The following is a 58897-nucleotide window of genomic DNA, read 5'->3' on the forward strand; positions in this document are numbered from 1 at the left end:
CATGAATACCGGCAGATGGTCACAAGGTGGTGTCATCAAGAAAACACTACCACATCGGTCGTACCTGGTCCAGACAGAGACTGGTGAGATTCGTCGCAGAAATAGGCATCATCTTCGACCTGATCCTAGACGAGGCCAAGACGAGCGACAACCAGCGCAGAGGTACGATGACGACGACGACAACGTCAACGCCCCGATGGTAGACGAGACTACACGAAACGCGACGTCTGTGAAATCTACCCGAAGTGGACGCATCGTGAAGCCTCCCATCCGCTTAGATTTGTAAATAGTGAAACTAGCGATGAAGAACTTTTCGCGAATTATTAAGACCGCTCGAGAAGAACTTTTCGCGAATTTGTTAGAGTTAATAGTTGAAACATGATGGACTCTAATGATAATGTAAAGACAGGATTTAGTTAAAATACGCGAATGATTAAATACGCGCACTAAGAAGCAGTGAAACCCGGATGTCGCATATGAACTCTAATCATTGAACTCAAAGAACTCAGTTTTGAAACTACAGCAAAGATATTTGGATGTTTGAAACGCACATGCATGAAAGTCAAAAGAGTTAAAGTAAACTCTGAGAAGTTGTCATGAATGTGTACGTAAATAGTCGATAACAATGTTATCTCCTTTTAAAGAAAGGGAGATGTGTTGATATACATGTATTATGTTTGTAAAGTCTTTGCAATGATGAGTCTGAGCAAAGACTAACCTGCCAGCTGTAGCTGGATGTAACATGATATGCCCCATGTGCAAAGGGCACACTGGAAGAACCAGTTGAATAAAGGCACTCACACAGTTTACATCATCTCAACAATGTCTCCTCATTACTAAGAATCCTCCTTTCCAACTAAGGCATATAAATGCCAAGACATCCTCATCCTTCCCATCTTCCTCCTCCTCATCATCATCACCATCATCTCTACCATCATTCCTGTCATCTTTGCAAGCATCTAAACATTACTACCATCCCCTTCATCAACAATCTATTACTTTACAAAAGGAATTGGGATGTACTGCATACGCCAATATTTTCGCGTACAGATATTTTCGCCAATCACGGTATCAGTGGCATTTTCGCGTGTTGTTAAATTCGCCATTTTGTCATCAATTTGTCATAAGGTATGACGGGGTAATATTTTCGCGTGTCTTTAATTTTGCAATCAGCCCAAAGCTTGCGAAATTCACGAAAATAAAACCCTCGCGAAAATAACAGCTTATACAGTAATTTAAGTGTCATTAATTCTATCACATGTGATAAAATGTACATTTACTGATATTCAGCCACTGATTCATGTAAAAGTATGAATTCCTTGGGAACATTACCTATCAAAAGTCAAGGGTCTTACATATGAAAATTAATGAGCATACAGTTTATATAAATAAATAGCTAGACATAGGGCCTGTGGGATCACAACAAAGCATTTCATATGTTCCACAAGTATTTATCAACCTAAATGGTTTACTATCTATATTTCTACAATAATTTTGCTTTTTATGTAATCATAAACATAACACACACACACACACACACCAATACCAACAGAAACACACACATATAAATAAATATAAACAACAAACATCAAAACATACAAGTGAAGTAGAGGTTGATATGAATAAACATAAACATGACTTTATTATTCAGCACTGCTTTGTTCCCTTCTGGGGAAAAGATGACTTTGCATTACTTTGGAAGTCAATCACACCTTGCAACAATTGTTCTGTCATGAACATATTGGAATAATCATATTACATAGATATCTATGCAAGAAACAAATGTGAAGCTTTTAAAAACAAAAAATATATATGATCTTTTTCAACACCAGGTGGCAAAAATAAGCTGTTGCAAAATCATGCTCAAAATAATACGTTAAAACACAGGAGAGGATTCTTTATTGGCACTTTATTCTGCATAAATAAATATCATGTTAACTGAAAGGCTTGGTGCTGGGAGCTGTGGCCATGTAATTATGCTTCTCTTATGTAAGAATCCTATGAGATGCAATCACAGGACAAACCAACACCACCATAGAAAGAAACATTCATAATATACCAACTGCAACAGATGATTAGCTCATGGGATATCTACTTGATTCCACAGTACAAATGCAATTGCGATAATATCACATTAATTATACAACAGGTTCTTGAAACTAATCATCTCTGGTCTAGTTGTAGTGCAATGAGGGAAAAAAAAAACAATGTAAAATAAATCCTCATTTTTATTCTCCCTTTGGGGTTATCAGAAAACAGAACATTTTCCTTTTCAAAGATTTTCTGTGCTGCTATCTTGCAGCGCTCACTGAAACCTAGTACAGGTGCATTATTAGTGTGTTCCTTGAATTGATAATTTCATTATAAAGAACAATCATCACTCAATCCAGCCAGACATTAATGTTATTAATGATTTAGTACACTCCTTCAAATATTTATCAAAAGATACACTTATTCTTTGCACATGTATTCTCATGATGTAGTGCTCTTATTACGGTACACATGCAAAAGAAGAATTCAGTTGTAGCTATAATATTTCATCAAAATAAATCCATTTTTTTTTTCATGAGAAGTGCAAAATCAAATATTTGAAGTTACAAAAGCAAAGCATGAGCAATTATCAAAAGAGCATAGTCTTGGACTGACATACACTATGGATAGAAGCCAGAAAACTTCAGTTGAGCTACACTTTGCTCTACGTACTAACATTAAAGAACATTAATACCCGTTTTCTGTAATGCCACTGCAAAGTTACCAGAAAAAAGAAGACATGGACCAACCCTAGATTAATGGGCTGTCTCCCTTCATAAGGGAGTAGCTACGATGAGGAGATTTACACCAAGACATTATTCTGAGAGATACATACATTTTTCTAGTGTGTATCATAACAGCTTGTATATGCATAACTGATGAACTTTTTCAAACTTTGTAACATTTTCCACTGACCAGGTGCAGAAAGAGGTGTGAAATCACATAAGTTCAAGGAAACTCACTGTATTACCCGTGTAGAACACAACAAATTCTCTGCTCACTGTGAAAAGGTTTTTATATGGTGTCTCAAAATGGTTGACAAAAGTGGATTTAAGACTTGATTGGAAGATTAATTTTGGGCGATTGAATACTGCCTTTCGTGAAAATTGCCCAAAATATGAAAAGTTGAATATAAGATAGTAGTGAATAGTGTGTGTAACCTTTGCAATAATTCACTGGAACATCCAGATTACAAAAGCCTGAATTTCACTGAATACCAAGACTTTCTACCATCATTTCATGAGAACAAAGGTCACTTTGGATGATTCCAAGGCCATCCAGAGCTGCCTCTCCACTCTTCACATGAGAGGCTGAATGAGGTCAAAGCAGCCTGTCCCACCGTTGACCACTCTGCCCACCACAAGACGAGCGGACGGTGATTGCAGGTTGTCCTTGGCACCTGTTTGAAAAAGAAAGTAAAGAGATGCTCTCTTAAAAACTGATTGGCAAGGCAGACACACATTTCCAACTGACTGAGCTACCTCATCATCCTCACACATGTAACTGGTAACTGAGCAACAAATCAAGGCTACTTAATGGACATAGAGTACCCCTTCCCTCAAAGGGTTTGAAGATTTATCTATTCACTCAAACTCAGTTGAAACAATGCTCTACTTGAGTTGGTGACAAAAGAAAAGGTGAAATTTCTTTATATATGCCCCAAAATTTTTTAAAAACATATATATCATATCATCTCAGCACATATCAATGGAAACAAGGGACTCAATCATAACATTACTACCAGATTTATCACAACTTAGCATCTTCATAAACTTCTCAAATATATTGCGATGGTTATCCACAGCAAGAAGCTTTGGTAAGATCTGTGGATTTCACTGACCTTGAATAGTGGCTTCACGCAGGAACTTCATACAGCTCTCAAAGGTCATCTTCTGAAGCGGTGAGGCGTTGGACTCCAGACCGATGCGGTTGAAAGGTCGGTAGACACCCTCAAAGGTCATGTAGTCTGCAATGAGGGACAAGTGACGGGGGTCCACCGTGATCCCGTACACTGAGAAGACGTCTCGAACTTCCTGTTCACAAAGACAAGGTTTTTAGCATTGTTGAATAACACAGAAGTTTTACATTCAGGAAGCACAACAAGAATTTTGTGTTGGCCTGTGGCATCCATGCATTCGATCTAGCACAATTTATTGTATATTTGTGATAGCTATCTCTATTGTTCATATCATCTTTGCAGGACATAAAATTACTCCACAAACTTTCCACTGCACGTATTGGTGGGTGATTCTATTGGATTCATGAGAGCACTGCTGCCTAATACACAAAAAGAGCAAAATTGTAATTTCTATTACAATTTCTTTGTAGCAAAAAAAAAAAGCTGCTGAAAACTGCTTATCCAATAGTGGCGAGCCAATGGAGTAAAAAGGGGCCTGAATCCTAGCAGAATCTTTGTCAGAGGCAAAATGACAAACAGTCAGGGAAAGTTATCACATATAAGGACTACACACAAGCACAGTCAGGGGAAGTTTAGGGCTACAGAATAAAGAAAACAAAACAAAAGGGAAGGGTTGGAAGTCGTGGGCAAGGAGCCCAACAAGTATTGGGAGGGGATTAAAGCAGGAAGGTGGACAGAGGCAGAGGTAGGCGAGTGATGATCCCAAGGATCATAGGGGGCAACCTGTGAAGGATAAGGATGAATAGGGAGGGAACGTCAAATAAGATGAGGAACAACAGAGGGATAAAGAATAGAGAAAGAGTGAAACAGCAACAGCACGAGTGAAGGGGTGGGGGGCTGAATAAGCAGTGTGCCCTGACCTGTCTGTCCACCCTCCTTCTTTAATCGGCTCCCTTACTTGTTGGGCTCCTTGCCCTTAACTTCCAACCCACCCATTTTGTTTTCTTTGTTCTGTGCCCCTAGCCCTCCCATGACTGTGCTTGTTGTGTGTAGTCCTTATAATAATGTAATTGCTTTCCCTGCCTGGTGGGACCAAAAGCTCAGGCCATTACAATTTCTTTGTGGCAATCATCACCTCAGAGAAAATGGCTTCTATTTCGACAATCTTTTGATGTACACTCGAATTTAAAAAGATGGCAACAGAGCACAGACAATTTTTTTCTGCTTCTTCAAACAGCATCTTGGCAAAATGGCTGATGATGCTATTATCTAAATATCACCAGATATTTTCTTGTGGGAAACAGTGTATAATATTTTACCTATTGTACACCTTATCCTTCATTTCAAGTAAATGCATCATTTTAGACAGACTGAGCACACTCCATGCTGCTCAGTGAAAACTTTCCCAAAGTGTGTCCAGAAGTGATTAAGAGAAACTTAAGTTTAGTGGCTTTCTTGTTGCAAACTTGCCTTGATGATGGCTCTACATGCTGCCTCTATTCCATACGTGTTGGCCATGGCGTGGATGTCGTTGGTGTAGGCTCTGTTTAGATTCAGCAGCTTGTCATACTTGTATAATTCCTGGAAGAAAAAAAAAAAAGAGAAGAAATCAGGAAGTGACTGCTACACAACAAAAATCAGAGCACCATTAGACCTTTGTAAAAAAAAAAGAAAAAAAAAATGAGACATAGAGAATATATCAAAGCAATAACACACCATTACATGTATTTCCTCAAAATGCCGAAGGCTGTAAATTATAGCCTAGGTTAAGGAAGGACTATTATATCAGCACATGATTTGTTGGTACTTGAATGGCTTGCATTTCAGAAACTTGCCACTAGATGGATGCTCAACAACCCATATGAAAAATGACTGACTACTCTCAGAAAATACTGAACTATCATCAGGAACCAGCTGCAACAGAGCCTGTGACATTAAACACACCTAAAACGAGTGCTCACATACTTGGGTTGCTTTGGATTGGCAGTGATATTTCATTTCTGTGTCTGGATGATCTTCCCCTGGCAAGACTATTTTGAGACATTGATCTCCAGATGGTGATAATTTGCATCGGTGCAACACGCACTAATTATGAGCATGCTCTGGTCGAAGGTTGTTTTCTCTACTATAATTGCTAACCATAATCACCAATTCCTGGGAAAATCAATTTGCTCAATGAGAACATCCCTGGTGATGCAAGAATGCCCTCAATTCAGATCTTATATGTTTTTTTTTTCCCCAATGTCACATTCCCTTCACTAGCTTATGCTGCCTTCTGGAGAAAAAAAAATCTGTGATAACTGGAGGAGAGGAGGAGGGGGAGGGGACCTAGATGGGGAGAGGAGGAACACAAATCTCAGTCCATTACAGGAAAGAGTTCTCCTTAGCAAGCTGGTAGAATACAAATTGAATATTACCTGGGGACAGTATTTGTTCTCAACCCTACCTCTCTACCTGTACGCTGATATGGACTCCTGTTTAATTCTTGTGTTTGATTGTCTGTCATTTTCTTTCAAAGGAATGCAGCAAAGTGATGAGAACACTTGATGTTCTTGACAGGTTGACTGTCCACTGCTAGAAGTTTTAAATGACAGTGGCAATTCTGCATCTTCAAATATGATACTGTTACAATGAACACTGTGATGTATGTACTCACATTGGTGACACAACATTTGCTCCTGTGAAAATTGCTCCAGTCTTATTTTCTCCAAGGACTTGGGGTTTGGGTTATAGTTGTGCAGGGTTTTAGGTTTACATGTAGTTTTGAGGTGAGGATTAGGATTAGGGTTACGTTTGTGGGTAGAATTTATGTTTATGTAGTGTGTGGATATTTAATTGGAGCAGTTGTCACAGGAGCAAATGCCATGGAACCATTTACATCACCTACTTTGAAATGTTACAAATCAGCCACTTTATCTGCAAGACTTCCTGATAGGTGTGATGACCACAATAAAAACAGTATAGACTGAGATTCCACTCTGTAGTGTATCCTCCTACATTTACTGTTAAATGAACTGATCTTTAACCCTACAGGTACCTACAGGTATCTTCAAATGTCAACCTGTATTCATTAAAGAAGCAAAACATTTCACATTATCTAGCACGCATTAACAGAAACTGTACTGATTGTATACTATTTTGTTTGTTTTTGTTTTTTTACTCCATTTAGAAAACACGGTGGTACAGGGATGCCGTGGACCTTTAAATGAAGCGCACACACACACACAGCTGTGCTATGGGACAGCTGCAGATTGTTATGTAATTTTTAAGAGGGGCAGCCCAGGGTCACAGTTCAGGAGCAATATGGTCCAATGCTGTAAAAGTGGAAATTTTTGCAGTGCTGAAATTTTCACACATTTTGTGCAACTAGAAACTTGCGCACAAATAAAAGTAGGCAAATATTTTTGCTTGTAATATGTTCCACCGGTTGGTGTCTTGATTCTGCGGAATTAAAAACAGGCGAAACTCTTCTTGCCCGACCTATCGCGAAAAATTAGTTGTGCGAAAATATCCACTTTTACAGTAGCAGCAAGCTAGACTTACCTGGAGGTTAACTCCCTCTGTGAGCAGCCTGGGCTCCAGCCCCCCATGTCCAGACACCAGACATCGAGTGATGCCGGGGACATGGTGGACGGTGGCATCTTCAGCCAGGGACTCCAGTAGTGAAGACATGTCCAGTTTGGCATCTGTCAGGTCAAGCTGTAACGATTACAATAATGCATTTGTCAGTTAATACACCATGAAAGGCTATTGATGATTCTAATTCACAATACTGTAAGGTGACTGGGAGCTTTGGTGATGTTTTATCTTATTCTTGTGAATATGATAATGAAGATGTACAGTGAAAAATACAATGTACATTCTTAATACTTGATTTACATTGAAAAATGATGATGCTTGAGCCAAAGACACAAAAGTGAAAGATCTGTAACAAACTTTGGATTTCAAAACGGAAATATGAAGATGGAAAACCATGGTGAAAACATTCTTTGATATTGACTTTGAGTTGTTGTTTAAAAGAGTGAGCTTTAAATGATATATAACTTCTTAGAATTAGACCATCTTAACCCACTTAAAAGTGATTGAAATAAGAGAGAAATAGGAGATTCAGTTTTACAGAAAAGAAAAAAAAAAGAGGATTTAAAGATTAATGTCACTCAGGTGTGCTGTGCAGAAGGATCAATGAAAAGGTGTTTTATTTCCCAGTGAGAGCAACACCTGCCCGAAAAAGTATGGTCTAGAAAAACTGCTAATATCTCCATTTTGGTTTTGTTTTAAGCCGCCAAATTTTGACAGTGGGTAGAGAAGAGATTACTCTCCCAGGTAAGACAAACTTTAAAGATTTGAGTCAGTCAACCCAAATGACATATTTGGTCCATTATCGAGAATCATAATCTTCATCTTTTTTATCCTTCACAGGTTGCCCCCATGATTCTTCAGATCATCACTGGCCCACCTCTGCCTTTTGTCTGTTCACCCCCTAATCCCCCTTCCTCACCTGTGTGGCTTCCAGCCCACCCCTTGTTTTCATTGTTCTGTGTCCCTAGCCCTTCTCAGACTGTGCTCGTTGTGTGTAATCCATGATTGCTTTCCCTAGTTTGTCATTCTGTCTCTGATGAAGATTATACTAGGATCAAAAGTTCAAGCTCCACTTGACTCCCATTTTACTCCATTGGCTCGCCACTATTGGATATTAACCTGTTGAGGAGGGACTGATTTTGTTACAACACGCATTTCCCATAGACACCTGCCCGAGTATACTCGGGACTCGCCCTCAACATGTTAAAAGCAGTTTTCATCAATAACTTTTTGCTACATTGTCTGCCTTTGACAGCTGACTCACCTTGAATGTGAACTCACACCACAGTTGATTGACAGCATCAAAGTCATAGAGTGCAATCATGGGACTGATCATCAGCACAGCCTGGCAGTAAGGAGACACAAACAAAATCCTAAGTATGAATAAACATTTCTGTTACCATGACAACTGGGTACTCATTTCAAAGGGTTGATAAACTTCTCCAGTATCGCTGCCACATATTGTTATGCAATTCAGAAAAATATCTCAGAAAAATATACGGAGGTTTGCAAATTTAGGAGGAATTTCAATATAAATTCTGCCTATCCCTTTTATGAGTTTCAGATGACATTGAAAGCCGTTACCTAGTTTCATCACTAGAACATCATCACTAGAAAAGAAACTCTACTCACAACCATAAGATTTCTAATGACAAAGACACGTATTTGTATGTTTACGTTCTGTATGTTGTAAATCAAACTCTACATTCCACAAATCCTTTATTCGAGACCACACATGATATATCCAGTCTTAGATTCTCTCTTTGTAAATAAACATACAACAGGTACCTCTATGACATTAGAAGGGGTGAGAGGATAGCACTTAAGTGGTCTCCCAATCCAGGGTCCAATTTCAGATTTGATAAACATGTGAGATCACAAATGAAGGCAGCCATTTATACTGGAATTCCTTTCTGCCTACTGAAATGAGACTTCTTGCTCTAGGCATAGCAATGAGGTGAAGAAATATTTACACCACCAAAATTTCATTGTTCTTGTCACCATATTAAATCTCTCCATAATTTTTATAGTGTGCCATAAACCAAGTGATGAAAATCACTTTTAACCCAAGAATTCTTGATTTCCTCGATCATACATAGATATAATTACTGAACCTTCACAGTACTGTAAAATTGGAAATTGTCACGGTGTTGAAATTTCTGACACCTTTCTGAAATTTTTGTGCATTTTGCACAGTAAGAAACCAGTGCGAAAATGAAAGCAAGCAAATAGTTTTGCTTGCAATATGTTCCAGTAGCTAATGTCTTGATTCCATGGAATTAAAAACTTGTGAAACTTATCCAACCTGCCTGAGCAGGAAAAATTACTTGCACAACAACAACAAAAAAAAAAGTTTATTTTTGTTATGCCTGTTCAGTTGAAACTTTAAATATATAATTTTTGCATATTTCTGCAATAGACAAGATTCTGTGACGTCAAATGACGCTTTGGCTGAGGGGCAAAAGTAAATTTCATGCGTATTACGCGCATGGCTCAAGCGCGGTGTACGCTTAGTGTATACCCGCCTGCCTATCATGAGACGTGGTTATGTAACTCTTACGCCCTTGCCCACTCGTATGGGGGTCTCCTTACGCAATTTTTGCCCCTCAGCATGACTTGGTGACGTCATTGGAACCTCGTCTATTGTGCCTCATAAGTGCCTTCTTTGGCATATGCGTTTGCCCCCCAAATGTGTGCTATTATCATAATTTACCATTCTCAAAGCAAAGAAATGTATTACACCTTTACAGGGTCATTATACTGTCATCATGCACTGGTACCAACATATTCAAATGAAAACTTTCATCGAGGGCTCAAGCATTAAAGCAGTTGTAATTCCTGCTGTCGATGGAGTGTAGAAAGACAAACATACCATATACTCCATATACTCCATTCCTAATGGAGTATACATGGATAGACAAACATACCATATACCCCATTTCTAACGGAGTATACATGGATAGACAAACATACCATATACCCCATTTCTAACGGAGTACACATGGATAGACAAACATACCATATACTCCATTCCTAACGGAGTATACATGGATAGACAAACATACCATATACTCCATTCCTAACGGAGTATACATGGATAGACAAACATACCATATACCCCATTTCTAATGGAGTATACATGGATAGACAAACATATCATAAACACCATTCCTAATGGAGTATAATATAAACAGGCAATCATACCATAATCCTCTGCTCCTTGTCCTTCTCACTGACTCCCATCTTCTTCTTCCTCCTGGGAGCAGCACTACTCTCCTCCACACTGGGAGGCAGCAAATCTTCTTCCATCATCTCCTCTTCCTCCTCTTCCTCCTCCATCTTTACCTCCTCTCCATTGTGGTTTCCATGGATACTCTCTCCCTCTTCATCACCTTCAATGAATCACAGAGATAGAATACCTCACAATGATACTAAATTGCAGATGCCTAATTTTTTCTATTCAGAGGAGAACACACCCACGGGATATACCTGGCATTCATATCATGTATTGCATGGAAACGAATGCGGCATGTCAGTGGCAGTTTGATAATCATCATAAAAGATTTACACGATTGACATCTATCATGGCATGCAAAAGTCTTTACCATATTGTCATTTTGGCCTTGTAACAATTTGACTGACACTTCCCACAGTGCCCGAAATGTCACTCATTTCATATCTTTCCCAGTATATATTTTCTTAATGATTCTTCGCAAGATATATCATGGACATCATGTCATTGCACTTCCTATAGAAGGCTGTTCCCTTTCCCAAACAACATTGTGGTCATTTTAACCCATTCCATACTGAATTCTGAAATCCCCAGACTTAATACACAGACCACCAGGTTTCTGTATGGAACAGGTTAATAGCAAATAGAGATAACTATAATGAGACTTTCAAAGGATGCAGTGTTTGATGACAAAGTGGCTATCACAGTGTCATTCTAGTACTTTTCAAATGCCTGTCTGATCTTGCTCCAGCTTCCTGAGCTGCTGTCTTTATTTACTTTTTATCAGTCAGATTGACCAAGTCTCTTAGGTGATTTTCCCTTCATTTCAAAGCTTCAGAATTTGCAAGAATTCATTCTCAGAAAACTCAAGCAATGCTTAGAAATGCATTGGTATAGACTGTTAAAAATAGTACTTATAATTGTGCATCTCTCAGACTGATTCTGTATAATTTCTCTGTTCAACACAAGCACATTATTTCCAAGTGAAAATGGGTGACAGGGCACAAGTTGTAAAGATCAATTCAATCACTAAGAGACAAAGTGCTTTCACTGCAAAAACAAAACGACATAGACATATTTTCTGATACCTTCATAGCGTCAGAGAGATCAAAGATTTCTCACCAGAGTCAAGAATCTCCTCCCAATCTCCATCTTCCTCCAGATTCTCCTGCTGTGCCTTCTTCTTCCTCTCCTCCTCCTCCTCCCCCTCCTCCTCTCCATCCTCATACTCCTGCTCCTCCTGGTGTCTCTGCTTGTACTTGGAGGTGGCTGCATCCTGGTCGTCCCCACTCCCCTCATCGGACGACACCGACTCTCTTTTCATGGTCACTGGGGACGTATCATCTGCTGCATCACCACTGGAGGCATCCTTGTTGCCATGGGATCCAGAGTCACCCTCTCCTCCAACAGTCCTCCTTGATTTCTTGGCTGATGCAAATCTGAGGATGTGTGTATAATGGAGGCAAACTATTTGGATGGGTCACACTTTAACAAAAATGTAAAAATGCATGCAGATATTTCAAAGTGTGTGTGTTATTGATCTCAATCTGTACAGTTTACTATTGTCGCCCTGTGTCTCACAAATAACAGGTTTGATGAGAATTTTTCACAGATCATGTGTAAGGGACGTCTTGGAACAAACTTTGTGAACCCACAACTGAAAAGGCAAGTGGTCTCATTCAGGCAAATTAAATTAGCGTGCAATTCCAGTCCAAGGTTATGTTGAAATTTGAAGCATGAAGAGTGACAGTATGGAATTGGACATTGACTTCTGACCCTGGATATCCTTCAAAATCACAGACAATCTACCAGGTTAATAACTCTGTCATATCCATTTACCAAACTGATACGATTACTATAATGATTTTCCAACTACTTGCATCAGTTTGATAAGGATTGTTAGAAATATAACTGTATTTCGATGGCAAAAGGACTTCAAACACATAGGCACATTCAAGCAATCTCGTGAAGGAAGTCAGTGCTTACTTTGTCTTCTTGATGTCCTTCATTTTTCTCCTCACAACATCCAGAAATTTCTTGAGGAAAACTTGCTCGATGTACTCAAGAATGCTGGCTGGTGTGGCATTCAGTTCATCCTAGAAGTCAAATGTGATAAAGAAGATAAAATGTTCAGAAGTAATCTGTCACATAAAGGAAGTGTACTGACAAAGTGATAATAACTGAGTATCTAAATGCACTTAATGTAAAAAACCACATAATGACTTCTCTTGGGACACCTCACTTTTATAGAAGTATTTTCAATAGATTTCTACTGCAATACCTCAGTGATGCCTGAAGGTGTATTCCACTTTAGAATCACACAAAAACTATGTTCAACATTTTCCTGCATCTTTCCACATCTACCGTTATTTGTAATGGATAATGCATCCATCTTGTTTTGACAAGGTCTCTGAACATTCATTAATGAGGAAACTGACCGGCAATAGGAACAAAACAAGTTTGAACAGAGGATGAAATTTGTATGTGGTGCATCATCATGTTACCCGTATAGAGTCAGAGATCATAAGAGGAAGAAAAATACGTATAAAGCTGACATCTCAGCCATTTTAAAACTGATTTTCATCAAATAAATATTGAATCCCTGTGGGAATTACATCCTCTTTCATATTTCACGAGAAGTTTCTCATTATCTCATCAAAAAATATTAGAAACCTGAAGTTAGGTCTCAACCAAAACTATACGCTTCTTTTAACATCTAATGAACTCCGGTTTGCAGAATACCAAATATTATTTTCCTGACATTATAACCCTTCTGCTAAATCAAAATGCTCTCTGCTCCTTTATCTTATTTCATATTCAACAACTATAATACACAATTAACGGTTGGCATTCTTCTCTCTCTCTCTCTCTTTTTTTTTTTTTTTTTTTTTTGGGGGGGGGGGGGGGGGGACATGTTAAAGACAAGACCGTTGTGATGAAAATGTTGCACTCTTGAAAATCAGCTTGAGCAGTGCAGTCCCAGCTCTAGTAATACCACCTGGGACAAAGGCCATAAAGGCCAGCAAATATCAAACATGAATCTTACCTTGTACTCATTGTGTGGAAGAAAGCTCAACCTTATCTTGTAGACTCGGAAGTGGTCACTGGCAGAAATGTGAAATGCAAAGGAAAAGAGTCAATAACAATATCTATTTCACTGCTTTGTTTTTAGGATGTGATTGTATCTTGGATCAGCAGGAGATGAGATATATTATGAAAATCCCTGTGTTACAAATTGAAAATAAATAAAGTAACATGTATTAAGTACGTGGTAAAATCACTTTCCTCACTGGAAAAACAAAACAAAACAAAACAAAAACAGAACAAAAACATGATGTAAAAATATTTTACATTTCTAGGCTTCATAAAATGTTCTAAATCTACGAAACTGAACTTACATCACTTTTTTTCCAACTTCTACCTTTGTCATTTATGAACATGACATCGGAAGCCATTTGAATTGACAAAAATATAATCTTATCCTTTGAGGCATTTCTGCATTTTTACTAGTCATCATCCACATACATATAATGTCATCAAAGTCAAGTATCAGCTGTAACACTTACAAAGCTGTTGGAAACTGATATGACTCCCAGATGTCAATGTCTTCAATGACCTGTGAATTAAAAACAGGGCAAAATCAGATTATGCAGAATGGGTCAGTCTAGTAGATATCATAGAGTGGAAACATATTGTCTCATAGTTACAAACAATACTAACTTAGTTCCCCTAGTCTCAACGCAAATGAGTCATGATCTCTGATTTGAGATGAATGAGTATAACATCTGTTACATCATCAAAAATATCCTGAATTACATCACTGAACATCAATTTCTTGCTTTTGGTATTTTATCATTCTTGATGTGCTCTGACTGTGATGTGCAAAATTTGTCACACTTTACTCCTTAAAACAAAAATTAATTGAAGATGGCCACAAGAAAAATCTCAAGGTTTTGCAAATATCTGCTTTAAAATTGGAAATTTTCAAGGGTTTAAGTTTCTTGTCTTCTTCGATTTTAAGTTAACATTTGAAGATGAGACTGATGACTTGTAAAACTAGAAAAGCACTCTGAGAGCGCAGACCTCCGCCAAGTATGCAGCTCATTTCCACCACTGATCTTGTTCATCCATAGAGATATCAGTGATTTCCACCCATACGTACATATAGCATTGTGTGCTGCAAGTCGCCCGATTTCCCCATGTAGAAGCCTTTGTTACGTCATAAACCCTCAGCTGCACGGCGCGCCTTGCCCTAGCAGAAACGAGAGCACGCACTTTAGTGCGCGCATGCAAACCTTAAATACGCGCAGCCTGAACTCCCAAGTTCATTGACCCTACCTGCCAAAATATCAAAAATCCTTCATAAATTCCCCCAAAAATTTCGGATCACTACCAAAAGTTAATCGTTTGTTACTTGTGTCATTCTCAAACTTTCCTGCAAGTTTCATTCCAATCCGTTAAGTACTTTTTGAGTTATTTTGCACACAGACAAACTAAATAACTTACTAACGAACAAACAAACAAACCAACGGTACCAAAAACATAACCTCCTCCCTTGGCGGAGGTAACTAGTGATGATGCATGGAAATGTCAAACACTGATACATGAACTTGACTGAGAACTACACAAACTGCTATCTCAAAAATGCCTTGGGAGTGATAAAAATAATGATTGTGGTTGAATTGTCTGAAAAAGTAAAAATCAACTGCAAATCAACAATATAAAATGGCAAATCCACTTCAAACAAGAATTATGAAGAGTGAATGTGTTGTTGGATTCACATATTTGCCACCTGATTTTATTCAATCCAATTTACAATCCAATTGGGTCAGGAAGTATCAAGAGAGAAAAGCTGAAACTTTCCACTGACCTGAGAGAGATTGACCCTGGTGAGCTGTCTACGAACTTTGGCCACCCTCCTTGCTGAGATCCCACGGTCTTGGAATGGTGCCTCCATGCTTGGAGTCTTGATGTTGGCACTGGCTACCATCAGAATCTCACTGCACAGGGGAAATGGGCAAAGGTGAAAAGGGTGGAAGGGCAATAGAGTAGAGGTTTGGGGTGCTATTTGTATGAACAGAAAACTTGCCTTGGTATAAATGCAGTTATGACTAGTAAGACTGCCTGATCTGTTTCTTTTTGGAATATGTTTTAATTTTATGTGAATCCTAGGGTAATGACCACCAGTACATTACATTGCATCCAGTGTCGATTTTATTTTTCAGAAGGCAAGTTCAATCTGTTCATGTACGAAAACATTGTTGTAAAAAGGAATATACAGAATTAAGAAAATACAGAAAGAAATATACAGGATTCGAAAAGATTGATCTGAGATGAAAAGTGGATCAAAGAACAAGTTCTTTTTTCCACTTTTTAAAGTCTGTTGGGGAAAAAATCTCACCCAAATGTTTAACCCAGATTAGTACAGTATTCATCGCATAATCGGGCATCTGATAATCGGGAACCTCGCTTAAATGACATACGCTTCCCAGAAACATTTCCAATGCACGTTATTTTCACTGGATAATCGGGCGGGGACCTCTGATAAACGGGACAATTTTTCTTCAAGCGATCTTAGATTTTGTTGATATTTTACACAAAAAATCTACCAAAATACCACAACAATATTTCAAAGATTCCCTATCAGTTGTCGTTTACATCAAACTTACAAAGCAAGCTTCGGACTGGTGTGTTTTGACCTCCGTCCATCCAGTACACGTTCATTTCAGCTCGCTGCCCGCCTTCGCTTTTCTGTACATGTGTATATATGGCGAGCTAGATCGCTACAACACATGTACAGTGCAGTGATCGCGGCAAGTAAACAATCAAGCCGTGATGATTGAATGATTGAAGGACTTTTCATTGACGTTCCCACATCAGTTCTGGGTAATCATTTCCCATGGTTGTGGATATATATGTATTTATACAGAACGCCCTACGTGTCCAAGAATTCTACGAATGTTTAAGTAAGTGCTAGCTTTTAATCCACATATTTTGTATTCGAAGAGAGGTGACAGAAGAAGAACCTGGTTGCGATTACTCTACATCATTGCGAGAATGCAGGGACAGCAGCTAGAGGGTTGCGCCGAGGGGTAGCGTGGTTGTGTATTCATGTACATGTACAGTACGTCAGTATGCATGTGTGTGTGTGTGTGTGCACTACATAATGTACATGTCGTATGCTGTTAGTGCATGGTGAGTGCTCATCGCGAAATCGGGCACCCCGCTTAAAGGGGCCGTGTTTGCTACTCCCAACCTGTCCCGATTATGCGATGAATACTGTACTGGCTAAAGCTGTCAGGTGTTTAACAGAAAATATATGCTGAAATAAAATCAAAATCATGACAAGAGGGTTTTCAAAAAATCATCTTCCACTATTAAGCAGCAACAATAAACAGAACTGAAAGATTGTTTTAACAACATAAAGGAAGAAGTAATATGTGTTCTGTCCAATACTAGTAATAATTTTTTTAGAAATTAACTTTTTGGCTATTTTCAGTTAACATGACATTTTCACTTACACAACTGTAACATGTCAATAATTCACTAAGTGATATTCAACAGTATACTTCAGCTGCACTACCAGTAGTGTCTTATGTAAATGGTGAGCAGCACGACTTCATTCATTGAGCTTTTAGACATGACTACACATCCTCTATAGTCAGGGTCCTTATGTCTGAATTTTAATTTTCGTTGGATTTTTGTGGAGAGTATGAAAATTATTCATTTTTGGAAATGTTACAGTATAAGCAATCAGACAAACAGTGTTTCCATTCGCCCCGAGACATTTATGGCCGCCATCTTGGATTTTTCAAAATGGCTGCCATGAATAATGTTTTGTAAATATATCTCAACTTCTAAGTGACAGAGAGCTTTTATTTTGACAGCTAAACCACCATTTTCAAGGCCAAAGAATCGAATGCTTCTAGTCTCAAGTGTGTTGAGACATTTCATATTGATAGCAGCTCTTGCGAACATTTACTAATTTTGTAATAGATACGTGATATGAATTTACAGAGATTTTCTTCAAGACTATAAAGGTCATCATGCTTCATCCACAGGGGAAGCACTGTTTTTTGTTTGCTTGTTATTTTTCAGGTGTGCGCAGGCGTGTGCATATGGTGGGGGAGGGGGGCTGCAGGACTGGGGCTGTGGGGGAAATCAAAGTCAAGCCTCCCCCCCCCCCCCCATCCTCCTGCTTAAACAGGAAAGCTTTGGACACTTTATAGGCATTGTGATCCCCCCCCCATTTTTCCTAATTTTGTTACTTTTTTGAGGTGGGAGGGAATATGTGTTCGTGTATGTGTGTGTGTGTGTGTGTGTGTGCGTGTGTGTATGGGGGGGGGGGGGGGGAGGGGGGTTCAGACCCCTCCCCTTTCCTGAACCATATGTACATGTTCACGTACACCTGTAGTTCTCTTCTCTATGAAACAAGGAGGAGTTCACAGTTTTGAAAGTTCCTCGTCTTATCAAGTTATGTGAATACCATGAGGTGATGTAGGCAACACTGAGCTGGGTTTCTGAGAACAACCTGTGATGTAAGTGCCATGTAGCGATTTTTCTTCCATGAGTCTACAGACCCACGGAACGTGGTGTGACAAGAGTGACACTTGTTAAGCTCAATGTCGATGAATCTTCTCAGTAGGGTATACACATGCTTACTGTGTGTCTTATCGCCACACTCTGCTAATTTCTATAACCCTTTTATTCCCAGCTCAGTGTTGACCCTTTCATGTGGCAGGACAGTTTCCATAACCCTTTTATTCCCAGCTCAGTGTAGACCCTTTCATGTGGTAGGACAATTTCTATAACCCTTTTATTCTCAGCTCAGTGTAGAACCTTTCATTAGTAAGGACAATTTCTATAACCTTTTTATTCCCAGCTCAGTGTAGAACCTTTCATTAGTAAGGACAATTTCTATAACCCTTTTATTCCCAGCTCAGTGTTGACCCTTTCATTTGGCAGGACAGTTTCTATAACCCTTTTATTCTCAGCACAGTGTAGACCCTTTTATGTGGCAGGACAGTTTCTACAACCCTTTTATTCTCAGCTCAGTGTAGACCCTTTCATATGGCAGGTCAATTTCTATAACCCTTTTATTCCCAGCTCATGGTAGACCCTTTCATTTTGCAGGACAGTTTCTATAACCCTTTTATTCTCAGCTCAGTGTAGTCCCTTTCATGTGGCAGGACAATTTCTATAACCCTTTTATTCTCAGCTCAGTGTTGACCCTTTCATGTGGCAGGACATTTTCTACCACCCTTTTATTCCCAGCTCTGTATAGACTCTTTCATTTGGCAGGACAGTTTCTATAACCCTTTTATTCTCAGCTCAGTGTTGACCCTTTCATTTGCCAGGACAGTTCCTTTTATTCTCAGCTCAGGGTAAACCCTTTCATTTTGCAGGATAATTTCTATTTTGCGTTTGTACCCGCCAAGGTGTTGCCATGGTAATGGTATATTTACTTGAAAATCTTGTGGAGTGGACATCTCCCACAAGTTTGAAGCAATGGAACTCAAATTTGGTGTAATGGTGTCAAAATCAAGTTTTTAGGTTAGTTAGAAGCCGATATATTGAAGAACGCCTGTTTTATGGCAGCCATTTTGGAAAAATCCAAGATGGCGGCCATATAGGTATTGGGGCAAATGGAAACATCATTTCCTGATTTCTTATACAATAAGCATTTCCAAAAATGTATAATTTTGATACTCTCCCCAAAAATGCGGCAAAATTACAAAAGGAACCCGACTGCTATCCTCACTCCAAATTCAAACATTGACAATAAAAAGTTTATTGACTGCTTGTTCAAACACGTATTGATAGATGACTAACACAGACAGAAATTGTAAGTAAATGACCCCCATTGGACTCACCGTAATCTTGGAATACCCAGAGTAACGTTCATGTCTCCACGGCCAGCAAAGTGGAAAGTATTCAGGGTCATCTGTGTGGATGGCTCTCCAATGGACTAGAAGAGAGACAACAATTTGGCAGAAGAACATCAAACAAATTGCTGATATATGAGGAAAATAATAAATTCTGGATAACACGATTCCACGATACTTTGTGAAGAATCAGAATCCATGATGAGCAAATGAAGTTCTTTCCTTTGGAACTAGATATGCTTTTTTTTTAATTTTTTTTATTCATAATCATTTACTGTAACAAGAAACACCAGAAACTATAACTTATACTTCAGTCTATTTCTGTTTGTTCTTTGTCCTTTAAAATGATTTTGCATGTATTGTACTGACTTGACGAAGTGATGTCAGACAAAACTGTGAGAATTGTCAAGTATATCATCATATTTAAGTTTTATGGTGCACATAATGTTGCATTCACTGTTCAGAGTGCTAATGTGCCTTCTGCACTGCTTACTTGTGATAGAGCACTTGCAGTGTGCCATAGTATTTTAATCTTAATGTTTTGCTAGCATGTACCAGCAGTGTAACAAATATCACAGATAATAGGACACAAATAGCAAAGACACAGTACACAAATACCACTCACCAACTCAAAAATACAAACATATACTCCCATACACAAACTAAACTACGCAAAGCACCCACACTCACTAAACTACGCAAAGCAACCACACTCACAAAAGTGCACACGATCAAAAACACACAAAGCACAATACAGACAGCATGTGAAACACACATAAAAACAGACACACAGATACACACTCATAGATTCTCTTACCTGAGCTGCTAGTAATCCCACTGCTTCCCCTGGCTCACACAGGGCTCTCTGGTACTTGGTGTACATCAGCTTCCTGAGTCTCTGCTCCTCATCACTCTCTTCTCCCTTGCTCACCATGGAGTCATCTCTCCCTCCATCTCTCTCTGGTACCTTGGAGTCTAGGTAGTCTTGAATCAAGGCCTCCAGTCTCTCAGAGATTGCTCCAAGCTGGCGGTCAGGACGCATCTGGCAGCTGACAGGGTCTGGACAGCTCGATGTCTTCTTCTCATATCTATCAAGTATTAACATACCAATATGATTGATATTGACTGATTATAAGCTCAAAAATGAAAACAAAATATCTAAGCTTGTCAAGTCTGATAACTGATAAACCATGTTGGGAAATCACTACGTAAGGTGAGCAATACAGGGTATATACGATCCAGTCTTTGTTTGTTTAACAATCAATGTACAGTGTTTTATTCTTACAATTCAGGATTCATTCTTGACACTTAAAACGCATTACACTGATAAAATTTTTCTCTTCAGTTACATGAGATAGAGTTGTACCATTATTACCATACATAATAATCACTCAACTATCACTTCTTCAAGTCCAAATTTGGCTATCATCTGTGGAGATCTCTTGCAAAATAACAAAAATATGAATAACCTATTCATTAAAATGACTGTTTTACACTTCAATTTGTATATGATATTGCGATAAATGAAAGTGAAAAATATCAGGATGTAATTAAAAATATATATATATTTTTTCTTGAAATTCTCTCTAATAGACTGGGGTCTTTCCAGTAATTCAGCATTCAATTGGGACCTTCAAAGATAGGAAATGAGAATGACCAACCTTTGCTTGTCTGTCTCCTTCCTCCATTTCTTGATGACCTTTGACCTGGCCTTCATGTAGGCCTTCCGGATGCTAGTCTCCTCAGCTTGTACCTCATCCAGGACGGATGAATACTCTTTGAGGCAGAACTCAAGGAATGGTGACCGTCTGGTTGTCTTGTTCTGATCAGTATGTTTTCTCTGCCATCTCTTGATCTGAAAGCAATTGTATATTGACAACAAACATTCTTAAAACTTTGCTGCCATAAAGCTAGCCAAATGAACACTGAGAAAATACAACAATCTTGCATTTACTATAAGTACTTTTTTTTCCACATTAATATTTCTCAGCAAATTATACAGCAAAGCAAACAAAGACAAGATAAGGGTTCTACAGTAATCATTTCAACAATCATCATCAAGACCTATCCCTGAGAAAGGAAAAGGTTACAAAAATGATTCTGACTAAAAGTCTAATATGAACACACACAGTCCATTCTGAAGCCCAAAGCTTTCTACACTGACATATTTCTTTTGGATAGCATGTGTGACATACACAGGAAGTAGGATCCACACAGGATCTTTTAATAAGGAGGAAGAAGAGAAATATATCACATCCATCTCTCACCTTCCTAAAGAGCTTCTCAGCCCTACTAGGATCATCCTGAGGAGCACCATCTATCTTCCTTGCATTCATCCCCATCTCTTCGTTGTCGAGGAGAAATGAAAACTGCTGTTTCTGTAGGAACGGTGTCCGTGGGATGTCCAATCCATCTTCGCCATACTGGAACTGGATCACACTGCTGTCACTGTCTCTTACCTGTCAATGAAGAAGTCAGTGACACACAATCTTAAGATGGACATGGAAAGACTAGTGTTTGGTTATACATAAGAAATAGTCCCCTCTGATATTTGACTGACATCAGACTCACTATTGAGCACCTGAAGCCTGTGTTGCCTTGAATGATATCTTTACTCATTTCTGTTTTATCTCTGAAAAGAGGAATAGTTTTGATATTTGCCATACAATAAAGAGCCAAAACTCAACCAATGCCAACTGAAAGCAAAATGAGAGTGTTGACTACATGCCTTATATAGCACATGAATAATCCCCACTGCATTGGGACCACAGTATCCAGTATTGCTAATCCTTATGTGATTTTTCAGTTCATCTAAGATTAGATACATGATTCTATGAATAAATTTGACAGTTTCAAATACACTAGGCTATGGGCAGACGGTAAACATGCACATTCATGTAATGTAATTACTGCAATGCATATGACTCTTTTTCCATTGTCATGGTGAAGAAGGTTAAGAAATGATCAAAGGTCATGAGAATGGTTAAAGGTTACAAGGAATGCTCACAGTGAGGTCATAGTTGACAACCAGTCCCTCAAGATGTTTGATGATGCATCGCTGGAGATAGCCACTGCGACTGGTTTTCACGGCAGTATCCACTAGACCCTGTGTTGATACAATACAATGTAAATCATCTTACACTGTCCATTGTAGTTGCTTCTTTGAAGTTTCAATTGTATTCATTTTTTCTTTTGAATCAAATTACTTAGATTGCACTGTATTGTTTTCATAGAATTTCAAACCAAGAACCATTACTCGTAAGGTCTCACAAAACTTTTTCTAAGTACTTTGTCACCTATGTATCATCTTTAAACAATTACATTCATTTTGCTGGAAAATACTCCAATCTTGTGCAGAAAAGAACAATGAACAATGAAAGTTGAACTAAACTGCACTTCATTTATTTCTTTGAGTGGAGAGAATTAAGCCATGAAACTATAAAACATGACTATAAAACTCTCATTGGTAATGCACAGAGCAATTCCATGCCTATCTCTCATATAGCCAGTTCTAAATCTCTGCTACTTACCTGTTTTGAAAAAAAAACAACACATTATGAAGTTTGACTTTCTACTTACTTTCTTAGGTATCCTGCCATGCTTTAAATGCCCATTATCATTATAAATCATGAATGATATTGCTTAAGGGTTGAAGTAGAATATAATAAAGGAAAGAGATATGACAATGCTCACCTCTCTGCCAGCCATACAGTGGAAGAAGTACTCTTGGGGTTTGATACCAGTCAAGAAACGCCCATCAACGAAGCCTCCCGCCCTGGGGGTGGTGTCATAAGGCAGAAAGGATGGAAGGGAACGCCCACTGATCATCAGAGGGGGGCGCCTCCCTTCCAGCTCAATCTGACCCAAGAGACAAGAGATCTGAAGACAATTCACCTACAAATAAAGAGACAATACAGAACTTTTTATGATAAGTTGTGTTTCATTATAAAAAGATTTTTCTCTTAGAAGAGATGAAGAAACATAAAACCCGATGTTACATGTAACCAATAAAACAAACTGACAACAAATTGTAGCTTCATTATTGGCAATTTTCATCCGAAGAAAAAACAAATCATAGTTTACCAATGTACAACTATTTACTGTAATACCATCATCACTTTGAGAATGTGCAATCATTATAACCATAGTTATTTTCTTTGTTATTAAGTTTTATCACAGCAAACATACTGTAATATCATCACCATATTTATCATCATTATTTATTATGTGTAGCTTATCAACAACAGTGTAATATGCATGCTATTTAAAATGATGATACATTGTACATTAATAATCATCATTTGAATGTTGGCAGTTGTCATTACCATCCACACAAATTGTCACCTCTTTCTTAAGTGTGAACAGTACGAGCAATATAGTTATTTACAATATGTATTATGCCATCATCACCAATATGCTTATCATCGCATACCCAGTATCTCTGACGTGTAATATCCTCATTATAAAAGTATAATTGTTATCACCATCATCATCATCATATGAACACTAACCACTGTTGTCACTGATTCATCACTGCCAAGTTGTAATTAAAACCCATGGATTTCTCACCATTGATCCTTTGGCTCCAGACAGGACCACTAGCTGCAGGTTGTTTTCAGGGAATTGCTTTAGGAGTCCACTGCCCAGACAGGTGCTACTGACCTGGTTGCTATAGAGATCTGTCTTAGTCTTCATCTGGAGGTCAATCTCCTTCATGTCAGCACCATCTGGCTTTCTGCAGTGTTATACACAAATAGCAATAGCATTGGATTACCACTTCTGATTCATTCTAGGTGCAAGAATTCACCGTACATCCAATGTAATGTCACTGGCAATTCAGGGCTACCATACAACAGCTAGAAGCCATAACATGACCTTATCACACAATGGTAATGACAAATACTGAAAACGAGGAATGTTCGCATGCATTTTAATTTCGCAAATTTCGCAAAAGCCAAGATTTGCGAAATTAAAATGCACGCTAAAGTTCTTGTTTACACTATATGCATTGAATGCTAGAGGCAACTCGCGAAAATTTCATGCCACGTAAAAGGCCGCTAGCTCCAATACGCGAAAATTTTATGCCGCGAAAATATTGTGTTTTACAGTAAGGCAATTATAGGCTACTTCTCAAAAGTCATTAAAAAATTGAATAAATGATTACTCAATGCCTGTTTAGTCACCAGAACTACAAGTGAGAGTAAACTTCTCCGCATCTCTGAGATTGCATTCACAATCAATCAACAATGTTTATTAACTGCACCTGTTTTATGATGATGTGATGCTTTGTGATGAGATTTCAATTTCATGAGTGAAGAAGTTTGAAGAATATATTATGACAGTCCATGATTTAAGAACTTTATCTTATCATTATCCTATTAGACAGATAGACAACCCACTCTTGCAAACAATGCCACTGCCCCACATGAAGGCCACTGTGGAATATGATTAAGATAATTACTTAACTTTCTGCACTGATGGTTAGTTTTTAAGTATTGGTGTCAATCTGTGAAAATAGATAGAAAGAGTTAGAATGCATTCACACCTGTGAGCGTCTTCGTAGCTCTGTGTCAATATGACTTCCTCTTCCTTGCTATCATCACTCACTCCTAGCGCCTTAGCAACCGCCTCTGACCCACATCCTTTGGCCTCCTCAAGGATCTTGTGCCGCTTTTTGTCAGCCTTCAGAAAGAATAGAAAGTAATTATGACATCTTTCTGCAGAAATATGACAATGCTCGTACATGTATATTATTTATCATTTGTTTTTAAGACATAACATTCACAGTTACATCAATTCTCATTTACAACATTTTCCCCATTACTCTTCCTTCCAAATAGTTATGAAAAAAAAAATCACAGATTATTCTAAAATCAGAAGTTTTGAATTTGCTTGTACATTCTCTTCTTTTTTTTTCTCTGTGAAAGCTCTTCTCACACCAACTCCATCACAGACTCACAGATCTGCTGACAAGCAAACAAACACAACATATCAAACCATTTCATTTCATCTTGCTCAAGATCTTGTTGACTAATACAAGTGCTGTCATGCTGTATCTGCTCAACTGCATATAGAATGTAACACTACTCTGACAACACTTTTGTGGTCATATAGTCATACAAAACTCATTTATTTTTTTTTCAAAGTTTATATGACACATGTTCTACACCTAGTACCATTGGTACTATTTAGAGAAGTAAAATGGCATCTACAGAGAAAGCAAGGAAAAGAAATGGTGAAATATCTAAAATGACTACGTACATCATATGCAATTTCTGTATATATCAAGGTGCATCTAGATTGTGAATTTGTATTACTTATGTATATATATGGCAGAAGGGGGTTCTCTTTTGCAGCATTTTAAAATCTTTTACTACTATAAATCCTTAAAGAGAGGTCTGCGAAATGAAATGAAATCACTTTGACACAACAAAAGAGCTCAGGAGATATAAAGAAAAGGATTTCAACCCAACAGGGAGTACAAAAGTTTGTTGAACCTCAACCTGTAGAAAACTAAATTTAACCTGAAGAGTGAGGTCATAAACCTTGTTGACAAGTGACCGCAGGAAAAGTTCATGGACCTACATAACAATAGCCATGTTCACATGCTCACCCTACCACTGATGATAGTCATGTTAGGTCCTAACTACAAGTCACATTCATACATTGCTAATAGGGCTCGGAGCTAAACAACAAGCTTCACTTGACAAATCCAAAGTGTATTGTGGCGCATATTTCATGCATACTGAGCATTTGTGCACTGGTGTTTGTTCATCAGAATTTCAGCACCCACAGGGCTCAAGCCTGATGACAAACTTTTAGTTGACTGCACTCACATGGGATTGCTAAACACAATGCTTTGCTAGGTTCACATTAATCTGCCGACTTATTACAAGTTAACCTATCATTTACAGCTGAGATTTATGAAAGTGAAGCCTGTGTGAAATAGTTTTCTAACTTGAAGTCAGGGCAATGTTTCAAACCAAAAGAAATCTTGTAGTTAGCCATTGCTGATTGATAATAGGGGCACCCTTGCTACGTGTTGCAATAAGTAGGTCCATGTGAACGTATATAACCACTAGCTCATGATTAGGTTTGACCCCTGTCAGTGCTGAATTACTTCCATCATCTGTGCAATAAGTGTAACCGTGTAAACGCAGTAAAGTGTTGTTTGTAATATATGTCATCACCTCATGGTAGATTTCTAGTCATGTGGGTGTAAATAACAGGTGGCACCACACTCTGCACATCTGGCAATCTATTGTCCGCAAGTTTGATTGACAAGTCAAGTATTGATTTTTCCTGGTGTTGTTTTGTAAAGGACTCCTCTGGGCACCTTGTCAAACATGAAATTTACAATTTTCTCTATTTGTTTGGAATGTCATTGATTAGTGAGTCAGGCATAAATAAGTGTTATTCACTCACAACACCTGTGACTGACATGTTATTGTTCTCTGTATATCTAAGAAAACAAGTTCATTAAACTTTCAGTTGTGCTTTTTGTATCGTGAAGAAAATATGACTGTGACACTAACTTGTTACCTCAGCAATTTTTTCTTTTCTTTTTAATCATAGAGATAGTCATAAATACAGTGAATGGGTCAGAATATGGTTCAAAAAGACAACCCATTTTATTTATGAATGGAAGTGTGAAACATGCTTTGCTAGTGATATTGTGAGAAGAACTAACTAAAAAATGATTAAAAAAAAATCTGCAATATGTGCAAATGGCCTTAAACACAAAACTCCTCCATTTTGCAAGAAAAAAAAATGGAGGTAGGAAATTGAAGGGAAGAACAGCAAAATACCACTCTCCTCTCTCCAAACAAAAGAAAAGCATACATAAATGATATCACAATGTGGGGTACAAGCAAATCAGTTCACAAACCTTCAAGGTGACAATAATATCCTCAGGTCCCAAGGTGAAGCCAGTGTGCTGCTGTAGGAAAGTGGTGAACAGTCGTCCAAAATGACTTAGCAACTTGCCTGCAACTTGCCCACCATATAGCTGAAAACAAGAGAATAGCACATACTATACTGTTGAAATTGTCCTAAGCAAAGTCATTACAAAAGTAACCAGAATATCAACTCTAAAGATGCTCCTAGAAAGAAGTTCTGTGGTTGCATGAAGCATGACCTGCTATTACTCAGACCAAGGCAATATACATGTAAAGATGTCACCTTTGATATTGCACTTATGCTGCAATGCTATGATTTTATTTTCGAAGTTAAGCTTCATATTAGATTGGAGTAGCAAAATAACAGTAGGTGATTGAATAGACATGATCACATGATAATGGACCTTTGGTACTGTTCTCCAATAGGCAAAACAGTCTGGGATGTTATCCAACAATGAGACAATGAGTGTTAACAAATTGCACATGATACCAATAGATAGAGCAATACAATTGTATGTAATGTCAGCCATTGAAATGTCCACTCATGCATCTTCTTGGAAATTCAACTCAAGTTTTTGATCCCTAAGGAGTTTGGACACTTCAAACGCTCACCTCATAAATGCAGTGGACAAGTCCAAAGGGTGTCGGTCCATAGTTCCCTTTGTCTAGCACTCCACAGAGTAACTCGCCATCTCGGACCACTACCTCGGCCTCGGACATGCTATTCCCCTCCATAGGGCTCCCTCCACCTTTAGGGATGCGAGGCTTATGTTTACTCCATGACTAGCAAAGTGACGATGTGCAGTAGACAAAGGGTTAGGATGAAAACATCATTACTCTTCCTAATAATACCCAACAATAAATTGCTAGTCGTTTTGATTCGTTGCAAGTCAGGAATGTATTGATAATCAAGTTGGAATCATATTGGTTAGACGCTGATGACAAAGTCTGCAGTATTAACAACCTGAAATGTATGTGCACAGAGTAGCAGTTCATCTCTTCAGCACATGTTCCTACAGTATTCAATGTGCAAAAGGGTACCATGAGGCAAGAACTAATTATATCTCAATTATGACAGATACACCACGCTCAAACACACTTCACAGCTATTTTCATTTCCAAAATTCTGTTTGACTCGATTTGAGCAATATCAAGCCATGTTGATACTGTAACAGTACAAATTCATCCCTCAGCACCATCATGCAACATTGACCAAAACTGTCGTCCTGCCGAGTAAAATAAATTTTGTGTGTTTTTACTGTCACAGAACCGTGACATCATATAGTGACCACATATACAACAAGTAAAAATATTTGCTTGCTTTTATTTAACCGTATCCACCCAGGCGCATCCACCCCATGTGTATGTGTAATAACATTGGCAGTCTTTGCCTGCAAACCTTATGGAATCTTGACTTTTTACTTTGTTCATTACTGTCAGCGTTAATTGCAAAGTTATGTACTGCTAGCATTCAACACATTTCATTTGATTTGCATTTGTCCGAATTGCCACTATTGTTCGATCTTCAAGGCCTGCCAAAGTGTTTCATGTGTCTAAACTTATATGGAAAGTATTGAGGCAAGACAATGAGAATACTTTTTTTTTTTTCTCTCTCTCTCTTGAACTGTTCATCTCACCTCTGTTGTTGGTTCAAAAATGCTAGGAGATGAGAATGAGATTGTTATACAACAAACCCAGATTAACAAAACATTTCCTTAGACCAGCGGTCCACTTTAAGTAATTACACCATATTCGTAAAATCTATGTAACAAGAACTAAGCCATCAACAGTAGAATTGAAAATGTATTCATTTATATCACAAAAAATGTAAATGGTAATGGTACTGTAATGGTTTATTTAAAAATTCATTTGCAGCCATGGAGATGGCTGAATTGCAGAATTTTGTACAATATCATATTTCATTTTATAACAACATACAGTTTACATAATCATAAAATTATTCTTCTATTAAAATATAAAACTAGTCAATCATATATACATATAAAAAACACCTGATGACCAAAATATCAAAATTAATCAAATATACTGTCTTGTACATACACATTGAAAACAACTAGTCAAAAATGTAAAATCCTAACAAACAGTTGTTTTCATGCATCTCCATTGGCAGAAATACCTCTCAAATGAGGGAGACCTTCATTTTCTCTTGACTAGGATATGAACAGATGTGAGATCTTTATGAGAGCCTCCTGCAGAATGAGGGAGACTTGGAACCTCTGCGTAAGACAAATGTGTATATACCTTGTCATTGATCTTTGACTTCCCTTTAAAGTTGAGCGGCTTGCAGTCATCTGGGATGGTGTTAATGATGATGGTGGAGATGAGCTGCTTGCCAGACCACAAGAGGGCAGGCTTCCTAATGCATGGAGGTACACATCTTACAGGGCCGTCCTTGTCAGTCAGTGCACAGAATACCAGCTGCTGGTACTCATGTCTACAAAGGAACATGGTCAAAAGGAATGAATGAATAAGAATATTTAAACAACCCAAGTACTCTTAATGATGACTGTAAGATGATAAGTACAAATATTCTAATGTAAAATAATAACACAAACAATAAACACAAAGACAATTTGCAAACACAAATTCATACAAGACATGTAGGGATTAAAAAAAAAAATAATGTACTGCATAGGCTATGTCTATTTACATTCACAAAATTAAAAAACTCATCAAAAATATTATTCCCAATAACAGTAAAGAAGTGTACCTGTATATCACCTCATAGGGGGAATATTGCTGAAAATGTTGTTGTAAATTTGAATTTGTTCTCAAGAACAAAACTGCCTCACCAGTCTAAATTTGTGAAATGTTACTCTTGCAATGTAGATTATGTGTACAGTAATTCTTTGTCAGAGAAATATCTCAGCGATTATTCTATAGAGATCCACCAAGAATGTGAATGGTATTTTATAAGTACATTGTACGTAGAGGTGAGGAATAATTGTCTGAGGTTCACCTAGTAAAGAAGCGCCCTCTGATGGTCATTCTCACTCCAGACACAATGTGGTCCTGGATCAGACCTCCAAGTGGTGTGCCATCCTTTGGGACCAAGTATTGATGACTGGTACTGGCTGCAAGTTACCAGAATCACACATTTCCATGAAAATTAGCTAAGCAGTATACAGCTCAGGATATGCAAGAGTCAATTACAGCTGTAACTTATTGCTAGAACTATGCATTCACTCGAACAGTTTTCTCCTTACATATCACGGATAATCATTCTTTATAAAGACAATGGGAGAAGGGAGCTTTGAAACAGAAATAACAATATTTTATTTGCAAAGGCATGATGACCAGAATTTCATAGCTGGCCAGGTTTGAAAATTACAATCACTCCTTGTGTGGAATATGTAAAACAAACAAACAAATAAATAAATAAACAAAACAAATCCAAGAATTCCATCACGATAACATGACAAAGACATCACATAGACATTACATGTGGGAAACTTATAGACTTCACAATAATCTGAACATGAAGATATGGACATTTCTTCTTTCAATCAAATGATTTGATCATTTGTTTGTTTGTTTGTTTGTTTTTGGCATATGGAAAATTATTGTTGGGTTCAGAACACTCTAGGCCACTCAGGTACATAGAAATGTGCCCCAATTTCCTTCAATATAACTGCTTGATATCTGAACTGCAAATGGGTTAAGGTTATGAACAATCCATGAACGAGTACCAGCAATCGCAATTATGACAGCCTACTTCACACTCCTTTCAGAGAAAACAAATAACACACTATAATACATCAAACATCAATTACATAAGTAAATATAATACAAAGAGTATGCTGTAACAAACTAGATGGCATCATAATTTCACATCTTAAGTCAAAATTTATCACATATCTAAAAGTAGTCCATTTCTGCGACTACTAGATGAAAAGGATTTTTTAAAACTATAATTGTTCGTGAAATGTTTATGTGGGAATGGCATGAAAAGAGCAGGTATGGCCAGCAATGATAAAGCTAATTTTCTTTTAGACTAGATTAAAGACAGCTTCATATAAATTTTGCACAAAGTTGAAAACATTACCAATTGTAAGTGCTTCCGCTCTTCCGAGTTCATTCTGTGGGAAGTGGACATTCATCTCATCTCCATCAAAGTCTGCATTGTAAGTCTTGCAGGATGAGTAGTGAAGACGGAGTGTCTTCTCTCCTGGGAGCACTCTGACCTAAAAAAAAATACAATTTGGGTTACTGGTACTTTGAAAAAGGGTTATTGTAATACTGAGATATCTACTGAAAAATACATGAATCCCTTTAGAAAATGTCGTGCATAGTGCCTAGGATTTAATCTGCTTTGCACTGATTTGCTTACGTGACCTAAACCGAAAGTACTTAAAATGTTAATGTATGTACCATAACAAGTCTCCATAGAAAGCAAATATACAAACAAACTACTGCATACTAAAAATATCTCTGAATCTGTCAATGCAGGTTCAAGATGAATAAAGCCATAATGGCCATTCATCTGTAGCACTTAAGAGTCTTTAATCATAATAATATTTCACTAGTGGAATTCTAAGAACTAGAAAAGCACTTTGAGAGTGCAGACCTCCGCCAAGCAGTTACTTTCCACCGATGACCTTGCTCTTCCCAAAGAGATTTTTTCTCCTCTCTACCACTGGGGAAAAGCTCTTTGGGCTCTTCCATAGAGATCAGTGATTTCCACCCATAGGTCTACATGCTGAAAAATTGCCCGATTTCCCAATATAGAAGCCTTTGTTACGTCATAAACCCTCAGCTGCACGGCGCGCCTCGCCCTAGCAGAAACTAGAGCACGCACTTTAGTGCGCGCATGCAAACCTCAAATACGCACAGCCTGAACTCCCAAGTTCATTGACCCTACCTGCCAAAATATCAAAAATCCTCCATAAATTCCCCAAAAATTCTCGGATCACTACCATAAGTTAATCGTTTGTTACTTGTGTCATTCTCAACCTTTCCTGCAAGTTTAATTCCAATAAGTTAACTATTTTTTTAGTTATTTTGCACACGGACAAACTAACGAACTAACTAACAAACAAACCAAAGGTAACGAAAACATAACCTCCCTTGGCGAAGGTAATAAAGGCTCTCTTACAGTACACCAAGCCCTGTAAAAAGACATTAATAACTCATTCAGAGATGCATCATTCGTGCATTTAGGTGATTGCAGGGCTCTAAATCTTTAGCAGTACCTTGCAACCCATGCAAATCACATCTGTGTCAACAATGATATGAAACCTGGAGTATGCACTCAGAAGCACGATATACATGTAAACACAACATGGAAGACATGCTCATAAAAACTTCATAAAACAAAAGAGTCTTTGAAAGACAATGTGATGGTATGGAAGGAGCACAACTCTGTGTAAGGAAAAAGCAACAGAGCAAGTACAGTACATTGTATCCTGCTATAAATGCTTCTCTACGAAGGACATACCTTGTGTGCCATGATGCCTGGTTTGTGAAGAGTTGGCTGTCTGTTCAGCAGCACTATATCACCTGTCTGTAGATGTCTATGGACCTGCATAGACAAGGAGACAAAGATTCCACTCACTTTATTCGTGCCTACCCAGATTACAGAGTACTACTCACGACAACAACAACAAAAAAAAAAAAAAAAAAAACTTGATCTCTACAGTCTACCAGGACTGAATTTAATGGTTAAATGGAATGACACATACACTTTTACAAACCCAAACACAACATGATATTGGGATAAATCAAAACCACTGTTTAGTGATGTACTTAAAAGATATATGAACAGAAAAGCTACCATCAGAAAAATACACCAGATACAATGTGGAAATGGAATGTTATACAAATATCACAAATTTATCTCTCAAAGCTAACTTGAAATATGAAAAATTGACTGTGTACTGCAAATTAAACAAGTAACTATTAAATGTACTATACAAGTGTACTGTTATTCTCATTTGCTAACACAAAATATGTAAGAAGAAATAGACGATCCCATTTATAAGGAAAGATACCTTTTTGGATCCTGTGATGTTGTTGCCAAGGTTACTTGGTGTCAGGAGGCATTTGGCGACTGACTCTCTATGGGCTTGGTTGACGGCACTTAGTCTAGTCATTGATCCAGTCTCATTTTCAACCAGCACAGCTCTGCAGCAAGTAAATATGACAGCACAGACATTATATACCTCATAATCAAGATTCTTATCACTGACTGATCAAAAGTATATCATGTGACATGGTGCAGTTCCGGCTATCATTGCCTCACGGTTTTGACTTTCTATCACTTGACCTAAGGTCAAATGATAGAAAGGCAAAACCCTCTGATAGAAAACGTAACCCCTCCGCGACTTTTCCACACAATACTGTACACGTTATTGTCTGCAGCCCACACCTAAATTCACTTACGATTTGATTTTCCAATGACGTTACTAGGCTATTGGTTACGTTCACTACTCGCATCATAGATACGTGTAGCACAAGCGTGTTGGAATATTTCAACACGGCAAGTATGAGAATCTCCAAGATTCGAAATGTTGAATGTGGAGGATTTGGAGCAGTTTCTAAGAGGAAACAGATAGCAAAGCAAAAAGAGACCAATCAAGTGTGCAGTGTCTATCTTCATGGATAACTGTTCAGCAGGCAATGTTGGAGATGTTGAAAACATGAGCAACACAGAGTTAGATAGTCTGCTGTCAAGGTTTTATGCAGGAGCTCGGAATAAGGCTGGTGAGTTGTACTGTAAGAAAACGACTCACTGCAAGTGATTTGCTATGGTCTGCACAGGCACTTCCAAACCACTCCCAATGTTGACATTGTGAAAGTCAATGAAATTCAAGGGTTCTAACAAGATCTTCAAAGCCTTCCAGGAAAAATTGAAGAAAAGTGGAAAGGGTAATGTCAAACGACACCCATCAAAGCACCCAAGTGACATGGAACACTTTTAGCAGAGCCTGGATTTGAATACTGTGGAAGGGTTACAGCGAAGTCATAATTTATTTTGCCAATTGTGGATGAGAGAACGTATTATGAGAAATGACACCAGATTATTTTGAGCTGCACATGGAAGAAAGTGGTAGCCACTACTTTTAGAGATAAACTGACAACAATCATGATGATGAGCACTCACAAGCTGGACTAATGTTTGAGATACCAGGACACCCGAGATGCCCAGTGAGTAATTTGACGAAGTACAAGAATAAGCTGCACCCTCTTTGTCCATGGATGTGACACAGACCAAGGCCACAGGTTACTAAAGATGATCCTCAGTGGTATGTTAACATGCCAATAGGAAAGAATCAGCTGGGAGAGTTCACAAAGATCATATCCAAAAAGGATTGATGTAGAAAGTAACACAAACCACTGCCTGAGAGCTACAAGTGTGACAACCCTGGATCATGCCGGCTTCCCAACCACACAAATCATGGCAGTTTCTGGACATCAATCTGAAACTAGTGTTAAATATCACAGCTGCACCAGTGGTGCCCAAAAGGAAGATATGTCTGATGCCATTTCTTCAGTCCTCAGTGTGAGGCCAACAAATGAAGAAGATCTAGAAATTCATCCTGTAGATCCACAACCTGGACCTAGCAAAGCTGGATGACAGGTCTTTGTCCAACCCATAGCCTTCAGCACATGTAGCTGTTAGCTTGACAAACGAACCAAAGAGTGACAGTCGGGTTGAAGATCTCATCAACGATATTGTAAAATCACCAGCCATATTGCAAGACATCACTAATTCTCCCATAACGATCACCTCAACAAACACAGTCAACACAAATTTCCACTTTCATGGCTGTTTTGTGAACATTTATAATAAATAGGCTAAGTCTCTGGCCTATCTAGACTGTAAATATGTTCCTGTGTTGCAGCCAAACTGTCAATATATTACTCCGAGAAGCAAAGATTGTTCACGTTTGAGTTCTATTTTTTCATTCAGTGTTGGACACGAGATCTGATTCTATTCTGGTAAGTAGAAATTCTTTTGATCTCATTTCCTGTCAGATCTACAAACGGAGGTCAAGACCCATACGTTTTTATTGTAGGCCTATGTTGTGTGGCTACAGTATAAGGTCTTTACAAACACTGTGACTTTTGCATGAAGGATTGAAATAGTTATATTGTGAGCAGTGACATCACTTCAGGTAATATAATTCCAGAATTTGATTGGCTTCTGACAGGGATAGCAAGCACAGATGTGTACTACATATATAGACCATAATATTCCCTTGTCTATCACAGCTTCCTAAGTTGACAGTCTCTTGAGAGTTATATTTTACCTCAAAGACAATATTTTTCCTCAGTGCTGTGCATTTTAGGTAACATATATCATTTTCTTGGAATATATAACTCCCACTAGGAGTGTTTTTACAGCTTCAAAAAAAAAAAAAGACACTATCTGCAAAATAATCCCACTTGTACAGACTAGCAATATGTTAGAATAAAAATCAGTACTGTTTTCACAGCCAGTAGGTGATAGTTGCTTCATGGTGATAGTTGCTTCATTAATGAGAGGTGGCAGACATCATTGAAAGTTCCTCACCCTGGGTGAGCATCTGGTCCATTCATGACCATCCGTCTCAGCTGCTGGACATTCCAGTCAGTGACCGGCTGAGGGTAGGTCAGTCGCTTAGCAATCACCTCCGGAATGCCGATCTCATCGGTGTTGATGTACGGGTCAGGTGAGATGACCGAGCGGGCGGCATAGTTCACTCGCTTCCCCATCATGTGCTTGCGAAAGAGACCTTCTTTTCTCTCTAACAGCTGCAGGGCAGGATGAGTTGAGGAAAGCATTGGATTGTGGTCACATACTTTGAATTATGAGATAAAGATACAAATGTACTGTATTGTTATTACACCAGCTTGATGCTTTATTGAACATACAAGTACATGTAATCTCTGATGCATCCTCTCTCAATTCCCACAATTATAGATGTATAGAAGAGATTAAGAATCAGAATGAGAATATTTTGAATTTTGCCAATTATGATGTTACATTTGTCAGGGCTAGGATAGTTGATTTTACACAATACATGTACATGAGTCCTATTTCTTTCAAGCATTTACCAGACTTTGAGGGTATTGCCCCCCCCCCCCCAAAAAAAAAAAAAAAAGACAAAAAAAAGAAGAATTGCAATCAATGGCAAATTGCATATTAATCACAAGACTTCTGATTAATTTTAGGGATTTACAAATTGATTGCAACTTCTGGCAATGCTCCTTGTGGCTTTATTAACTTTCAGCCCATATCATATGGACAAGGTGACCAATATCATTAGCCTTGCAAACAGCAATAGAGCTGTTCACAGGTGAATGTTTTGTGGAAAAACAGTATTTTCATTTTCCTGCACTATACATGTGTAGTAACAAAATTTTGGGAAAAACATTATTTTCCATGAAACATGATTTGTGGCAAAAACGAGTACAAAATATTGCCCCCCAAAAGTAACAGTTAGCATCTCTGATCATGGTTTAACATTGAGTCAAGTTTATATTTGATGTAGAACACAACTAAAATGGTAGCATGGTGTAAACACATATCCTTCTTGAAGTTACAACAATACCTGTTTAATCCCAGGGAACTTCTCTGTGGAGAGTCTGTCCAGGTCACTGTCCACCACACAGTTGACGTGGGTCTGCAGGTTGGTCCAGGCATTCTGGAGCTTCTCTGGGAGAGTCTTACCAGGGATGGAGCTCAGCACACTCTGATAGCACATCATAAAGACAAACAATGGGTAGTGCACACAACACTAGATGCAGCTATTCTACAACTGACAATGACATGTGACAACTACCAAAGCAACAACCTACAAATATGTGCACAGACAGTTGTACAATGTGTGGATCACAGGCTCACTAGAGCAGAGAAAACCCAATGTTTGCCTACTGTGCAACATGCAATAAATGCAACTGCTGTAAGTGCTTCATAAAATTCTCAAAGAATATGTTTGGAAAAAAGAACAACATAATTGGTGGTAAGGAGTAATTTGTGCTCATTTGATGGCACAGATTCTGTGACGGTAATAATTCAATGTGAATGATATGAACGAAAGAGTTTGTGCTCCAGGCTTTTAGTGAGCAATGTCTCAGGCTATGACATAGAGAAAGCAACTTTGGGTATTTCACAATGAATCCAACAACATAATGCTTAGAAATCATGGGAGTAAACACATACTCGCACACTGCTGCCTTACAAGATACTTGTGTGTATACTCTATGGAGGATGACGGTGGCACACTGACACAGCACAATGCCTATTACAAGACATGCACTGAGATTGTGGAAATGCCATCACTGGATTGTGTAACAAAAGCTCCTGCAACTGGTTGTTTACATGCAAAAAAACCCAAACAAACAAAAAAAAAAAAACCACCCAAACAAACAAGCAAACAATCCATGAAATGAAAAGCTACCTGATCAATATTCTCTTTGTTCTCTGATTGCTTCTTGTTGTCTCTTGTCCTGGGAATGTCTTCCAGCTTGACAAGCTGCTCTCCAGCACTGGCCTCCCCCTGACTGGTGGCATGTCCTATCACCTTGAGGAGATGTTGGACGGTGTGGCAGTCTGACAATACTTTACTCAGATTGGCTGTCTGGGGATTCTCAAAGGTTTTATCACCCATCCTGGAAATCTGGAAGCAGTAAGTGAAACCAAATCTAATCAATTGCATTATCTTTTCAACTGCATAAACATGATTGTCAGGAAACACTTACCCAGCTGCCATAACACACATTTGCTTGTTTTGTCAATAAAGCTGCACAAGTGTAAGATTTTAGATTTCGTATTCTAAAAAGGAGTTAAAAATCATAACTATAAGCTTAAAACCCAGAAGGGCAGGAATACTTTCTTATAGCTTGCAATCTGCATTTCTGGTAACTTGAATTAATGTACATGAACTACAGATGAAAAATCAAAGACATAAAGAAAAAAAAAATGTCTACAAGCCATAGGTCTCTAGCCTCCACAAAGAGAAAATCAAACCCAACAAATATCTACAAAGAAAGTATTTCGTTTTGTTTTGTAACTCATTGTCTGTATTCTTTGTGTCTTTTGCTGCTTATTCTCACCTGAGCATTCTTTGTTATCCATTTGCATTCTGTTTTTCTTGATATCTCTCTTGCTGTTGTTACTCTGATCTATATTATTCACTATTTTTTCCTCCTGGAGCACATCTTTTTTTTTTTTCCTACAAAGATATTAATATGTAGACAATTCTACAGTGACAAGACATTTTACTAAATAATAACCCTTTAAAGGGGCAGAATAGTTTTTGGTTATGATAGAGATTATTACAGGTGCATAGTCCCGGTAGTGTAGAGGGCGCTGTCAATGATACTGCCGATTACCGTTAGCATTGATACGAAGATTACCGAAGTTGAGCTGTCATCAAGAGTAAAGTGCGTAGGTGTTGCTAAGTACCGTTGCCTTCGTTGTCTTCTCTGCGCATCGCGCAATCTGTAGTAATGCCAGGGTGCGTGCATTATTCTTGCTATTATCACAAAAGAAGTTTGCTAAAGCGGTCATCCCCCTCAGCCGAATCATGAGCCGAACTGTGATCGGACCATTGACTACAGTGAATCGGACTTCTTCGGACTCGGGGAAAAGGGCCACAGCATAAGCGCCAAAGAGGAGTCGATAGCGTAGGTCTCTATTGACCGATTCGGGTTCGTTGAGGGCAGCAGACATTTTACGGCACAGGGCGCAGCCATAGTGGGTGTATCAGCCAGACCCCCCCCTGCTCTCCCCCACCCCGGGGCAACATGTTTATCACGCACTTGTAACAAAGGTTCGCGCACTAGCAAGCATTCGCGCACTCAGTACGAGACGCCCATTGGCTAAAGCAGTTTTTCATTCTGCGCGCGTGCTAATGTAGGAAGAGGGGTGGGGGAGTGCGGAGGGGGGGTCGGCTGATACACCCACTATGGCTGCGCCCATGCCAAAAATACACATAGCGCGTCACAGAATCGGTCAATAGGAAACTTGCGCTGTGCGCCCGCGTACGCATTTGACTAAAACACCGGGACCATGCACCTTTAAACTTTTCATGAGAAAATTAGAAACCACTAATATACATATACCATTGAAATATCAAAGAGTAACCATTCTAAGAGGAATTCAATTTATTTGATGAAAATTGGTTTTGAAATGATAACCACAAAAGATAACCAAAAAAAAAAAGAGAGAAAAGAAGAAGTACTAATAAAAGTTGGAGCATATATTTTATTAGGATGATTTTGGATATTTCAGCCATTTCACAACAAACTTTCATCAAATAAACTGTTAATTCCTCTTAGAATCCCATGATCTTTAATATTTCATATAAGTTGTTTCTAATCATATTGCAGAAAGTTGAACTCTAACTTCTCATCTCAACCAGAACTATACCATCCCTTCAAAGTCGTGATTAGACAAAAGCCACAATAATCATTTGGGAACAGAATTGTTCTGATTTTCCTCCGTTTGACTTACAGGTCTGAACTTTGAGGGGATGACAGGCAGAGCTTCCAGGAAGAACTGGTCAATGGCTGAAACCGAGTTCCCATCACTGCCGGAACTTGGTACATTTAGGACTCCAAAAATGTGGCGCAAAACTCGACCTGAAATGGTGGTAAGATTTACACTAATCAAAATTTTAACAAACATATACTATATTTTGCACCAGCAAAAGCTGGAAAACACCTTATGAATACCATGTACATTCTAAATGTAGTAATGTTTTTCTGCATATCTAATGTAACAGCATGCTGTCACATACAAGTGAACCATACGGTAATTCAAGTATAAAAATTGTTGACAAATTGTAAAATCATGCTCTCTGAAGACCCCAACATCCACCACCATCACCACCAAAAAAAGAAAAGAAAAGAAAAGAAAACAAAACAAAAGCCTAAAGCTTCTAAACTTTTGTGATATTCTGCATTTCAAGGGCAGACTCAGCATTCTTAAAATTTCTCTCTCATTTGCACTTTCAGAGTCATGCATTGAAGGAAACCAAAGCCCAAATATAAATGTGGACCGAGTAAAAGCAGGAATGTCAGTAGAATATATCAGTGAAAGTTTGAGGAAAATTAGGCAATCTATCAGCATTTGACTAACCTCTTTCAGAAAGTATGGGAAATGACATTACCCACTTGCATAATGTCAGTAGCAAGTCAATGCAATGTGTACAGTTCATGAAAAATGAAATTTTATGGACTTCTCCTTACATATTCTTTCACCTGTTGTCTATAATAACCTCACAGAGCGTAGCAGTCTCCTTGAAATTCTCTAATGAACTGTTTGATTTCCTGAAACTTTCATTAATATCGCTACTTTCACTCAATTCACATTTGTATTTGGATTTTGGTTTCCTTTAACACAAAGAGTACTATCTTCCTACCAAAGGCCTGCATTTCAGAGGGGGAGGCCAAACACTCACCATCATTGGCCATCAGCTGACGTAGGTGGTTGCGAGCCTCCTGGGGTGACAGGAAGACAGTCTGTAGTCCCTGCCCTGGGCCGGCACTAGCCTTGGTTAGAATCACACTATTGTGTTGGGGGCGGATCTCACGTACCGGGGTCTGGCACAAGGCACACTTGCGCCCTCTGGAGGCCACGTAATGCCGAATGAAATCCTGGATGACGTGCCGGCGGCTGTCTTGGATGTGACGTGCTTGCTGAGCTGTCACATGTCGAGATGCTTGCTCTGATACAGAGGGCATAAAAATTCAACAGTTCTTTTCATAATTTGCGTAACTAGACTCTTTGATGTGAGATCATACTTGACTGTTAATCAGAATGTTCTGTCTCAGCTGCTAGTTGTAAACCAATGCCAGAAAGAATGTCTTTCTAACCTCCTTGAGCTACTGCAACAAACTGTATAACAGTTATATTCACACAAATGTGCTAAATAACCTTCTTTCTCAATTTTGCTCGTTTAACCCTAAAGGGGCCGGGCTTTTTTGGCTATGCTCAGACCGGGGGTGGGATGGATTCCACCCCCCGCCCCCAGATCTCGGCCATCGGTGGTGCGATCGCGATGAAATTTTGCATGCGTGAGACTTGCGTCATAATCTACAAGATTGTGTCATAAGATTTTTTGAAACAATTAATATCTAATTTTAATTAATTAATTATGCAAATTAAGCTCAAGATCATATTTTAGCCTAATCAAAAGCATTGAGAGTCTAATTTTTGATCTGTAAATCTGTTTTAGCATATTCAACAATTGTACATCACAAAAACTTCAAAAATTCATTTCAATTCTTATGTATTTTATTGTTTTCAGAATTTCTTATGTATTTCTTTGTTTTTCACTTTTGTTTTTTCTTTGTTTTTTCATTGGAAATTGTCACTGACCACTTTCTACCATAATTAGCACAAAACTAATCAATGAAAGTGATTAATTGTAAAAATAATCAGGTTTTTATGACTTTCATGACAGAGCACTGTTTTCCATAGAAAATGTACACAAAATCACAAAATTGTTCCCGTTTTGGGGCGACATTCCGTTACAAAAATGGGCGTGGCTTCGCAAAAGTATGCGCGGACGTCGCAAATTTGGTCTCAAAAGTTGCGCGAGACTTGAACAAACAAAGTCAAGAAGCCTCGCGATGAGGCCTTCTCGCATTACAGAATTATAGCGCGAAACGTCGGGGGGGGGGGGGGGGGCGGATTCCGCCCCCCCAACTACACAACATGTAACATGGATTGTATTTTGGGAAAATTAGAACCACGTGAAGGAATGATATTTGGTTCTGTGTACAGTGACATAGCCATAACATATATCATACAAAATATACATGTCAGCTAGAAACTGACAACACAAATACATTTCTGTGGAATATTAGGATACAAAAAATCTGCTTCACTGTAAGGTTATCACTATTTATTTTTAAAGTCTTCACCTTTCAGAGCATCAGTCATGTATTCCAACAGTTTGGCATCAATATCATCAGCCAGCGATTCATCATCAGCTTCAGACTGTGCAATAACCTGCTGGGCTATCTCTGTCAGGTCTCGCACACTACCTAGGAGACCATTGTCAAGGCAACGTAGCTGCTGGACAACCAGACGGAGCGTCCACCTTGGGGCCATGAGATGGTGACATTTCAGACAGCTCCCTCTTAACAGCTGAAAACAACAACAACATAGAACTCAATCAAATACTGCACTCTCGGCCTGCTTCAATATGCATTTACCCATCTGTCCACACTCCACAAGCCCATGTTGTGAGTAGAAATGATATTCACTGCAGTGAAGTTTGTAGAGCATTATTTCATTATACTAACGGTACCTTTCTAAAGAATAATTTTGCTACAAAAATTATAATCCATACTGGCATTTCACTGTCAACAGCAGAACAAGTATGCACTGCATGCAGATAGTCCTTTGTGCAACAGGGATGCACACACTGGGAGGGAAAGAGTAAATATGCTCTTTTTACCGCACTCAGGACATTTGCATATTATCTATTCTTCTCTCTCTCTTTTCTTTTTTTAATACACAATTTCTCACTTGTGAAAACAACCACATATCTTTATAGCATTGCAAAGTTTGCAGAGCTATTGAGAGGAGAGACATACTCTGTCAAATCATCCAGCAAGGTAAGTATCACAGTTTCCACTCAAATTGGCTCACCTGCTGAACTAGAGGGAAAAAGAGGGGGTTGAAGACAGGAAGTGGTAGGGTCACATGACCCATGTGACCGGGACAGTGCAGCTGCCTTAGGCTGCATGTTCCACACAGTTCGTCACGGTCACTTGGTCCTATTGAAATGTGAGAAAGAGATCATACGAACACAATATGACTTGTATTGGCAATCTTATATTATGGTCACTATTTCCATTCGTACAGTATGCTTCCAACTACAACTAGAATTATCACTGAAGGTGGTTAATAGTACCCCCGCCCCTAGTGTTGCTTCATACAACTATGTCATGAGGGCAATGGCAGAGACTCCAACTCTCCCATTTTCGACGGGAGATCTCCCGCCGAAAGCCCATTTTTGCAAAATCTCCCGTTCTCCCACTTGAGATTGAATTTCTCTCGCCCTGGCTCTGTGTCTCCTGCTTGAAATGATTACTTAATATCATTGTATATATGTTAAAAAATAAGCCTTAGATAGCACGAGAGAGCATCTAGACCCCGGCCGCAAGGAAGTTCGCGCTTTGTGCTCGTGATGTGCGCTTTGCGCACATCAAATTGGATTCTCCCGTTTGCTAGGGGTTTCAGGCGGGAGAATCTCCCGATCAGAAGGTGCTTGGGGTTGGAAGTCTCTGCAATGACGTTAATACCAAGTTTGTACACTTGTCGAATTGGAAACAGATTAATTTTCCACAAGGTTTGGGTAAAAAGTGTGGTTACCTCGGCAATGCATTGTCTGATACAGACACAAGGGACATTTTGCATAACTATACTTAAAGACCATCATACACACCAAATTTGACCTTCATAGCTTGAATGGTTTATTTTGATACAAAAATGAGTGGTTACCATGACAACACATTTTCCTTAAACTAACACATTGGTGTCTTGCAAAATTACACTTCTAGATCATGATACATACTAAATTTGACTTTAATTGCTTGAATGATGGAAAAGTTATTCAATCTGCAAGGTTTTGGTAAAATTGTGGTTATCATGGCAACGGTTTGTGTGACAAACACAAAAATTATGTGCTCCACATCTATACATCAGGGCCATAATGCCTACCAAATTTGGTTTCAATTGCTTGAAAACTGTGGAAGAAGTTCACTCCACAGGATAAAAAAAAAAAAATGAGGTTGCCATGGTGACGCATTGTCCGATACAAATACAAAGGACATTTCGCAAAACTACACTTAAAGAGAGCATCATACACATCAAGTTTCACCTTCATAGATTAAATGGTTCAATTTGATACAAAAAAGAGTGGTTACCATCGCGACACATTTTCTTATATTAACACATTTGTGTCTTGCATAACTACACCTCCCGATCATCATACAATTGTACATACTAAATTTGACCTTAATTGCTAGAATGATGTGGAAGTTTTTCAATCCACAAGGTTTTGGTAAAATTATGGTTACCATGGCAACGTTTTGTCCGACAAACACAAAAATGATGTGTGTCACATCTATGCCTCAAGGCTATAATGCCTACCAAATTTGATTTCAATTGCTTCAAAACTGTGGAAGGTGTTCACTCCACAAGATTTCGAAGAAAACATGCGGTTACCATGGCAATGCTTTGTCAAGCACAAACACAAAGAGTGTCTTGCATAACTACACCTATAGATCATCACAGATACCAATTTTGAAATTGATTGCTTAAATACTATGGAAGTTATTCAATCCACAAGGTTTTGGTAAAATCATGGTTACCATGGCAACGCATTGTCTGACAAACACAAAAAACATGTTTTGCACATCTATACCTCAATATCATCATTTACCCTAAGTTTCACTTAAATTGCTTCAAAACTGTAGAAGGAGTTCGCGACGCAAGATTTTGCAACAGACCGACCGACCGCCTGCCCGCCCGGCTGACCAACATCACGGTGATTCCTACATACCCCCTTCACACTACGTGTGGCGGGGGTATAATAACGTTATCCCTCAAAACATCAAACTTCTGAGTCAAATTATCAGAATACTATTGCAGCATGACAAATAAAAAAATGCAGGCCTGTAATCATATGTGGTACAAGTCACAAAACTTTTGTAAAATTTCATATGTGACCCTGCACCTCAAAACAAACAAAAAGTCGCCAGACATGAATTTTTAGTTAAGACCATATTCTGAAAGAGCAGACTTTAAGCTTTAAAATGATGTATAACTCAAATCAAATGGACTCTCCTAACCTATCTAAATATTGGAAAGAAAGCACAAAGTCAGGAAAAGTGTGAGCTGAGAAAAGAGGCTCTGAAGTACAGTGTCTATTCAAGCGCTTAATCTTTACCAAACCGTGCTGGCTGTGCGATGAATGGGACAAAAAACAGGAAGTAGACCACCAGAGTAAAAACAAGGAAGGGATTATCAGATTAAACTGAAATTAAGCATGCCTCATTAACACATTCTGTCCATAATTAATGCCAACTTTCAAAGCAGTAGCACTATCTTTTCAAAAGTTATTAGAGTTGAAAGTGAAGAGTGTGGACAAGGTTTTTCAGAAATGAAAAAGGGATTCTAAAGACACACCTAATCACACTATAGTCTACCAAAAATGCTCGAGATAAACTGCTAAAAAACAAACTTTCCTGCCCGTTTTATGATACCAAATTTTAGCACAATGTAAAAGAAGACCCGCTCATTCAGACAATATGAAAAAGTCAAGTTCGGCTAGGTTGACCCATTTCACTTATTTTCAGTCCTCACGCAAAATCAGTGTGTGCGACTTTATGTTCGTTTTGAGGTGCACGGTCACATATATGAATATGACAGACTCTAGAATGATGTATGCATTAACTTGAATTCTCATCTCAATTTCTGTTTGTATGTACACATGATTTTTTAATATTGGCTACTATTCATTGATCTGCAGAGGTACAGTGTATGTCACAAAAATATGATTTGTGTGGAAAACTTAATAAATGAAGTAAAATGAAACAGCACCTTTGAAGTAGTTAGCTTTTGCCTCTTTCCTTTCCTCTTACTGTATCTACTTTAACACACAACAGGAGTCACGCTCTTGTGACTTTGATACTGACTTTTCACTACGAACACATGAAATATGCTGATGGGATGGCACTTCTCTACATAAAAGCTCAAAGTTAAAGTCAACGGTGAAGCACACTCACCTAAGTGGGGATCATAGAGGCCTCCAAAAGTGGGATGGCCTAGGTCATCAAAGGCACGGGGGTTCGTCAACTCCTTGACACTGAGGTGTCTCAGCTCATTGCAGCTGTAGGTACTGAATGACACGGAGTCGAGCCGTTTGCTGGGAATCTCACGGACAGACATTGTCAGCTAAGCCCCTCAGCGGAAAACAGCAGTCTGATGAGCTAGCGATACTCTCTTTGGTTGCTCAACTACCTCGCAGCGTCATATCTGAATTAAACAGAAAAATATGGTAGCATACAATGTGTAAACAACAACACTCCAAATGTTTGATTGGATTAAAACAGATTCATGTCTCATTTGTTTGTAGGTATAATATCTCATCACTGTATGCTCTTGTACAGGGAGGTTGAAAAAAAAAAATGCTTTCATATGAGCATGATCATCAGACCCGATATACAGTGAAAATCTGAGCCCAGCCTTTATTTCACTGTAAATGCTCAAGAGGCTACATGTGGTACCAGAGGTAGTCTCTGCAAGGGCCAGGTCTAAGCTTGGCCAGGCCTTTCTCACTGTGAACTCAAGCTGGGCAAAATGGGGTACAGTACCAAATTGCGACCCTGGAAGTCTGCAAGGATGAGAATGATTGCGACATCCTAGAATATAATGTTGTAATCCTGGGTTTACTACATAGAAATTTGGTACTATAGTGTACGCTACTCATCATTATCATCATCACTATTTGAGGAGAGGTAGAATTTGTCTGCCTTAATTTCCAAACTTGTGTTTGAATCTTTGTTATCATCAAATCATCTTGACTGTAGAGTGTAATACACTGTTTCGTTTTTCCTCACGCATATTCTTGTTCTTGTGAAAATAGATAACCAGTAAGGAATGGGCAGCTGTGAGTGTGATGTTCAAAAGTTCACTGTGTATAAACACTGTAGTCCTTTGTTCACTGCAAATTGCCCACACCAGCACCTCTGCACTGTGACCCCAATGGCTCCCAAATAATTGTTTGTTTACATGAAGAGCACCACTATGACAAAACAATGAAAAGTTTGAATTTAGCCTGGGCTGAGTCTGCTAAGTGATGTAAATGCACAGAATGGGGGGGGGGGGGGTACCACGATTCAGGCCAGGCTTGGCCCAGCCCTGCACTGTAAATGGGTCTCATATGCTGTCATTGTATTATACTAGAGCTCATTATTTTGCTTACTTGTAAATTCCAAAACAGTTAGAAGATTGCAAATAGTACACCATGGCAGCTACAAGGAATTGTCATAGCTCCTCAAACATCATCCATGTTAATGGTATGAAGTGTCTTATTACATACTATGAATACATTTTCAAGTTGCTCTGGAAGAATCTGCTATTATATCAATATCTACAAGTATAACTACAGTTCGACCTCAATTATCCGGCCATGTCGGGACCAGCACTCATCCGGACAAGCGAATTGGCCGGATATGGGAGACACAATGCTAATGTATAATTATACAATTGTAGCTGCCGTCCCAGTGCACTGGCAGCTAGGCAGGTTGCGTACCCCACAACGGTGGTGTAATCTTTACTGTATGCTAGCCTGCACAAAATTGTAGTCCCTTCTTCACAAAAATAAAGTGTATCTCAATGTGAAAATCATACATGTTTTACCTCAGTTCTGTCGGGAATTTAGGTAAATCATGTGAGTTTTGTAGAAATTTTAATTGACTTTAAAGTCACTGTTTTTTCTCAATTTTTGGACAAAAAAAAGTCCTTCACTGCGTGAACGCGTCCGGATAATAGAGATTTCCGGATAAAAGGAGGCCGGATAATCAAGGTCGAACTGTAGATAATTTGGAATAAATTTGGTAGACAATGATAGTAATACAGAAAAATGTACTGGTATGTACAAACAATATATTGTAAACATTGATATATTCCACGATTACATTATTTGCACAATTACAATCAATTTGAGACTTTAAATACCATTGATCAGGATGCATCGCTAGGCTGTATCGAGGCTTTGCCTTTGTTTGGTTCTTACTCTGCTTATGTTCCACGAGGGGCTGCATGCGAGCAAGCTAGACATGTGAACGGGTATTCGCAATCGCAGCTAGCAGCGCCACGAGCCTTGCTCTCAGAGCACATCAACATCACAACACATGCATATTCTCTCCTGCATACTACTAGTAGGGTACACAAGGCAGCTGATGCGCGGGTCTGTGCTGAGGCACAACTGCGCTGGCTGCGCTGCTGGCCATTGATTGTGGAGTCAGAATCAGGAAGTAGATCTTTGAGAGAAAATTTACAATTAAAACAGACAGGCACTCAAAAAAAAAGAAAGAGCAAAGACGAAAAGAACAAATTTAAAACCATTTACAGATAATCAAGCAATCTAGAAGTTAAGGAAAACTAGGCCTGTTATTTCCAGAGCGGCACTTGCTTGAGCAATTGCTAGCACCAAAGGCCACGATGTAGGGCCTACCACAAGCACTTGCAATGTCAATCTGAAGTCCCTTAATTTAGCGGCCATTGTAACTTGGCTATTGATTTTAAACCCATGGTTTCCAACAAATATGAAAATGGAGTGAAAAAAAATGTATTTTTACAAAAATAACATTTGAAGTTATGAAAACAATACTTTCATCAACATCGCATCGCTTTGCAAGCAAGCTGGTTTTGTGGTGTTCATGTGGTTAACAGTATGGTGAGTTCCCCACATGCACGGCAATATCTAACTAAATTGTATACACAGCCCAGTTGCTGTAGAAATATGACAGGACTGTACCAGGGTGGCCCACAAGACAGAGCAAACACAATGCGAATATCACAATCACGTTGAGTTTTGATACTTGACATCATTTTTTGTCACCTCAAACTCATTAAAGATAATCTTCATTAATTAGACTTCGTAGCTATGTTATCGATATCGACATGCACAATTCACAACTTCCCGAAAAAATTCTTTGCAGCGTGTGCAAACGGTACATTGTCTTTCATTAACGGTGATTTTGATTTTGAACAATCAGGAGTTCACGCGATCTAGCTGCATTTCTAAAGGTCATGCTGTCGACTGTGCTGCTACACTCAAGCAGCGCACGCATGCAAGAGATCGCTGCATTTCCGGTCACGCATGCGCATAAATTGCAGAGGTCAATGCACCATTTTGAATTCTGCAACGATGAACATGATGAACTCCAATGGTCAGGGGTTGTGCTAGTAAAAATAAAGTGCCATTTTTTTTTTTCCATGGACGGGATGATGGACTTATTGCGAGGGCTCTTTTGGACTTATGTACCTTCTGTAGTATAACTATAAACATGCACTTTACGTAAAAAACGTATGAATTTTTGTAAGTTTTGCAGTTGTGTTGTGGTTTCTGATGTGATACTGATATTCGGATAATGGATGGCGGGGCCCCCGCTTCACACTTGTCTGATGCCGTGCTTTGCACAGCGTCTCGTCGACTTCTGTTCTGGTCCAGCTTCTCCTTGTGTGTGGATATGTAGAATCTACAGTACACACGAGTGTGGCTGTATCCCGCGACTCGGGCCATGACTAAAACCTAACCCCGGGACGCTCCGTGTACACAGTTACTGTATACTGTGGGAGCGTCCTGAGTCAATAGAGTGCTATATCGGTAAGCTTGAAAAACATACACAGTCCGTCACAGATTTTCGTGCCTCCATATTAGTTTCGAATATCACTAGAAAAAAACTTACTTTTATAGTATACATAAGATTCTTATCTAATTCCTACCATCCGTTCACCTTGTTCTTGTTCACACTGGTCCAATGATCTTGAAAAAACATTTTTTTTACAGGTCCATCTCCGAGTCCTAGCTCCCCATCCCATTCACCATTTTCGAAATCAGTATGCAGTACACTGCGCACGTAAATATTCATGTGCTGGCGGAGTCGCAATGCTTTTAGCCTTCTGACAAGGCCTGCGCGCACGCGCCCACCCTGAAAGCAACGCAATATACAGCGAGAGGGTTTGCCAACAGTATGATAAGGCCTTGCCATAAAGCTAGAAATGCTTAGAGGCGCTTAGAAACATCGGTATTAAGCGCCTTATAAATGCATTGTATTATTATTATCACTATTAAAGCTACAGCTGTAAATTACAATGAATTGACGGCCAGCGCATGCACACAAATTTCAAATCCATTGACTTTTATAAGATGTCGTTCTCCCAAGTTCCTCTCGACCGAGTCGCATTTAACTCATCAATTCGAGCAGAAATGGACTATTGGCAGAACCAAAAGTTGAACGCAGTCAGTCTTCAACATTATAACTTCACCTGTAAATCAAGTCTTCATATTACAGAATTTTTGCGATTTCATATTGATATTTAGGCACTAGAGTAACTACGGCAGTATGCGGCCTTGCAGCCGTTCGCGGCAGGTACAGCATTACACGGTAATATACCGCTAAACACAGCACTGCACTGAGTATGCACACTACACATATACTAACACACTAGCAATGACAACCATTAAAATGGGCACGATCTCTGACGAAAGTGAAATTTTCTCACCAAAATGACAACATATTGCATCCAAAATGAAATTTTCGGTACTTCTTAACATAACAGTTAAGAAACAATGGTCCAAGAAACTGGATTTTTTGTCGTTTTCTCGATGTTCATGGATTTTGAAAACATATCCTCACGTAAAATAGAACTTTCGCGAGCCGATGTGGGCCGCCATTTTTTTCGGAAAGTGGATGTTACCATCGAAAAAAATGAGAAAAACACGAGAAAGACATCAACAACACCGCCAGATTTGCGATCTTGTTTGCGGCCAATGAATGTGCGCCCGCTATTTTCACGTGCTTTAGCAATGGGAATTGGCGCTTACGCAATGTTCGCGAGACATGTGAAGGCGTTCAGCTACAGATCGCGGAGCACGCGCGTATTGCATAGGGATTGTACATCGTGCCGCAAGCAGAAATACTACGTCGCATATCGCCCTTATCAGCGAAAATTGTGCCGGGTTTTGCCCTGGTAAATCATGAAAACTGCGTTGGTCAATGGTAAATTTCTTTTATGAAAACAACTGCGTTAATTAATAATCTTGTCTATGATATATGAAATGGTTGAAAATAATTTGCCTGATTTGTTTACAAGTTGGAAAAACCCTTAACAATGCTTAAACTGCCGCAAACGGGATATTTTACTCTATACTTCGTCTGTCATGATCATGTCTGCTACAATGCACAGCCCCAACACTGCGTGTTGGGGCTGGTCGCAGTTAGACTAAAACCCAAACCCCGGCTACATAGCACAACCACATTTGTGAGGCTGGATGGATGGTACTATAACAGTAGCACTAAGTAACAGTTTAAACGTTACCAAGTTACTTAGACTTTTAGTATGCGCGTGTGCATGTGGTTGTACACTGGATACACGAAAATGAAGGTGTGGGGCAACGTTGTAAATGCAGCAACTACCACTGTCTCTTGTGATAGAGCGAAGTTCAACAGTTGTGACACACCAATAACGAATCAAACAAATAGAGGCTGTAGGAAAACACTTACTTTCTCAACAAACAACCACTTCAGGATTCGTGGACATGAAACAACTAATTTAACTCTAACTTCCATTCAGTCCAATTACATGCCAGTCAGTGCAGGGGCCAGGCCAGGCGGCGATGTGCATGCTGATACACGTCCACGCATGTGCAATTGACAAGCATGCAGCATGTGTGGTGCAGTTTGTTGTTGTTGTTGGGTTTTTTGGCGCTGTGCGCTGTATGTTCAGTCAAACTTGACTACACTACTAACTAGTACTAGTATTTACGTACAGGTACGTGGTGCGGTGGGTGGAAACGGGTATTAAAGTACCATTCAGTGACCGGTCGACAACTGGTGACGGAAAATCAAATATTGCGTGGAAATCCCGTCGCCCGTCGGCTATTTCAACGGGAAAATGAATAAAATCTCAATATCCTATTTCCAACTGAAAATGGAACATGGGATTTTTATGGATTTGCTCTGAAATTCTGTTTTGTTTGGTTGCCTATGGAACGCCATATGTTGCAAAAGTAGGGGGAATAAACCTAATCAGGTTTTTCAAACCACCGATCTCACTGACCAGAGTGTTTTTTTCGCTTTGTTTTTGTTGTTTGTTTTTACTCTACCGGGCAGAGTAAAAACGGTACGTTGATTCAACCCCCCCCCCTTCCGAGATCTCGGCAGTCGATCGATCGCGCAATCGCCATGAAAATTGGCACATGCATTACCTATGGCGCAATTTACCACATTATGCAAAAAAAAGTGGAAATTTTCATTATATTGATCAATTATGCTAATATATGCATAAAATCATACATTTTGCCTTAAATCAGAAAATAGAGCTCCTGGCTACTTTTTGGTGATAACATTCTTTGTAGCATTCCTAACAATGTAGGCCTACTCGAAAAAGAAATCTGGTATCAAACTTGATTTTTATGTATTTTATTGTTTTATGAATTTCTTGTGTATTTCTTTGTTTTTCAACCTTTTGTTTTATCATTTTTTCGCAAAAGTTATGACACAACCTTTTTCAAGCATAATTATGGAAAAATTATATAATTTCAGCCTATGAAAGTGAACATAATAATATCTTTATGAACAAGATGAGAAAACTCCATTTGCATAGACTTTATACACAAAATTACATTTTTGAGCCATTTTCGGTCTGACAGGCTAGTATAAAAGGTCGTGCAGCGTCGTAACGGTATGTGCGATTTTCGCGAAATGGTGTCAAAAAATGCGCGAGACCCGAAAGTAAAAAGTCAGCGAACGGCGCGGTCAAAAATTTTTGCGCGGCGGAATAATCGCGAAAAATGTCGGGGTGGGGGTGATTCAACCCCCCCCCCCCCCGGCCTTTTTAGGGTTAAGAAAAGCTATATAATTTTACAACGAAAAATAGTCATTTGCTGTCTAAATCATCGACTATACATCATGGCTATACACTCCAGAGTGTAGGCCCTACTTTCCAAGAAGAAGGAGAAGAAAATCTTAGCGCCCTCCAAATGAGTTGTGTACGGAGCCCTATTAGGTAGAGGGATTCACCTTAAACAGTATATAGCCGGTAGGTCTAAGTAGTTTTGAATAAACCCATTAGTATGACTCATTTGTCGTCATTTTTTCATTTTTCAGAATTAACGTTAAGATTTTCTATCATACATTTCATTTTCTCTTCATAATAGGTTATATCTAAACTCTACACGGACTGATAGTCATGTTGTCAGCCAGTAATAGGAATTACTTATGACAAAACAAAATTAGTAGTGGGACTAAACAATTTATGCTCTTATTTGCTGGCTATTCTTATGATTAAACAATTATAGAGAAACGGGAAGTACAGTATTCGAAGAGCTTGATCCAAAAGGCGCTAATTCCATCATTTTGTAATGGATTTAGCACATTTTTGTTGAAAGCTCTTTATTTGTAAACTTGCACCATATAACCCACAAAAGGTCGCTATAGATAACACTTCAACGGTCTTTTTTTTTATGCCATGGTCGGCTACTGATATAAAGAGATTTTAAAACAATAGTCCTTTATAAGTCAGACGAATTAATGATTGATATGATCAAACATGTATAGGAATGTTGTTGTCGTTTTTTGGTACTGGCCACGTTTTGTGTATTGTGCCTATAGAACAAAGGGGATTTAAAACTCTGTGCCAACTCTATAGTAAAATAGTTAATCTAAAATTACTCATCATTATCAATAAAATTCAAGAACTATTATGCGTAGAAGAAGTCCAAGGGACTCTCGGCTTTTCGTAGGATTTTCATACACATACTACTCCATACTCCTCATGAACGGAAAATGGAGCAAACCACCACGAAAGTGAAACAGACAGGAATACCAATTAGAAGTTTGAAAAAATTACATGAAATTTAATTTATGCTTCCACACTTTGAATTCAAATGAGAAAATGGTTTCCTTGTCAGAAAACGCCAAGAAATATCATCAGCGTTGTTAAACTCAAATCATATTTTCAGGCTATTAATTTGAAAACCAACCAATGTGATGCTTCTTTTTTTTTTTTTGGTTCTTTTATGTATATGTGAGTGAATGTGTGCTGATGGGGAGTGGGGAGGTGGATAGGATCACATATTAGTTAAATGTTTGTCACTTTTATACTTCTGGCTTCACCTTCTCTACAATACTAAATACAAAATAATCTAAAACAAAATGATATCAAACACACGTGGAAAACAATAAAAATGCTATCAACACGCATTAGATGATGCTTCTAATAATCATTTTAGAAGATACTGACTCCAGTTAAGAATCCGCTGACATGGTTCAAGTGATTTCCTTCCTTCGATTGAACAAAATCTGTCACAAAATATCCCTCCATGTAGTAAACATTTTACAATTCTTATATTCACCTATATCCCCGAAAAATTTCGTTGACCCAATATTGAGTGAAGAAATAATAAAGATTGTTTTTAATTTGAAAGAAAGAAACGATATTGACATTGTTTCTTACCTGTAATAGATACAATTTCCAAAAATAGTCAAGGGCATATTTTGTTATAGTATGCATTATAAATCTATCGCTTATGGCAACTGGCCTTGTGTCAAATAACATAATGATTGCAAAAGTTATTCCTATCCATGAGGACGGGGAGAAGGATGATGTCAATAACTACAGACCCGTGTCTTTGTTAACTTTGATTTCTTAGAAAGAAAAGGAAATATATGGTGTAATTGTCGGAACTCTGAAATTCTCTTTTAAAACGAGATATTTTCAAATGTCTCCTTTGAATTTAGAAAAGCAGTTACATAAGCCACATGAACCTTTGTTGAGAAATTTACACATGATATTGTGTACTCGATACATTTTCACATACAATACGCATCTTCCCCTGGTATCCTGTTCTCCATATAATATCCGGTTTCGGTTCCCTTGGAAACGCCTTGGAGCGGTTAACGAAATAGGGCCTAGATATCCATTCAACAGATACCACCATATATAATGTATGTTCACGTCAACGGCTTCGATTCCAAATTAATACAGTTTAATGTGGTATTCCACAAGGAAGCTTGCTTGGTTCATTGTTATTCATATTTTACATCAATGATTTTCATATCCTCATACAGACAAACTCTTATTTAAGTTTACATTATTCGCGAATGACTCCAACCTTTTGTCTTTCACCCTGACACATATTTTGATAACAACATCTAAATGAGTTAAAATGTTATACAGTGAAATCACGCAAAATAACTTGCCATTAGATATCGAAAAGACTATTGACAACTCTGTTTATAGACTTCGAGGCAATATTGCTGCTGAAGCTACTCCCATAGAAAACGTTTCTTATATGTTCATTACGTTTGTGTTTCTTGATAACAGTCTTTCCTGAAAATGCCATATCTATGATATGTGCAGAATTGGGTGCAAATAGGTTATCCTCCTTCATCTGCATCAATGACACTGTATGCAAGTCCTTAGTATTATACCGTAATAAAATTATGGAATATTTGCCTTGGGCAATGTTTATCAGTCATTATCATATAGAAAAATCTTTTATTGCAAAATATGGGGCTCAGAATTGTTTTATGGCTTCCACATCCGAATACAGTGATGCTTTGTTTTGGAGCACTACATTTTGAAAACATTTGTGTGTTTGTTTGTTTTTTTCAGCTTGGTCAGCATACATTCAATTCTAGCTGCAATTTTACCAAATAATGTTGTTTTATGATTTATCCGATGATTTCCATAACGGTTTAATAAGAACTAAATTCAAAAGAATAAGTAATAAAATCAAAATCAAATCAAAACAATTTATCAAACTGTACGAACCCAGAAGACATTTGATTATAGATACCGGACCCAGATTTTGGAATAAGTTACATAACAGTTCAAAGGAATCTTCTAGGCCCATCACATTCAGATACATACAACAAAGTTGCTTTCTATACATACAATACTAGATATCAACTGAACTGCTCATAAAGTAACTTTCATACTCTCTACAAAAAAGAAAGAGTGAAAATGTTCACTCGTGAAGGAGTGAATGACAGAAAAGAATGAATTTCGTGTGAAACTGGAGTAAGTTTTGAGTGAAAGTTAATGTTCATTTTCATTTATTTTAGAGTGAAATGAACATTTTTCACTCAAAATTCACTCCAGTTTCACTCGACTCTCACTCTTTTCTGTTATTCACTCCTTCAAGAGTGAACATTTCACTCTTCTTTTTTAGAGAGTACTTCCCCCTGTCCTTGCGATGGAGTAACGACGTCTTGTTCACAGACCACTCTCTCTTGCTTCTTTACCCCCTCTCCTATCTCATTAAATACAGTTGTAGTGTTGCATTGTAACCATAAAGTTAGATTTTTCTGCTACAATATAGCGTCTTTTCATCGTGTGTGAATTCTTTTTGGTGTGATCAATCAGTGTTTGTATACATACTAGTATCGTTGCTACAGTCACCAAATCATCCCAATACACGGCTGCTCTTATTGCATGCATGTCTATGCCGTAAGATTTATTGCATTTTAATGTCGTATGTCTTGTGTATTTCAAAGGCATGGTATAGTTTTTGTTGAGATGTGGGATTCAGGTTTTAACTTTTTGTGAGATAATCAGAAACCTCTTGTGAAATACGACAGAGAATACAATTCTAAGAGGAATTCAAAGTTTTATGAAAACCGATTTTGAAATGGTTTAGATAATCCAAAAGCAAAATTGTCATAATGAAAGGTGAGCCCCTCCTCTTATTAGGACCTCTTTGTATTTGGATATCTCAGCCATTTTAAAATCAATTTTCATTAAAAACTTTGAATTCTTCTCAGAAATGGATGCTCTTTCATATTTCATGAGAGGTTTCTCATTATCTCACACCAAACTTGGAACCTGAAGCACCATCTCTACCAAAACTATATACTATCCCTTTAAAACAAGTACTAGCTGTAAAGTTTAATTTTTCCAATTTCACCTGAGACATATATATATCAGATATACAAGGCTCTAACTGCAACTCCGTGCACTATACTCGTCCTGGTTGCCTTACAGTATTTTTTTTTTTAGAGATCATTTTATGTTGTTTGTGTACACTGAAACAAAAACCCGCAAGCACATCTAGATATATGTTAATTTTAGGTACCTAAGAAACAAAAAGTGTTTGAATGTTTGTTTTTGTTTGTGTACGCTGAAACAAAAAGCCGCATGCACATAGAGATATATAAATGTTATTCTTAGATACCTGAGTACAAAAAACATGTTTGAATGTTTTTGGATTTTTTTTTCAAATTGAAAAGACGAGAAAGAGGTCATGTTAGAAGACACCAAAAGCACTGAAATATGAAAATAACTTGTAGCTGGAATCACCATTATACCCTGTTAATACATATATTTCAAAATTGATATTGTGATATGGGGGGGGGGGGGGACTCTTCATTTCAAGACATGAGTTTTGACAGTGAAAGTCCTTTACATCGTAACACTCAGCTACGAAGTACAAGCACGTTTTCTTCCTTCCTACTAAATAAGACGCATTACTTCAAGTGTTGAAGTAATTTGGACAACATTTATTTGAAGAGGTTTGATCATTCTCTACGAGAGCTTTCGTAACCATTCAAACGGCCATACTGCTTTGAATAGTGTCATCCATGCTTGAAAAAGAGGAATACTTTTGGTTTGGTCTTGTTTCTATTTCGATATTGTTGCAGGAAAAATTACACGTTCGGTTACTTGTTCATGGTAAGGGACTTTCCGAACACACGTTCGCCATTTACTTTCCAACAACAAACTCATTGTAGATTGCAAACGATAGGGCCTATTTATGATATTATTTGAGAAAAAGGACCGTAAGTTCTATGCCTGTGTTGCTGGATTTTTTTTTAATAGCCAGAATGTTATATCATTTTAAGGCATAATTTACAACGTTTTGTTCAACAATGATTATTGACTCACCTTACTGTGGGACAGAAGAAAGTAGGGCCTTTATAGTAAATGTATAGTTATACAAAATCAAGATCCGTAGGGGGAAGTGGTATAATGTACAGACATACGTGCCCGAGAATGTCTTTAATTGATGCTTTGTCAAATGAATATGAATTATGACATTTACGATAAAACGGCAGGGAGAGGTTGAGAAATAAGAGCTCTGGTAATTGCCTTGACACCGTCTGTGTATACAGACACTCATCTATAAAAAGTTTTCAAGAACACTTGTTATTTAACACTTATAATAGAGAACGAAACTGACGCATTAAGTAAACACTGAAACATGGCATATCCTTATCATTATTGGCAATGATTTTCATGCTGTTAGATGGCGTGTTTATTGTGGATGTTATTGAAGAAATGTTCATGAAGTTGGGCTCAAAGCAAGGAAATTTCCCCTTTGACCTACTTGAAATATCAAAGTAATCTGAGATGGACTCGTGAACTGATGATCGTGCTAATCCCTATTACAGTTTATCAACTGACAAGAGTGGTTTGTACTGTGTTTTGAGATCGGTATTAAAACAGACAAGCATGTGTACCTAAATATAGTGGGGGTGTTGATGATTTACAATCATTTTTCTTTTTTATTGAATCATTTTCAACAAATTTCGCTCAGATGGGGCTTCACGTTTGACCAAAAACTGCTTTTAATCGATAACCAACCCAACCCAAGCAAACTGGTTGTAACATTGCAAGATTACTAAATAGTCTGAACTTTTTTAGACCTAC

General features: G+C 38.4%; 1 protein-coding gene across 1 annotated transcript; it reads right to left on the reverse strand.

The window, feature by feature from the left end:
* Positions 1-1615: 1615 nt before the first annotated feature.
* LOC140237291 (DNA-directed RNA polymerase I subunit RPA1-like) lies at positions 1616-51860 on the reverse strand. Its single transcript, XM_072317233.1, has 35 exons — positions 51748-51860; positions 46240-46489; positions 43097-43224; positions 42364-42589; positions 40896-41162; positions 39947-40074; positions 37890-38108; positions 37041-37181; positions 36020-36240; positions 33495-33627; positions 32942-33025; positions 31550-31688; positions 30464-30578; positions 29746-29938; positions 28096-28266; positions 27474-27593; positions 25131-25267; positions 24155-24320; positions 23279-23479; positions 22593-22691; positions 21853-22044; positions 21247-21440; positions 20403-20673; positions 19574-19668; positions 15571-15700; positions 14267-14316; positions 13747-13804; positions 12687-12796; positions 11823-12139; positions 10673-10860; positions 8733-8813; positions 7433-7588; positions 5360-5470; positions 3872-4064; positions 1616-3430 (listed from the first exon to the last, which is right to left on the reverse strand). Exons 2-35 carry the CDS (start codon positions 46400-46402, stop codon positions 3330-3332), a joined length of 5298 nt encoding a protein of 1765 aa, XP_072173334.1. The 5' UTR covers positions 46403-46489; positions 51748-51860; the 3' UTR covers positions 1616-3329.
* Between the last annotated feature and the right edge of the window lie 7037 nt (positions 51861-58897).

The sequence above is a fragment of the Diadema setosum genome, chromosome 13, assembly GCF_964275005.1.
Source record: "Diadema setosum chromosome 13, eeDiaSeto1, whole genome shotgun sequence".
In the NCBI taxonomy this organism is placed as follows: domain Eukaryota; kingdom Metazoa; phylum Echinodermata; class Echinoidea; order Diadematoida; family Diadematidae; genus Diadema; species Diadema setosum.

What these genes read in the sequence shown, in the direction of transcription:
- LOC140237291 (XM_072317233.1), bottom strand. Translation starts at nt 46,402, where the DNA reads ATGTCTGTCCGTGAGATTCCCAGCAAACGGCTCGACTCCGTGTCATTC. An exon ending in CTGGGTATTCCAAGATTACG is followed by an intron (nt 15,701 to 19,573) that starts GTGAGTCCAATG and finishes TCCCCTGTGCAG; the next exon opens with TGAGATTCTGATGGTAGCCA. An exon ending in AAGGACATCAAGAAGACAAA is followed by an intron (nt 12,140 to 12,686) that starts GTAAGCACTGAC and finishes ACACATCCTCAG; the next exon opens with ATTTGCATCAGCCAAGAAAT.